At 54.7% G+C, this 68,788-nt stretch overlaps 1 long non-coding RNA gene, 2 other non-coding genes and 3 pseudogenes across 3 annotated transcripts; 1 reads left to right on the top strand and 5 right to left on the bottom strand.

Moving 5' to 3' along the window:
- Window positions 1-23,886: 23,886 nt before the first annotated feature.
- LOC142907449 (uncharacterized) lies at window positions 23,887-25,616 on the top strand. The gene is made up of 2 exons (XR_012931004.1): window positions 23,887-24,767; window positions 25,223-25,616. It is a non-coding gene; the product is annotated as an uncharacterized LOC142907449 (long non-coding RNA).
- A 15,631-nt stretch (window positions 25,617-41,247) lies between these two features.
- Window positions 41,248-41,366, bottom strand: LOC142907528 (5S ribosomal RNA). The gene has a single exon (XR_012931064.1). It is a non-coding gene; the product is annotated as a 5S ribosomal RNA (ribosomal RNA).
- Window positions 41,367-41,618: 252 nt separating this feature from the next.
- Window positions 41,619-41,737, bottom strand: LOC142907533 (5S ribosomal RNA; annotated as a pseudogene).
- A 186-nt stretch (window positions 41,738-41,923) lies between these two features.
- Window positions 41,924-42,042, bottom strand: LOC142907585 (5S ribosomal RNA; annotated as a pseudogene).
- A 253-nt stretch (window positions 42,043-42,295) lies between these two features.
- Window positions 42,296-42,414, bottom strand: LOC142907580 (5S ribosomal RNA; annotated as a pseudogene).
- Window positions 42,415-42,846: 432 nt separating this feature from the next.
- On the bottom strand, window positions 42,847-42,965 carry LOC142907569 (5S ribosomal RNA). The gene has a single exon (XR_012931095.1). It is a non-coding gene; the product is annotated as a 5S ribosomal RNA (ribosomal RNA).
- Window positions 42,966-68,788: the final 25,823 nt, after the last annotated feature.

Raw genomic sequence — 68,788 nt, 5'->3', positions numbered from 1 at the left:
TATGGATGTTGGAGAGGTGAGCGTGGATGGTGTAGGGGTGAGCGTGGATGTTGTAGAGGTGAGCATGGATGGTGTAGGGGTGAGTGTAGCTATTGTAGGGGTGAGCGTGGATGGTGTAGGGGTGAGCTTGGATGGTGAAGGTGTGAGCGTGGATGGTGTAGGAGTGAGCGTGGATGGTGCAGGGGTGAGCGTGGATGGTGTAGGGGTGAGCGTGGATGTTGTATGAGTGAGCATGCACGGTGTAGAGGTGAGTGTGGATGGTATAGGGGAAAGCATGGATGGTGTAGTGGTGAGCGTGGATGGTGTAGGGGTGAGAGTGGATGTGGTGGGGGTGAGAGTGGATGTGGTGGGGGTGAGCGTGGATGTGGTAGGGGTGAGCGTGGATGATGTAGGGGTGAGCGTGGATGGTGTAAGAGTGAGCGTGGATGGTGTAGGGGTGAGCGTGGATGGTATAGGAGTGAGCGTGGACATTGTAAAGGTGAGCGTGGATGGTGTTGGGGTGAGTGTGGATGTTGGCGAGGTGAGCGTGGATGTTGTAGGGGTGAGCGTGGATGTTCTAGGGGTGAGGGTGGATGGTGTAGGGGTGAGCGTGGATGTTGTTGGGGTGAGGGTGGATGGTGTAGTGGTGAGTGTGGATGTTGTAGAGGTGAGCGTGGATGGTGTAGGGGTGAGCGTGGCTATTGTAGGGGTTAGCGTGGATGGTGTAGAGGTGAGCTTGGATGGTGAAGGTGTGAGCGTGGATGGTGTAGGGGTGAGCGTGGATGGTGTAGGGGTGAGCGTGGATGGTGTAGGGGTGAGCGTGGATGGTGTAGGGGTGAGCGTGGATGGTGTAGGGGTGAGCGTGGATGGTGTAGGAGTGAGCGTGGATGGTGTAGGGGTGAGCGTGGATGGTGTAGGGGTGAGCGTGGATGTTGTAGGGGTGAGAGTGGATGTTGCAGGAGTGAGCGTAGATGGTGTAGGGGGTGAGCGTGGAGGTTGTAAAGGTGAGCGTGGAGGTTGTAAAGGTGAGCGTGGAGGTTGTAAAGGTGAGCGTGGATGGTGTAGAAGTGAGCGTGGATGTTGTAGGGGTGAGAGTGGATGGGGTTGGGTGTGGCGTGGATGGTGTTGGGGTGAGTATGGATGTTGGCGAGGTGAGCATTGATGTTGCAGGAGTGAGCGTGGATTTTGTATAAGAGAGCGTGGATGTTGTAGGGGTGAGAGTGGATGTTGTAAAGGTGAGCGTGGATGGTGTAGGAGTGAGCGTGGATGTTGTAGGGGTGAGAGTGAATGGGGTTGGGGTGGGCGTGGATGGTGTTGGGGTGGGCGTGGATGGTGTTGGGGTGAGTGTGGATGTTGGCGAGGTGAGCGTTGATGTTGCAGGGGTGAGCGTGGATGTTGCAGGAGTGAGCGTGGATGTTGTAGGGGTGAGCGTGGATGGTGTAGGGGTGAGAGTGGATGTTGTAAAGGTGAGCGTGGATGGTGTAGCGGTGAGAGTGGATGTTGTATGAGTGAGCATGCACGGTGTAGAGGTGAGTGTGGATGGTATAGGGGAAAGCATGGATGGTGTAGTGGTGAGCGTGGATGGTGTAGGGGTGAGAGTGGTGGGGGTGAGCGTAGATGTGGTAGGGGTGAGCGTGGATGTTGCAGGAGTGAGCGTGGATTTTGTATGAGAGAGCGTGGATGTTGAAGGGGGGAGTGTGGATGGTGTAGGGGTGAGTGTGGATGGTGTAAGGGTGAGAATGGATGTTGGAGGAGTGAGCGTGGATGATGTAGGAGTGAGCGTAGATGGTGTAGGGGGTGAGCGTGGAGGTTGTAAAGGTGAGCATGGATGGTGTAGGAGTGAGCGTAGATGGTGTAGGGGGTGAGCGTGGAGGTTGTAAAGGTGAGCGTGGATGTTGTAGGGGTGAGAGTGAATGGGGTTGGGGTGGGCGTGGATGGTGTTGGGGTGAGTGTAGATGTTGGCGAGGTGAGCGTTGATGTTGCAGGGGTGCGCGTGGATGTTGCAGGAGTGAGCGTGAATGTTGTAGGGGTGAGCGTGGATGGTGTAGGGGTGAGAGTGGATGTTGTAAAGGTGAGCGTGGATGGTGTTGGGGTGAGAGTGGATGTTGTATGAGTGAGCATGGATGGTGTAGAGGTGAGTGTGGATGGTATAGGGGAAAGCATGGATGGTGTAGTGGTGAGCGTGGATGGTGTAGGGGTGAGAGTGGATGTGGTGGGGGTGAGCGTGGATGTGGTAGGGGTGAGCGTGGACAGTGTAGGGGTGAGCGTGGACGGTGTAGGAGTGAGCATGGATGGTGTAGGGGTGAGCGTGGATGGTGTAGGTGTGAGCGTGGATGGTGTAGGTGTGAGCGTGGATGGTGTAGGAGTGAGCGTGGACATTGTAAAGGTGAGCGTGGACAGTGTAGCCGTGAGCGTGGACGTTGTAGGAGTGAACGTGGATGTTGTAGGGGTGAGCGTGGATGTTGTAGGCGTGAGGGTGGATGGTGTAGGGGTGAGCGTGGATGTTGTAGAAGTGAGCGTAGATGGTGTAGGAGTGAGGGTGGATGTTGTAGCGGTGAGCGTGGATGGTGTTGGGGTGAGGGTGGATGGTGTAGGGGTGAGTGTGGATGTTGTAGAGGTGAGCGTGCATGGTGTAGGGGTGAGCTTGGATGGTGAAGGTGTGAGCGTGGCTGGTGTAGGAGTGAGCGTGGATGTTGTAGGGGTGAGAGTGGATGTTGCAGGAGTGAGCGTAGATGGTGTAGGGGGTGAGCGTTGAGGTTGTAAAGGTGAGCGTGGAGGTTGTAAAGGTGAGGGTGGATGGTGTAGGAGTGAGCGTGGATGTTTTAGGGGTGAGAGTGGATGGGGTTGGGGTGGGCGTGGATGGTGTGGGGGGTGAGAGTGGATGGTGTCGCGGTGAGAGTGGATGGTGTCGGGGTGAGTATGGATGTTGGAGAGGTGAGCGTGGATGGTGTAGGGGTGAGCGTGGATGGTGTAGGGGTGAGCGTGGATGTTGTCGGGGTTAGGGTGGATGGTGTAGGGGTGAGTGTGGATGTTGTAGAGGTGAGCGTGGATGGTGTAGGGGTGAGTGTGGCTATTGTAGGGGTGAGCGTGGATGGTGTAGGGGTGAGCTTGGATGGTGAAGGTGTGAGCGTGGATGGTGTAGGAGTGAGCGTGGATGGTGCAGGGGTGAGCGTGGATGGTGTAGGGATGAGCGTGAATGTTGTAGGGGTGAGAGTGGATGTTGCAGGAGTGAGCGTAGATGATGTAGGGGGTGAGCGTGGAGGTTGTAAAGGTGAGCGTGGAGGTTGTAAAGGCGAGCGTGGAGGTTGTAAAGGTGAGCGTGGATGGTGTAGGAGTGAGCGTGGATGTTGTAGGGGTGAGAGTGGATGGGGTTGGGTGTGGCCTAGAAGGTGTTGGGGTGAGAGTGGATGGTGTTGGGGTGAGAGTGGATGGTGTCGGGGTGAGAGTGGATGGTGTCGGGGTGAGTATGGATGTTGGAGAGATGAGCGTGGATGGTGTAGGGGTGAGCGTGGATGTTGCAGGAGTAAGCGTGGATGTTGTAGGGGTGAGCGTGGATGGTGTAGGGGTGAGAGTGGATGTTGTGAAGGTGAGCGTGGATGGTGTGGGGGTGAGAGTGGATGTTGTATGAGTGAGCATGGACGGTGTAGATGTGTGGATGGTATAGGGGAAAGCGTCGATGGTGTAGTGGTGAGCGTGGATGGTGTAGGGGTGAGCGTGGATGTTGTAGAGGTGAGCGTGAATGGTGTAGGGGTGAGCGTGACTATTGTAGGGGTGAGCGTGGATGGTGTAGGGGTGAGCGTGGATGTTGCAGGAGTGAGCGTGGATTTTGTATGAGAGAGTGTGGATGTTGAAGGAGTGAGTGTGGATGGTGTAGGGGTGAGCGTGGATGTTGCAGGAGTGAGCGTGAGTGTTGTAAGAGAAAACGTGGATGGTGTAGGGGTGAGCGTGGATGGTTTAGGGGTGAGCATGGACGTTGTAAAGGTGAGCATGGATGATGTAGGAGTGAGCGTAGATGGTGTAGGGGGTGAGCGTGGAGGTTGTAAAGGTGAGCATGGATGGTGTAGGAGTGAGCGTGGATGTTGTAGGGGTGAGAGTGAATGGGGTTGGGGTGGGTGTGGATGGTGTTGGGGTGAGTGTGGATGTTGGCGAGGTGAGCGTTGATGTTGCAGGGGTGAGCGTGGATGTTGCAGGAGTGAGCGTGGATTTTGTATGAGAGAGCGTGGATGTTGAAGGAGAGAGTGTGGATGGTGTAGGGGTGAGCGTGGATGTTGCAGGAGTGAGCGTGAGTGTTGTAGGAGAAAACGTGGATGGTGTAGGGGTGAGAGTGGATGTTGTAAAGGTGAGCGTGGATGGTGTTGGGGTGAGAGTGGATGTTGTATGAGTGAGCATGGACGGTGTAGAGGTGAGTGTGGATGGTATAGGGGAAAGCATGGATGGTGTAGTGGTGAGCGTGGATGGTGTAGGGGTGAGAGTGGATGTGGTGGGGGTGAGCGTGGATGTGGTAGGGGTGAGCGTGGACAGTGTAGGGGTGAGCGTGGATGGTGTAGGAGTGAGCGTGGATGGTGTAGGGGTGAGCGTGGATGGTGTAGGTGTGAGCGTGGATGGTGTAGGAGTGAGCGTGGACATTGTAAAGGTGAGCGTGGACAGTGTAGCGGTGAGCGTGGACGTTGTAGGAGTGAACGTGGATGTTGTAGGGGTGAGCGTGGATGTTGTAGGCATGAGGGTGGATGGTGTAGGGGTGAGCGTGGATGTTGTAGAAGTGAGCGTAGATGGTGTAGGAGTGAGGGTGGATGTTGTAGCGGTGAGCGTGGATGGTGTTGGGGTGAGGGTGGATGTTGTAGGGGTGAGCGTGGATGTTGTCGGGGTGAGGGTGGATGGTGTAGGGGTGAGTGTGGATGTTGTAGAGGTGAGCGTGCATGGTGTAGGGGTGAGCTTGGATGGTGAAGGTGTGAGCGTGGCTGGTGTAGGAGTGAGCGTGGATGGTGTAGGGGTGAGCGTGGATGGTGTAGGGGTGAGCGTGCATGGTGTAGGGGTGAGCTTGGATGGTGAAGGTGTGAGTGTGGCTGGTGTAGGAGTGAGCGTGGATGTTGTAGGGGTGAGAATGGATGTTGCAGGAGTGAGCGTAGATGGTGTAGGGGGTGAGCGTTGAGGTTGTAAAGGTGAGCGTGGAGGTTGTAAAGGTGAGCGTGGATGGTGTAGGAGTGAGCGTGGATGTTGTAGGGGTGAGAGTGGATGGGGTGGGCGTGGATGGTGTGGGGGGTGAGAGTGGATGGTGTCACGGTGAGAGTGGATGGTGTCAAGGTGAGTATGGATGTTGGAGAGGTGAGCGTGGATGGTGTAGGGGTGAGCGTGGATGTTGTCGGGGTGAGGGTGGATGGTGTAGGGGTGAGTGTGGATGTTGTAGAGGTGAGCGTGGATGGTGTAGGGGTGAGTGTAGTTATTGTAGGGGTGAGCGTGGATGGTGTAGGGGTGAGCTTGGATGGTGAAGGTGTGAGCGTGGATGGTGTAGGAGTGAGCGTGGATGGTGCAGGGGTGAGCGTGGATGGTGTAGGGGTGAGCGTGGATGTTGTATGAGTGAGCATGCACGGTGTAGAGGTGAGTGTGGATGGTATAGGGGAAAGCATGGATGGTGTAGTGGTGAGCGTGGATGGTGTAGGGGTGAGAGTGGATGTTGTAAAGGTGAGCGTGGATGGTGTAGCGGTGAGAGTGGATGTTGTATGAGTGAGCATGCACGGTGTAGAGGTGAGTGTGGATGGTATAGGGGAAAGCATGGATGGTGTAGTGGTGAGCGTGGATGGTGTAGGGGTGAGAGTGGATGTGGTGGGGGTGAGCGTGGATGTGGTAGGGGTGAGCGTGGATGATGTAGGGGTGAGCGTGGATGGTGTAAGAGTGAGCGTGGATGGTGTAGGGGTGAGCGTGGATGGTATAGGAGTGAGCGTGGACATTGTAAAGGTGAGCGTGGATGGTGTTGGGGTGAGTGTGGATGTTGGCGAGGTGAGCGTGGATGTTGTAGGGGTGAGCGTGGATGTTCTAGGGGTGAGGGTGGATGGTGTAGGGGTGAGCGTGGATGTTGTTGGGGTGAGGGTGGATGGTGTAGGGGTGAGTGTGGATGTTGTAGAGGTGAGCGTGGATGGTGTAGGGGTGAGCGTGGCTATTGTAGGGGTTAGCGTGGATGGTGTAGAGGTGAGCTTGGATGGTGAAGGTGTGAGCGTGGATGGTGTAGGGGTGAGCGTGGATGGTGTAGGGGTGAGCGTGGATTGTGTAGGGGTGAGCGTGGATGGTGTAGGGGTGAGCGTGGATGGTGTAGGGGTGAGCGTGGATGGTGTAGGAGTGAGCGTGGATGGTGTAGGGGTGAGCGTGGATGGTGTAGGGGTGAGCGTGGATGTTGTAGGGGTGAGAGTGGATGTTGCAGGAGTGAGCGTAGATGGTGTAGGGGGTGAGCGTGGAGGTTGTAAAGGTGAGCGTGGAGGTTGTAAAGGTGAGCGTGGAGGTTGTAAAGGTGAGCGTGGATGGTGTAGAAGTGAGCGTGGATGTTGTAGGGGTGAGAGTGGATGGGGTTGGGTGTGGCGTGGATGGTGTTGGGGTGAGTATGGATGTTGGCGAGGTGAGCATTGATGTTGCAGGAGTGAGCGTGGATTTTGTATGAGAGAGCGTGGATGTTGTAGGGGTGAGAGTGGATGTTGTAAAGGTGAGCGTGGATGGTGAAGGGTGAGAGTGGATGGTGTATGAGTGAGCATGGACAGTGTAGATGTGAGTGTGGATGGTATAGGGGAAAGCGTGGATGGTGTAGTGGTGAGCGTGGATGGTGTAGGGGTGAGCGTGGATGTTGTAGAGGTGAGCGTGGATGGTGTAAGGGTGAGCGTGGCTATTGTAGGGGTGAGCGTGGATTGTGTATGGGTGAACGTGGATGTTGCAGGAGTGAGCGTGGATTTTGTATGAGAGAGCGTGGATGTTGCAGGAGTGAGCGTGGGTGTTGTAGGAGTAAACGTGGATGGTGTAGGGGTGAGTGTGGATGGTGTAGGGATGAGCGTGGACGTTGTAAAGGTGAGCATGGATGATGTAGGAGTGAGCGTAGATGGTGTAGGGGGTGAGAGTGGGGGTTGTAAAGGTGAGCATGGAGGTTGTAAAGGTGAGCGTGGATGGTGTAGGAGTGAGCGTGGATGTTGTAGAGGTGAGAGTGAATGGGGTTGGGGTGGGCGTGGGTGGTGTTGGGGTGGGCGTGGATGGTGTTGGGGTGAGTGTGGATGTTGCAGGAGTGAGCGTGAATGTAGTAGGGTTGAGGGTGGATGTTGCAGGAGTGAGCGTAGATGGTGTACGGGGTGAGCGTGGAGGTTGTAAAGGCGAGCGTGGAGGTTGTAAAGGTGAGCGTGGATGGTGTAGGAGTGAGCGTGGATGTTGCAGGGGTGAGCGTGGATGTTGCAGGAGTGAGCGTGAATGTAGTAGGGTTGAGGGTGGATGTTGCAGGAGTGAGCGTAGATGGTGTACGGGGTGAGCGTGGAGGTTGTAAAGGCGAGCGTGGAGGTTGTAAAGGTGAGCGTGGATGGTGTAGGAGTGAGCGTGGATGTTGTAGGGGTGAGCGTGGATGTTTTAGCGGTGAGGGTGGATGGTGTAGGGGTGAGCGTGGATGTTGTAGAAGTGAGCGTAGATGGTGTAGGAGTGAGGGTGGATGTTGTAGCGGTGAGCGTGGATGGTGTTGGGGTGAGGGTGGATGTTGTAGGGGTGACTGTGGATGTTGTCGGGGTGAGAATGGATGGTGTAGGTGTGAGTGTGGATGTTGTAGAGGTGAGCGTGGATGGTGTAGGGGTGGGTGAGCGTGGCTATTGTAGGGCTGAGCGTCGATGGTGTAGGGGTGAGCATGGATGTTGCAGGAGTGAGCGTTGGTGTTGTAGGAGAAAACGTGGATGGTGTAGGGGTGAGCGTGGATGGTGTAGCGGTGAGAGTGGACGTTGTAAAGGTGAGCATGGATGATGTAGGAGTGAGCGTAGATGGTGTAGGGGGTGAGCGTGGAGGATGTAAAGGTGAGCGTGGAGGTTGAAAAGGTGACCGTGGATGGTGTAGGAGTGAGCGTGGATGTTGTAGGGGTGAGAGTGGATGGGGTTGCGGTGGGCGTGGATGGTGTTGGGGTGAGCGTGGATGGTGTGGGGGTGAGAGTGGATGTTGTATGAGTGAGCATGGACGGTGTAGATGTGTGGATGGTATAGGGGAAAGCGTCGATGGTGTAGTGGTGAGCGTGGATGGTGTAGGGGTGAGCGTGGATGTTGTAGAGGTGAGCGTGAATGGTGTAGGGGTGAGCGTGACTATTGTAGGGGTGAGCGTGGATGGTGTAGGGGTGAGCGTGGATGTTGCAGGAGTGAGCGTGGATTTTGTATGAGAGAGCGTGGATGTTGAAGGAGTGAGTGTGGATGGTGTAGGGGTGAGCATGGACGTTGTAAAGGTGAGCATGGATGATGTAGGAGTGAGCGTAGATGGTGTAGGGGGTGAGCGTGGAGGTTGTAAAGGTGAGCATGGATGGTGTAGGAGTGAGCGTGGATGTTGTAGGGGTGAGAGTGAATGGGGTTGGGGTGGGCGTGGATGGTGTTGGGGTGAGTGTGGATGTTGGCGAGGTGAGCGTTGATGTTGCAGGAGTGAGCGTGAATGTTGTAGGGGTGAGCGTGGATGGTGTAGGGGTGAGAGTGGATGTTGTAAAGGTGAGCGTGGATGGTGTAGCGGTGAGAGTGGATGTTGTATGAGTGAGCATGTAAGGTGTAGATGTGAGTGTGGATGGTATAGGGGAAAGCATGGATGGTGTAGTGGTGAGCGTGGATGGTGTAGGGGTGAGAGTGGATGTTGTAAAGGTGAGCGTGGATGGTGTAGGGGTGAGAGTGGATGTTGTATGAGTGAGCATGCACGGTGTAGAGGTGAGTGTGGATGGTATAGGGGAAAGCATGGATGGTGTAGTGGTGAGCGTGGATGGTGTAGGGGTGAGAGTGGATGTGGTGGGGGTGAGCGTGGATGTGGTAGGGGTGAGTGTGGATGATGTAGGGGTGAGCGTGGATGGTGTAAGAGTGAGCGTGGATGGTGTAGGGGTGAGCGTGGATGGTATAGGAGTGAGCATGGACATTGTAAAGGTGAGCGTGGATGGTGTTGGGGTGAGTGTGGATGTTGGCGAGGTGAGCGTGGATGATGTAGGGGTGAGCGTGGATGTTCTAGGGGTGAGGGTGGATGGTGTAGGGGTGAGGGTGGATGGTGTGTGGGTGAGTGTGGATGTTGTAGAGGTGAGCGTGGATGGTGTAGGGGTGAGCGTGGCTATTGTAGGGGTGAGCGTGGATGGTGTAGAGGTGAGCTTGGATGGTGAAGGTGTGAGCGTGGATGGTGTAGGGGTGAGCGTGGATGGTGTAGGGGTGAGCGTGGATGGTGTAGGGGTGAGCGTGGATGGTGTAGGGGTGAGCGTGGATGGTGTAGGGGTGAGCGTGGATGGTGTAGGGGTGAGCGTGGATGGTGTAGGAGTGAGCGTGGATGGTGTAGGGGTGAGCGTGGATGGTGTAGGGGTGAGCGTGGATGTTTTAGGGGTGAGAGTGGATGTTGCAGGAGTGAGCGTAGATGGTGTAGGGGGTGAGCGTGGAGGTTGTAAAGGTGAGCGTGGAGGTTGTAAAGGTGAGCGTGGAGGTTGTAAAGGTGAGCGTGGATGGTGTAGGAGTGAGCGTGGATGTTGTAGGGGTGAGAGTGGATGGGGTTGGGTGTGGCGTGGATGGTGTTGGGGTGAGTATGGATGTTGGCGAGGTGAGCATTGATGTTGCAGGAGTGAGCGTGGATTTTGTATGAGAGAGCGTGGATGTTGTAGGGGTGAGAGTGGATGTTGTAAAGGTGAGCGTGGATGGTGAAGGGTGAGAGTGGATGGTGTATGAGTGAGCATGGACAGTGTAGATGTGAGTGTGGATGGTATAGGGGAAAGCGTGGATGGTGTAGTGGTGAGCGTGGATGGTGTAGGGGTGAGCGTGGATGTTGTAGAGGTGAGCGTGGATGGTGTAAGGGTGAGCGTGGCTATTGTAGGGGTGAGCGTGGATGGTGTATGGGTGAACGTGGATGTTGCAGGAGTGAGCGTGGATTTTGTATGAGAGAGCGTGGATGTTGCAGGAGTGAGCGTGGGTGTTGTAGGAGTAAACGTGGATGGTGTAGGGGTGAGTGTGGATGGTGTAGGGTTGAGCGTGGACGTTGTAAAGGTGAGCATGGATGATGTAGGAGTGAGCGTAGATGGTGTAGGGGGTGAGAGTGGGGGTTGTAAAGGTGAGCATGGATGGTGTAGGAGTGAGCGTGGATGTTGTAGAGGTGAGAGTGAATGGGGTTGGGGTGGGCGTGGGTGGTGTTGGGGTGGGCGTGGATGGTGTTGGGGTGAGTGTGGATGTTGGCGAGGTGAGCGTGGATGTTGCAGGGGTGAGCGTGGATGTTGCAGGAGTGAGCGTGAATGTAGTAGGGTTGAGGGTGGATGTTGCAGGAGTGAGCGTAGATGGTGTACGGGGTGAGCGTGGAGGTTGTAAAGGTGAGCGTGGAGGTTGTAAAGGTGAGTGTGGATGGTGTAGGAGTGAGCGTGGATGTTGTAGGGGTGAGCGTGGATGTTTTAGGGGTGAGGGTGGATGGTGTAGGGGTGAGCGTGGATGTTGTAGAAGTGAGCGTAGATGGTGTAGGAGTGAGGGTGGATGTTGTAGCGGTGAGCGTGGATGGTGTTGGGGTGAGGGTGGATGTTGTAGGGGTGACCGCGGATGTTGTCGGTGTGAGAATGGATGGTGTAGGGGTGAGTGTGGATGTTGTAGAGGTGAGCGTGGATGGTGTAGGGGTGAGCGTGGCTATTGTAGGGGTGAGCGTGGATGGTGTAGATGTGAGCTTGGATGGTGAAGGTGTGAGCGTGGATGGTGTAGGGGTGAGCGTGGATGGTGTAGGGGTGAGCGTGGATGGTGTAGGGGTGAGCGTGGATGGTGTAGGGGTGAGCGTGGATGGTGTAGGGGTGAGCGTGGATGGTGTAGGGGTGAGCGTGGATGGTGTAGGAGTGAGCGTGGATGGTGTAGGGGTGAGCGTGGATGGTGTAGGGGTGAGCGTGGATGTTGTAGGGGTGAGAGTGGATGTTGCAGGAGTGAGCGTAGATGGTGTAGGGGGTGAGCGTGGAGGTTGTAAAGGTGAGCGTGGAGGTTGTAAAGGTGAGCGTGGAGGTTGTAAAGGTGAGCGTGGATGGTGTAGGAGTGAGCGTGGATGTTGTAGGGGTGAGAGTGGATGGGGTTGGGTGTGGCGTGGATGGTGTTGGGGTGAGTATGGATGTTGGCGAGGTGAGCATTGATGTTGCAGGAGTGAGCGTGGATTTTGTATGAGAGAGCGTGGATGTTGTAGGGGTGAGAGTGGATGTTGTAAAGGTGAGCGTGGATGGTGAAGGGTGAGTGTGGATGGTGTATGAGTGAGCATGGACAGTGTAGATGTGAGTGTGGATGGTATAGGGGAAAGCGTGGATGGTGTAGTGGTGAGCGTGGATGGTGTAGGGGTGAGCGTGGATGTTGTAGAGGTGAGCGTGGATGGTGTAAGGGTGAGCGTGGCTATTGTAGGGGTGAGCGTGGATGGTGTATGGGTGAACGTGGATGTTGCAAGAGTGAGCGTGGATTTTGTATGAGAGAGCGTGGATGTTGCAGGAGTGAGCGTGGGTGTTGTAGGAGTAAACGTGGATGGTGTAGGGGTGAGTGTGGATGGTGTAGGGGTGAGCGTGGACGTTGTAAAGGTGAGCATGGATGATGTAGGAGTGAGCGTAGATGGTGTAGGGGGTGAGAGTGGGGGTTGTAAAGGTGAGCATGGATGGTGTAGGAGTGAGCGTGGATGTTGTAGAGGTGAGAGTGAATGGGGTTGGGGTGGGCGTGGGTGGTGTTGGGGTGGGCGTGGATGGTGTTGGGGTGAGTGTGGATGTTGGCGAGGTGAGCGTGGATGTTGCAGGGGTGAGCGTGGATGTTGCAGGAGTGAGCGTGAATGTAGTAGGGTTGAGGGTGGATGTTGCAGGAGTGAGCGTAGATGGTGTACGGGGTGAGCGTGGAGGTTGTAAAGGTGAGCGTGGAGGTTGTAAAGGTGAGTGTGGATGGTGTAGGAGTGAGCGTGGATGTTGTAGGGGTGAGCGTGGATGTTTTAGGGGTGAGGGTGGATGGTGTAGGGGTGAGCGTGGATGTTGTAGAAGTGAGCGTAGATGGTGTAGGAGTGAGGGTGGATGTTGTAGCGGTGAGCGTGGATGGTGTTGGGGTGAGGGTGGATGTTGTAGGGGTGACCGCGGATGTTGTCGGTGTGAGAATGGATGGTGTAGGGGTGAGTGTGGATGTTGTAGAGGTGAGCGTGGATGGTGTAGGGGTGAGCGTGGCTATTGTAGGGGTGAGCGTGGATGGTGTAGAGGTGAGCTTGGATGGTGAAGGTGTGAGCGTGGATGGTGTAGGGGTGAGCGTGGATGGTGTAGGGGTGAGCGTGGATGGTGTAGGGGTGAGCGTGGATGGTGTAGGGGTGAGCGTGGATGGTGTAGGGGTGAGCGTGGATGGTGTAGGGGTGAGCGTGGATGGTGTAGGAGTGAGCGTGGATGGTGTAGGGGTGAGCGTGGATGGTGTAGGGGTGAGCGTGGATGTTGTAGGGGTGAGAGTGGATGTTGCAGGAGTGAGCGTAGATGGTGTAGGGGGTGAGCGTGGAGGTTGTAAAGGTGAGCGTGGAGGTTGTAAAGGTGAGCGTGGAGGTTGTAAAGGTGAGCGTGGATGGTGTAGGAGTGAGCGTGGATGTTGTAGGGGTGAGAGTGGATGGGGTTGGGTGTGGCGTGGATGGTGTTGGGGTGAGTATGGATGTTGGCGAGGTGAGCATTGATGTTGCAGGAGTGAGCGTGGATTTTGTATGAGAGAGCGTGGATGTTGTAGGGGTGAGAGTGGATGTTGTAAAGGTGAGCGTGGATGGTGAAGGGTGAGTGTGGATGGTGTATGAGTGAGCATGGACAGTGTAGATGTGAGTGTGGATGGTATAGGGGAAAGCGTGGATGGTGTAGTGGTGAGCGTGGATGGTGTAGGGGTGAGCGTGGATGTTGTAGAGGTGAGCGTGGATGGTGTAAGGGTGAGCGTGGCTATTGTAGGGGTGAGCGTGGATGGTGTATGGGTGAACGTGGATGTTGCAAGAGTGAGCGTGGATTTTGTATGAGAGAGCGTGGATGTTGCAGGAGTGAGCGTGGGTGTTGTAGGAGTAAACGTGGATGGTGTAGGGGTGAGTGTGGATGGTGTAGGGGTGAGCGTGGACGTTGTAAAGGTGAGCATGGATGATGTAGGAGTGAGCGTAGATGGTGTAGGGGGTGAGAGTGGGGGTTGTAAAGGTGAGCATGGATGGTGTAGGAGTGAGCGTGGATGTTGTAGAGGTGAGAGTGAATGGGGTTGGGGTGGGCGTGGGTGGTGTTGGGGTGGGCGTGGATGGTGTTGGGGTGAGTGTGGATGTTGGCGAGGTGAGCGTGGATGTTGCAGGGGTGAGCGTGGATGTTGCAGGAGTGAGCGTGAATGTAGTAGGGTTGAGGGTGGATGTTGCAGGAGTGAGCGTAGATGGTGTACGGGGTGAGCGTGGAGGTTGTAAAGGTGAGCGTGGAGGTTGTAAAGGTGAGCGTGGATGGTGTAGGAGTGAGCGTGGATGTTGTAGGGGTGAGCGTGGATGTTTAAGGGGTGAGGGTGGATGGTGTAGGGGTGAGCGTGGATGTTGTAGAAGTGAGCGTAGATGGTGTAGGAGTGAGGGTGGATGTTGTAGCGGTGAGCGTGGATGGTGTTGGGGTGAGGGTGGATGTTGTAGGGGTGACCGCGGATGTTGTCGGGGTGAGAATGGATGGTGTAGGGGTGAGTGTGGATGTTGTAGAGGTGAGCGTGGATGGTGTAGGGGTGAGCATGGATGTTGCAGGAGTGAGCGTGGGTGTTGTAGGAGTAAACGTGGATGGTGTAGGGGTGAGCGTGGATGGTGTAGCGGTGAGCGTGGACGTTGTAAAGGTGAGCATGGATGATGTAGGAGTGAGCGTAGATGGTGTAGGGGGTGAGCGTGGAGGATGTAAAGGTGAGCGTGAAGGTTGAAAAGGTGAGCGTGGATGGTGTAGGAGTGAGCGTGGATGTTGTAGGGGTGAGAGTGGATGGGGTTGCGGTGGGCGTGGATGGTGTTGGGGTGAGAGTGGATGGTGTCGGGGTGAGAAGGGATGTTGGAGAGGTGAGCGTGGATGTTGCAGGAGTGAGCGTGAATGTTGTATGGGTGAGCGTGGATGGTATAGGGGTGAGAGTGGATGTTGTAAAGGTGAGCGTGGATGGTGTAGCGGTGAGAGTGGATGTTGTATGAGTGAGCATGGACGGTGTAGAGGTGAGTGTGGATGGTATAGGGGAAAGCATGGATGGTGTAGTGGTGAGCGTGGATGGTGTAGGGGTGAGTGTGGATGGTGTAGGGGTGAGCGTGGACGTTGTAAAGGTGAGCATGGATGATGTAGGAGTGAGCGTAGATGGTGTAGGGGGTGAGAGTGGGGGTTGTAAAGGTGAGCATGGATGGTGTAGGAGTGAGCGTGGATGTTGTAGAGGTGAGAGTGAATGGGGTTGGGGTGGGCGTGGGTGGTGTTGGGGTGGGCGTGGATGGTGTTGGGGTGAGTGTGGATGTTGGCGAGGTGAGCGTGGATGTTGCAGGGGTGAGCGTGGATGTTGCAGGAGTGAGCGTGAATTTAGTAGGGTTGAGGGTGGATGTTGCAGGAGTGAGCGTAGATGGTGTACGGGGTGAGCGTGGAGGTTGTAAAGGTGAGCGTGGAGGTTGTAAAGGTGAGCGTGGATGGTGTAGGAGTGAGCGTGGATGTTGTAGGGGTGAGCGTGGATGTTTAAGGGGTGAGGGTGGATGGTGTAGGGGTGAGCGTGGATGTTGTAGAAGTGAGCGTAGATGGTGTAGGAGTGAGGGTGGATGTTGTAGCGGTGAGCGTGGATGGTGTTGGGGTGAGGGTGGATGTTGTAGGGGTGACCGCGGATGTTGTCGGGGTGAGAATGGATGGTGTAGGGGTGAGTGTGGATGTTGTAGAGGTGAGCGTGGATGGTGTAGGGGTGGGTGAGCGTGGCTATTGTAGGGGTGAGCGTCGATGGTGTAGGGGTGAGCATGGATGTTGCAGGAGTGAGCGTGGGTGTTGTAGGAGTAAACGTGGATGGTGTAGGGGTGAGCGTGGATGGTGTAGCGGTGAGCGTGGACGTTGTAAAGGTGAGCATGGATGATGTAGGAGTGAGCGTAGATGGTGTAGGGGGTGAGCGTGGAGGATGTAAAGGTGAGCGTGGAGGTTGAAAAGGTGAGCGTGGATGGTGTAGGAGTGAGCGTGGATGTTGTAGGGGTGAGAGTGGATGGGGTTGCGGTGGGCGTGGATGGTGTTGGGGTGAGAGTGGATGGTGTCGGGGTGAGAAGGGATGTTGGAGAGGTGAGCGTGGATGTTGCAGGAGTGAGCGTGAATGTTGTATGGGTGAGCGTGGATGGTATAGGGGTGAGAGTGGATGTTGTAAAGGTGAGCGTGGATGGTGTAGCGGTGAGAGTGGATGTTGTATGAGTGAGCATGGACGGTGTAGAGGTGAGTGTGGATGGTATAGGGGAAAGCATGGATGGTGTAGTGGTGAGCGTGGATGGTGTAGGGGTGAGAGTGGATGGTTTAGGGGTGAGCGTGGATGGTGTAGGGGTGAGCGTGGATGGTGGAGGAGTGAGCGTGGACATTGTAAAGGTGAGCGTGGACGGTGTAGCGGTGAGCGTGGACGTTGTAGGGGTGAACGTGGATGTTGTAAGGGTGAGCGTGGATGTTGTAGGGGTGAGGGTGGATGGTGTAGGGGTGAGCGTGGATGTTGTAGAAGTGAGCGTAGATGGTGTAGGATTGAGGGTGGATGTTGTAGCGGTGAGCGTGGATGGTGTTGGGGTGATGGTGGATGTTGTAGGGGTGAGCGTGGATGTTGTCAGGGTGAGGGTGGATGGTGTAGGGGTGAGTGTGGATGTTGTAGAGGTGAGCGTGAATGGTGTAGGGGTGAGCGTGGCTATTGTAGGGGTGAGAGTGGATGGTGTAGGGGTGAGCTTGGATGGTGAAGGTGTGAGCGTGGATGGTGTAGGAGTGAGCGTGGATGGCGTAGGGGTGAGCGTGGATGGTGTAGGGGTGAGCGTGGATGTTGTAGGGGTGAGAGTGGATGTTGCAGTAGTGAGCGTAGATGGTGTAGGGGGTGAGCGTGGAGGTTGTAAAGGTGAGCGTGGAGGTTGTAAAGGTGAGCGTGGATGGTGTAGGAGTGAGCGTGGATGTTGCAGGGGTGAGAGTGGATGGGGTTGCGTGTGGCGTGGATGGTGTTGGGGTGAGAGTGGATGGTGTCGGGGTGAGAGTGGATGGTGTCGGGGTGAGAGTGGATGGTGTCGGGGTGAGTATGGATGTTGCAGGAGTGAGCGTGGATGGTGTAGGGGTGAGAGTGGATGTTGTAAAGGTGAGCGTGGATGGTGTAGGGGTGAGAGTGGATGTTGTATGAGTGAGCATGGACGGTGTAGATGTGTGGATGGTATAGGGGAAAGCGTGGATGCTGTAGTGGTGAGCGTGGATGGTGTAGGGGTGAGAGTGGATGTGGTGGGGGTGAGCGTGGATGTGGTAGGGGTGAGCGTGGATGGTGGAGAAGTGGGCGTGGATGGTGTAGTAGTGAGCGTGGATGGTGTAGGGTTGAGCGTGGATGGAGTAGGGTTTGAGCGTGGATGGTGGAGAAGTGGGCATGGATGGTGTAGGAGTGACCCTGGACATTGTAAAGGTGAGTGTGGAGGGTGTAGCGGTGAGCGTGGACGTTGTAGGGGTGAAAGTGGATGTTGTAGGGGTGAGCGTGGATGTTGTAGGGGTGAGGGTGGATGGTGTAGGGGTGAGCGTGGATGTTGTAGAAGTGAGCGTAGATGGTGTAGGAGTGAGGGTGGATGTTGTAGCGGTGAGCGTGGATGGTGTTGGGGTGATGGTGAATGTTGTAGGGGTGAGCGTGGATGTTGCAAGGGTGAGGGTGGATGGTGTAGGGGTGAGTGTGGATGTTGTAGAGGTGAGCGTGGATGGTGTAGGGGTGAGCGTGGCTATTGTAGGGGTGAGCGTGGATGGTGTAGGGGTGAGCGTGGATGGTGTAGGGGTGAGCGTGGATGTTGTAGGGGTGAGCGTGGATGTTGCAGGAGTGAGCGTAGATGGTGTAGGGGGTGAGCGTGGAGGTTGTAAAGGTGAGCGTGGAGGTTGTAAAGGTGAGCGTGGATGGTGTAGGAGTGAGCGTGGATGTTGCAGGGGTGAGAGTGGATGGGGTTGGGTGTGGCGTGGATGGTGTTGGGGTGAGAGTGGATGGTGTCGGGGTGAGAGTAGATGGTGTCGGGGTGAGAGTGGATGGTGTCGGGGTGAGTATGGATGTTGGAGAGGTGAGCGTGGATGGTGTAGGGGTGAGCGCGGATGTTGCAGGAGTGAGCGTGGATGGTGTAGGGGTGAGAGTGGATGTTGAAAAGGTGAGCGTGGATGGTGTAGGGGTGAGCGTGGATGTTGCAGGAGTGAACGTGGGTGTTGTAGGAGTAAATGTGGATGGTGTAGGGGTGAGCGTGGATGGTGTAGGGGTGAGCGTGGACGTTGTAAAGGTGAGCATTGATGATGTAGGAGTGAGCGTAGATGGTGTAGGGGGTGAGCTTGGATGGTGAAGGTGTGAGCGTGGCTGGTGTAGGAGTGAGCGTGGATGTTGTAGAGGTGAGCGTGGATGGTGTAGGGGTGAGCGTGGATGTTGTATGAGTGAGCATGGACGTTGTAGATGTGAGTGTAGATGGTATAGGGGAAAGCGTGGATGGTGTAGTGGTGAGTGTGGATGGTGTACGGGTGAGCGTGGATGTTGTAGGGGTGAGCGTGGCTATTTTAGGGGTGAGCGTGGATGGTGTAGGGGTGAGCGTGGATGTTGCAGGAGTGAGCGTGGGTGTTGCAGGAGTAAACGTGGATGGTGTAGGGGTGAGCGTGGATGGTGTAGGGGTGAGCGTGGACGTTGTAAAGGTGAGCATGGATGATGTAGGAGTGAGTGTAGATGGTGTAGGGGGTGAGCGTGGAGGTTGTAAAGGTGAGCATGAATGGTGTAGGAGTGAGCGTGGATGTTGCAGGGGTGAGAGTGAATGGGGTTGGGGTGGGCGTGGATGGTGTTGGGGTGAGTATGGATGTTGGCGAGGTGAGCATTGATGTTGCAGGGGTGAGCGTGGATGTTGCAGGAGTGAGCGTGAATGTTGTAGGGGTGATCGTGGATGGTGTAGGGGTGAGCGTGGCTATTGTAGGGGTGAGCGTGGATGGTGTAGGGGTGAGCTTGAATGGTGTAGGAGTGAGCGTGGACGTTGTAAAGGTGAGCATGGATGATGTAGGAGTGAGCGTAGATGGTGTAGGGGGTGAGCGTGGGGGTTGTAAAGGTGAGCATGGATGGTGTAGGAGTGAGCGTGGATGTTGTAAGGGTGAGAGTGAATGGGGTTGCGGTGAGCGTGGATGGTGTTGGGGTGAGTGTGGATGTTGGCGAGGTGAGCGTGGATGTTGCAGGAGTGAGCGTGGGTGTTGTAGGAGTAAACGTGGATGGTGTAGGGGTGAGCGTGGATGGTGTAGGGGTGAGCATGGACTTTGTAAAGGTGAGCATGGATGGTGTAGGAGTGAGCGTGGATGTTGTAGGGGTTAGAGTGGATGGGGTTGGGGTGGGCGTGGACGGTGTTGGGGTGAGAGTGGATGGTGTCGGGGTGAGTATGGATGTTGGAGAGGTGAGCGTGGATGGTGTAGGGGTGAGCGTGGATGTTGTAGGAGTGAGCGTGGATGTTGTAGGGGTGGGCGTGGATGGTGTAGGGGTGAGATTGGATGTTGTAAAGGTGAGGGTGGATGGTGTAGGGGTGAGCGTGGATGTTGTAGAAGTGAGCGTAGATGGTGTAGGAGTGAGGGTGGATGTTGTAGCGGTGAGCGTGGATGGTGTTGGGGTGAGGGTGGATGTTGTAGGGGTGAGCGTGGATGTTGTCGGGGTGAGGGTGGATGGTGTAGAGGTGAGTGTGGATGTTGTAGAGGTGAGCGTGGATGGTGTAGGGGTGAGCGTGGCTATTGTAGGGGTGAGCGTGGATGGTGTAGGGGTGAGCGTGGAAGTTGTAAAGGTGAGCATTGATGATGTAGGAGTGAGCGTAGATGGTGTAGGGGGTGAGCTTGGATGGTGAAGGTGTGAGCGTGGCTGGTGTAGGAGTGAGCGTGGATGTTGTAGAGGTGAGCGTGGATGGTGTAGGGGTGAGAGTGGATGTTGTATGAGTGAGCATGGACGTTGTAGATGTGAGTGTAGATGGTATAGGGGAAAGCGTGGATGGTGTAGTGGTGAGTGTGGATGGTGTACGGGTGAGCGTGGATGTTGTAGGGGTGAGCGTGGCTATTGTAGGGGTGAGCGTGGATGGTGTAGGGGTGAGCGTGGATGTTGCAGGAGTGAGCGTGGGTGTTGTAGGAGTAAACGTGGATGGTGTAGGGGTGAGCGTGGATGGTGTAGGGGTGAGCGTGGACGTTGTAAAGGTGAGCATGGATGATGTAGGAGTGAGTGTAGATGGTGTAGGGGGTGAGCGTGGAGGTTGTAAAGGTGAGCATGGATGGTGTAGGAGTGAGCGTGGATGTTGCAGGGGTGAGAGTGAATGGGGTTGGGGTGGGCGTGGATGGTGTTGGGGTGAGTATGGATGTTGGCGAGGTGAGCATTGATGTTGCAGGGGTGAGCGTGGATGTTGCAGGAGTGAGCGTGAATGTTGTAGGGGTGATCGTGGATGGTGTAGGGGTGAGCGTGGCTATTGTAGGGGTGAGCGTGGATGGTGTAGTGGTGAGCTTGGATGGTGTAGGAGTGAGCGTGGACGTTGTAAAGGTGAGCATGGATGATGTAGGAGTGAGCGTAGATGGTGTAGGGGGTGAGCGTGGGGGTTGTAAAGGTGAGCATGGATGGTGTAGGAGTGAGCGTGGATGTTTTAGGGGTGAGAGTGAATGGGGTTGCGGTGAGCGTGGATGTTGTTGGGGTGAGTGTGGATGTTGGCGAGGTGAGCGTGGATGTTGCAGGAGTGAGCGTGGGTGTTGTAGGAGTAAACGTGGATGGTGTAGGGGTGAGCGTGGATGGTGTAGGGGTGAGCATGGACTTTGTAAAGGTGAGCATGGATGGTGTAGGAGTGAGCGTGGATGTTGTAGGGGTTAGAGTGGATGGGGTTGGGGTGGGCGTGGACGGTGTTGGGGTGAGAGTGGATAGTGTCGGGGTGAGTATGGATGTTGGAGAGGTGAGCGTGGATGGTGTAGGGGTGAGCGTGGATGTTGTAGGAGTGAGCGTGGATGTTGTAGGGGTGGACGTGGATGGTGTAGGGGTGAGAGTGGATGTTGTAAAGGTGAGGGTGGATGGTGTAGGGGTGAGCGTGGATGTTGTAGAAGTGAGCGTAGATGGTGTAGGAGTGAGGGTGGATGTTGTAGCGGTGAGCGTGGATGGTGTTGGGGTGAGGGTGGATGTTGTAGGGGTGAGCGTGGATGTTGTCGGGGTGAGGGTGGATGGTGTAGAGGTGAGTGTGGATGTTGTAGAGGTGAGCGTGGATGGTGTAGGGGTGAGCGTGGCTATTGTAGGGGTGAGCGTGGATGGTGTAGGGGTGAGCGTGGATGTTGCAGGAGTGAGCATGGATTTTGCATGAGAGAGCGTGGATGTTGAAGGGGTGAGTGTGGTTGGTGTAGGGGTGAGCGTGGACGTTGTAAAGGTGAGCATGGATGATGTAGGCGTGAGCATAGATGGTGTAGGGGGTGAGCGTGGAGGTTGTAAAGGTGAGCGTGGAGGTTGTAAAGGTGAGCGTGGATGGTGTAGGAGTGAGCGTGGATGTTGTAGGGGTGAGAGTGGATGGGGTTGGAGTGGGCGTGGATGGTGTCGGGGTGAGTATGGATGTTGGAGAGGTGAGCGTGGATGGTGTAGGGGTGAGAGTGGATGTTGTATGAGTGAGCATGGACGGTGTAGATGTGAGTGTGGATGGTATAGGGGAAAGCGTGGATGGTGTAGTGGTGAGCGTGGCTATTGTAGGGGTGAGCGTGGATGGTGTAGGTGTGAGCGTGGATGGTGTAGGGGTGAGCGTGGATGTTGCAGGAGTGAGCGTGGATTTTGTATGAGAGAGCGTGGATGTTTAAGGGGTGAGTGTGGATGGTGTAGGGGTGAGCGTGGATGGTGTAGGGGTGAGCGTGGATGTTGCAGGAGTGAGCGTGGGTGTTGTAGGAGTAAACGTGCATGGTGTAGGGGTGAGTGTGGATGGTGTAGGGGTGAGCGTGGACGTTGTAAAGGTGAGCATGGATGATGTAGGAGTGAGCGTAGATGGTGTTGGAGTGAGTGTGGATGTTGCCGAGGTGAGCGTGGATGTTGCAGGAGTGAGCGTGGATGGTGTAGGGGTGAGAGTGGATGTTGTAAAGGTGAGCGTGGATGGTGTAGGGGTGAGAGTGGATGTTGTATGAGTGAGCATGGACGGTGTAGATGTGAGTGTGGATGGTATAGGGGAAAGCGTGGATGGTGTAGGGGTGAGCGTGGATGTTGTAGAGGCGAGCGTGGATGGTGTAAGGGTGAGCGTGGATTTTGTATGAGAGAGCGTGGATGTTGCAGGAGTGAGCGTGGATTTTGTATGAGAGAGCGTGGATGTTGCAGGAGTGAGCGTGGGTGTTGTAGGAGTAAACGTGGATGGTGTAGGGGTGAGTGTGGATGGTGTAGGGGTGAGCGTGGACGTTGTAAAGGTGAGCATGGATGATGTAGGAGTGAGCGTAGATGGTGTAGGGGGTGAGCGTGGAGGTTGTGAAGGTGAGCATCCATCCATGCTTTCCCCTATACCATCCACACTCACATCTACACCGTCCATGCTCACTCATACAACATCCACTCTCACCCCTACACCATCCACGCTCACCTCTCCAACATCCATACTCACCCCGACAACATCCACGCTCACCCCTACACACTCCACGCTCACCCCTACACCATCCACGCTCACCCCTACACCATCCACGCCCACTCCTACACCATCCACGCTCACCACTACACCATCCATGCTTTCCCCTATACCATCCACACTCACCTCTACGCCGTCCATGCTCACTCATACAATATCCACTCTCACCCCTACACCATCCACGCTCACCTTTACAACATCCACTCTCACCCCTACAACATCCACGCTCACCCCTGCAACTTCAATGCTCACCTCGCCAACATCCACACTCACCCCAACACCATCCACGCCCACCCCAATCCCATTCACTCTCACCCCTACAACATCCACGCTCACTCCTACACCATCCACGCTCACCCCTACACCATCCACGCTCACCCCTACAATAGCCACGCTCACCCCGACAACATCCACGCTCACCCCTACACCATCCACACTCACCACTACACCATCCACGCTTTCCCCTATACCATCCACACTCACATCTACACCGTCCATGCTCACTAATACAACATCCACTCTCACCCCTACACCATCCACGCTCACCCTTACAACATCCACTCTCACCCCTACACCATCCACGCTCACCCCTACAACATCCACGCTCACTCCTACAACATCCACGCTCACCCCTACACCATCCACGCTCACCTCTCCAACATCCATACTCGCCCCGACACCATCCACTCTCACTCCTACAACCTCCACGCTCACTCCTACACCATCCACGCTCACTCCTACATCATCCATGCTCACTCCTACACCATCCACGCTCACTCCTACACCATCCACGCTCACTCCTACATCATCCATGCTCACTCCTACACCATCCACGCTCACTCCTACATCATCCACGCTCACTCCTACATCATCCATGCTCACTTTTACAAAGTCCACGCATAAACGTGGATGGTGTAGGGGTGAGCATGGACGGTGTAGAGGTGAGTGTGGATGGTATAGGGGAAAGCATGGGTGGTGTAGGGGTGAGTGTGGACGTTGTAAAGGTGAGCATGGATGATGTAGGAGTGAGCGTAGATGGTGTAGGGGGTGAGCATGGAGGTTGTAAAGGTGAGCGTGGATGTTGCAGGGGTGAGCGTGGATGGTGTAGGGGTGAGCGTGGATGGTGTAGGGGTGAGCGTGGATGGTGTAGGGGAGAGCGTGGATGATGTAGGGGTGAGCGTGCAGCTCCAAAGCTTTGGAATGCTTTGCCTTTGCTAAAAAGATCATCAGAGTCGTTGGGTATATTTAAGTGTCTTGAAAACTCACCTCTTTAAACTGGCCTTTACCCCTTAGTTCTGGCCGTTTACTCAGCTGGTTCTGTTAATTTCCTGCTTTCCATACACATGACACATTGGGATCTATGGATGAAATGCGCCTTACAAATGTAAATTATGACTGCCTACAGATACAGTATCACCAAATACATTGTATAATAGCCATAATAATCATAACCATAGTAATGAAGATGATGATGATGACAACAATTTAAGTCAACCACTGTAGGACATCGTATTCTGTAGGGTCCTCCCGACTCTACACACACAGCCCACACACCCAAGCGTGTGCCCCCCACTCTACAAGCAGCGTGCAGGGTGCCCCCCACTCTACAAGCAGCCTGCAGGGTGCCCCGCACTCTCAGTGAGTATAAAAGTGTAGGTGTGAATCAAAATGAAATACCGCTAATCCACGTGAACGAGTTGGTAATCCACCGCGCGAGGTTTTAACTTCACCACGCGTCGCTACCTCGCGACACGAGGCCAGCACCCACAATGTCGAGAACGGCACACGGAGCCTGATCACGGGGCGGAGTAATTCTCGGCAGTGCGCACTCGCGCACGTGCGGGGCGGTTTACTCCGACAAATAGTCCGGTCTACCGCGCGTGGTCCTCGGGAGCGGTGGGGCGGAGTCGGTCAGAGGGGGGGTTGGGGGTTGTTGCGTTGTTGCCGATGTGTGTGCACACACACACACGTGTATGTATATATACATACACGTGTGTGTGTGTATTTTACGTGTGAAAGCTTGGGTAATCCATCATCCAACAGTGGATTGAACATGGCAGCTGCGAATGATGATCTGTGGCGGTCGGTGAATAAGGACACCCGCTGAAGTTAGCGGTGGCCGGATATTGAACTCATGTCACTGGATTCATGGTGCAGTGTTGCTATCCGCTGCGCCACCAGTCCACCTCATACAAAGACTTTCGGCTCGCAGTAACGATTATCTGAAACAATTCCGGGCGTCCCCTAGGTCGACTCTGCCTCAAGTGGGTACCTGGTGCGGTGTGTAAACATCGCCAATAGGAAGACAAAGGTGTCCAGGCGTGGTCCTGGCCACAACATACCCTCGTGCGCCGCTCCGGCCTTCAGAGCTGCTCGCTAGTAACACTTCCCCGAACAGTCTGTTAAGGCTATGCAGAGGGACCTTTGTGTTTGTGGTTACAGTGCCATCGATGAGCTCCTCCGACAGGCGAGGCTGCGTTGCCCAAGCAGCTTCTGTTTGGCCGGATAGAAGGGGGCTAAACGAACGCGGCACAGCCTCGAGAAGAGCCGGGCCAATGTGGTACAGGAGGATGTGGAGCTGAGACTTGACGATAACCGCTACCAGCAGGGGTGTCAAGATCGTGAAGGAGGCGACTGGGAACTTGGAGGCGTTCGCTCTTCAGCAACAATGGAGGGCAGAGAGGCGACGCTCACAACAACGCACGGAGCGCCGCGTGGACAAAACGCAGACAATTGGCCCAATCACGTGACCTCGAAGTGCACGAAGCCTGGCACAAGCGTGGTGGTAACGTCACCTCTTTTTGCGCATATGAAGTTTGAATGATCACCATCTGTTCTTCAGAGACTGAGTAAGTAAGTACCTGGTGCGGTGTGTAACCACTGGGCCACCGTTCCACTCACACATTCATACAAATCTGGCATCACAGGCACCAGAATGTAAGACGCACCCTAGATGGGTGGTGTGTCACATGGTGGGGAGATGGTTGGGTAGGTGTGTGTGAGTGAGTGTCGTGCTGCGCTATGAACCCGGCGACCGCGTTCGATTCTCACGGTCAACACCTGTGACGATTATTTAATCGGTGCTAGGCCTCGCATAGGTCGACTCAGCCTCAAATGAGTACGTGGTGTTTTCTGTAAATATCGACACTTTTTACACATCGTTACTGGGAGACAAAGGGGGTCGGGCGTGGTGCTACCCACCTACCCCTACTGTACCGTGCCGGTATTCATAGGTGCTCGCTAACAGTACCTACCCCAACATTCTGTTGAGGCTACACGGGGGATCTTTGTCTTTGTTTGTCAGTGTGGGAAGCAGTGGTGCAACGGTTGGCGCGCAACGATCCCGGCGATCCGAGATCGCTCATTGGTCAGTGGAGTCGTGACGTTGCACTAAGGGAGCGCGCTGATTGGTCGGCAGCGTGCACTGGGCTCGATGGCTGGGGACGTGGATTGTATCATTGCAGAATGCCGCATCACGGTCATGTGGCGATGAGCTGCTTTGGTGTCCTGAAGCGATGCTGCTTCCTCAAGCAAATTGAGTGAAGCTGCCTGGAATCAATGTATCATTGTAATGAATACGGTACTATATTTGGCACATTCAACATTATGATGAAATTAGGAGGCGCAACAAATAATTAAAAGTGTGAGGTTCCTCAATAATGTGGATTTTGATTAAATAAATATGTATTGTACTTTGTCACTGGAGATTTCCCACGTCAGTCCTTTGTTGAAAATGTTTAAATATGTTTGACTTACAAAATGTGACATGCATTTGTAGGGGATGTCCGAGCCATCCTCACACACTCGCACCACACAGACACACAATCTCCGCATTCAACATCGCACACATCAATCACACGCAAAGGAATACATGAGAAAGGGATCAAGGGTTAAAAGGCGCTGACGTCACACGCACGCGGCGTGCTCGACAGAGACGTGGATTAGGAAGGGGGTGGAGTTGGAGGGTTTAAAGGGGGCGCGGTGAGACGCGTGTTCGGGGTTGGTTTGAGGAACGAGTGTGGCTGTGGTTTGAAGAATAAAGAAGTGCTTTACCAGTCTCCGACTCCTCTTCACATTCAACATCAAAGCAATACACTGTAATTATTCTGTTTGGTTACGAATCATTAATTTAAACGCAGCAGCCTTTGTTTCACTTTTTGCACTAAGTGGGTGGCTCTGAAAAGAGCCTTTGTGGTGGAGTGAATCGCGCGTGGCCCGAGCGGATTCACTTCTTTGACTTCGTAGCATTGGACTTGGCCGGACTCTTCAGCACCTTCTTGGTCTCGACAGCTAACTTCAACTTATTGGGACTCTTGGACGCCTTGGCAGCTTTTTTTGCTTCCATGGGAGAGTTCCAGGAAAGCAAAGAAGCAGCGGAAGTGGGGTCGAAAGTGATGGTTGGGGGTGAGGCGGATAGTGATGGTGCAGGTTCAGGCGGATAGTGACGGTGGGTTTGGGTGGATAGTGAAAGTAGGGGGTGGGGTGGAGGGTGGTGTGGTGGAGGGTGGGGTGGCGGGGTGGGGTGGAGGGTGGTGTGGTGGGGTGGCGGAGTGGTGTGGTGGGGTGGAGTGTTGTGGTGGGGTGAAGGGTGGTGTGGTGGCATGGAGGGTGGTGTGGCGTGGTGGAGTGGAGGGTAGTGTGGTGGGGTGGAGGCTGGTGTGGTGGGGTGGAGGGTGGTGTGGCGGGGTGGAGGGTGGTGTGGCGGATGGGGTGGAGGATGGTGTGGTGGGGTGGGGTGGAGGGTGGTGTGGTGGGGTGGGGTGGAGGGTGGTGTGGTGGGGTGGGGTGGAGGGTGGTGTGGCGTGGTGGAGTGGAGGGTGGTGTGGCGTGGTGGAGTGGAGGGTGGTGTGGCGTGGTGGAGTGGAGGGTAGTGTGGAGGGGTGGGGTGGAGGGTGGTGTGGTGGGGTGGGGTGGAGGGTGGTGTGGCGGAATGGAGGGTGGTGTGGCGAGGTGGAGGGTGGAGGGGTGGGGTGGAGGGTGGTGTGGCGAGGTGGGGTGGAGGGTGGTGTGGCGGGGTGGGGCGGAGGGTGGTGTGGCGGGGTGGGGCGGAGGGTGGTGTGGCGGGGTGGGGTGGAGGGTGGTGTGGCGGAGTGGGGCGGAGGGTGGTGTGGCGGAGTGGGGTGGAGTGTGGTGTCGCGTGGTGGGGTGGAGGGTGGTGTGGTGGTGGGGTGGAGGGTGGTGGGGTGGAGGGTGGTGGGGAGTGGGGCACATCGTCATGGTGTGGGGTGAGGAGCATCTTGTTGGTTGAGGATGAGGAGTATAGTGATGGTGGAGAGTTAGGCGGATAGTGATGGTGTTTCAAGTTTCATTTATTTAGGTATAGCCCTGTGAGCCATGCGGCTCTTAAGTCGGGTGCAACCGCAACCAACAAAATATGAATACAGAACATCCCAAAGCGACGACGCGCAACAGAAACATCCTGGAACAGTGGTTCTTAACCTGGGTTCGATCGAACCCCAGGGGTTCGGTGAGTCGATCTCAGGGGTTCGGCAGAGCCCCCGCCACGGAGGTCCGGACACACTTGAATTATTGTGTAAATTTGTGATGACACACACGGCCCGCTTGGCCATCACTGGCTGCAGATGATCATGCTACACTGCTTGGCCAATCAGCGCTGCGGGGAATTTAGTGCGTACTCAGTAGTCAACGTGTGACTGTTGTTGTCGTACGTCGTGTGATTTCTTTAATATTTTATCCATACTAACTATGTCGGGCAAAAGAAGAAAGTGGTCGGACGAATATGTACAACATGGATTCTCATGTATCACGGAACGTGATGGGAGTGAGCGTCCTATCTGCATGATTTGCAACGCCAAGTTGAGCAACTCTAGTCTTGCACCGGCAAAACTAAAGGAACACTTCTTGAAGCTGCATGGAGACGGGGAATACAAGAACACAACACTTGCTGAATTCAGGGTGAAGAGAGCCAGATTCGATGAAAGGGCCACTCTGCCTGCTCTTGGATTTGTACCTGTTAACAAACCGATCCTGACAGCATCGTACGAAGTTGCTTACCTGATCGCAAAGCAGGGCAAGCCACACACCATTGGTGAAACACTTGTGAAACCAGCTGCATTAAAGATGGCGAATCTGATACTCGGAACAGCGGCCGAAGGTAAATTATCCCAAATTCCCCTTTCAAATGACCCCGTCAGTGACAGAATAGAAGACATGAGTAAAGACATCTTGGCTCAAGTAGTCGCGGATCTGATTTCAAGCCCGGCAAAATTCAGCCTTCAACTCGACGAAACCACAGACGTTTCTGATCTAAGCCAGCTTGCTGTTTTTGTACGCTATGTGAAAGACGACATGATAAAAGAAGAGTTTTTATTTTGTAAGCCTCTTACAACAACAACGAAGGCAGCCGATGTGAAGAAGCTTGTGGATGACTTCTTCAGAGACAACAATCTTTCATGGGATATGGTTTCTGCAGTTTGTACGGACGGAGCTCCAGTCATGCTGGGAAGAAAGTCTGGTTTTGGTGCGCTAGTAAAGGCCGATGCACCACACATCATTGTGACGCATTGTATTCTGCACAGGCATGCGTTGGCAACAAAAACCTTACCTCCAAAAATGACAGAAGTATTAAAAACTGTGGTGGAATGTGTGAACTATGTGCGAAAAAGTGCTCTGAGGCACCGCATCTTCAGTGAGCTGTGTAAAGAAATGGGCTCTGAATTTGAGGTACTTCTGCTCCATTCTAATATTCGGTGGTTATCCCGGGGACAGGTGCTGAATCGTGTTTTTGCCATGCGTGTGGAATTAGCCCTGTTTTTGCAAGAGCACCAACACTGCCATGCAGATTGCTTCAAAAATCCTGAGTTCATTCTCATTTTAGCGTACATGGCTGATATATTCGCAGCTCTCAATCATCTCAATCAGCAGATGCAGGGTGGTGGAGTCAATATCATGGAAGCGGAAGAACACCTGAAGGCTTTTCAAAAAAAGCTACCGTTATGGAAACGACGAACAGAGAACAATAACTTCGCAAACTTCCCGCTTCTGGACGACTGTGCAAGTAAGATCGAAGATGTGTCTGGAATCGGAGATATTTCTGTATCCACAGAACTGAAGCAAACAATTGCCACGCACTTAGATGAGCTTGCAAAGTCTCTCGACGGATATTTCCCTACAAGAGAGTCATATCCAGCATGGGTGAGACAGCCGTTCACGTTTGCTGTTGAAACAGCAGATGTCAATGATGAATTCCTCGACGAAATCATTGAAATTCAGCAGAGCCAGGTTCAACAGCAACTCTTCAGAACAACAACGCTCTCAACGTTTTGGTGTCGACAAATGAACAAGTATCCAGTTATTGCTAAGAAAGCCCTGGATTTTTTATACCATTTGTTACAACATATCTTTGTGAGCAATCCTTTTCGAGGATGCTGGACATAAAAACGAAGAAAAGGAACAGACTTTGCTGTGAAAATGACATGAGAGTGGCGCTTGCCAAGGTGAAGCCACGCATATCTGAACTGATCTCTCAAAGGCAACAGCAGAAGTCACATTGATTTCCAGGTATGTAATTTGTTGTGAGTTTATGCATTGTGTTGGTTTTATTCTTTGAACAAGGTAATGTTCATGCACGGCTCATTTTGTGTACCAGTAAAAAACATATCTATGTCTTGAATTTGAAAAAAATCACATTTTATTTTTCACTAAACAGGGGTTCGGTGAATGCGCATATGAAACTGGTGGGGTTCGGTACCTCCAACAAGGTTAAGAACCACTGTCCTGGAATAAACCAGGAAATATTCCACACACACAAAAAACGTATTAAAACGCTGTGTGCAAAAATCACAATGTGGTGCAAGCCAACAACAACAACTATAAGACAAATTTTGATTTTTATTGTTTCATATATTTTTTATTATTTTGTTGTTTCCCTTCAACGCGACTTTACCGAAAGAACTAAGAATATGAACTATAAGACAATTTAGATTAACCATATGTTTTTGAATCACCAAAATAAAGCTATAAAAAACAATGTAACAACAGTAATCTTAGGAACTGTAATTTTAAATTTAACAATAAACGATATACATAACACTGACGACAAAAACCTGCAGCCATAACTGGCAGCACGACACTCCCAGTGTATGATGTGTGAGTGAGTCAGCAGCAGCGTGAGTGAGTGTATGATGTGCGAGTCACTGTATGATGGTTGAGTCCGTATTAGGTTGAGTGAGTGTATGATGTGTGAGTCAGCGTACGATGTGTTAGTCAGCACATGATGAGTGAGTCAGTGTATGATGTGCGAGTCAGTGTATGATGTGTGAGTGAGTCAGCAGCAGCGTGAGTGTATGATGTGTGAGTCAGCGCACAATGTGTTAGTCAGCGCATGATGAGTGAGTCAGTGTATGATGTGTGAGTGAGTCAGCGGCAGTGTGAGTGAGTTTATGATGTGCGAGTGAGCCAGCACACGATGAGTGAACCTGTGTATGATGAGTGAATGGGTCAGTGGTTGTGCGAGTGTATGATGTGTGAGTGAGTAAGCACATGATGAGCGAGTCAGTGCATGATGTGTGAGGGAGTCAGTGTATGATGTATGAGAAAGTCAGTGTCGGCTCCCTCTGCTCGCGCGTCGCCCCCCCCCCTCCCCCCCCCCCTCCGGCTCCGTCGGCCCTCCCTTGGCTCCGTCGGCCCCCCCCCGGCTCCGTCGCCCCGCCCCCCCCGGCTCCGTCGCCCCCCCCGGCTCCGTCGCCCCCCCCCCGGCTCCGTCGCCCCCCCCCCGGCTCCGTCGCCCCCCCCCGGCTCCGTCGCCCCCCCCCCGGCTCCGTCGCCCCCCCCCCCCGGCTCCGTCGCCCCCCCCCCCGGCTCCGTCGCCCCCCCCCGGCTCCGTCGTCCCCCCCCGGCTCCGTCGCCCCCCACGGCTCCGTCGCCCCCTCCGCCCCCGTCGCCCCCCCCCCCGGCCCCCTCGGCTCCATCGGATCCTTCTGTCGGCTCCCTCGGCCCCTCACAAACGGCCCCACCAGCCCCTGCTCGGAGTGCGGCCCGGGAACGCCCCGGGAGCGCACGCGCGCCTCAGGCGGCCATCTTGGATTCGTCTTCTTGGTCTTTGTCGAGGATGGGTTGGATAGTGATGGTAAGGGGTGGGGCGAAAAGCGATTGTTGTGGGTGGGGAAGATAGTGATGGTGGGGGGGATGGGCATATAGTAATATTTGGGCGTGTGGCGGATCGTGATGGTGCAGGTTCAGGTGGATAGTGATGGTGAGGGGTGGGTGGATTGTGATGGGGGAGATTGAGGAGGGTAGTGATGGTGAAGGGTGAGGCGGATAGGAATGGTAAGGGGTGGGGTTAATAGTGATTGTGGTGGGTGGGGCAGATCGTGATGGCGGTGGGATGGGCGTATAGTAATGACGGTGGGTGGGGCAGATTGTGATGTTGGGGGGTTGGGTGGATCGTGATGTTGCGGCGTTTGTTGGATAGTGATTGTGGGGTTTGGGGCGGATAGTGATGGTAGGGGGTCGGGCGGATTGTGATGGTAGTGGCTGGGTTGGATAGTGATGGTGAGGGGTGGTGAATAGTGATGTTAGGGGGGGGGGGGGGGGCGGATAGTGATGGTGAGGAGTGAGGCGGATCGTGATGGGGAAGGGTGAGGCGGATTGTATTGGTAAGGGGTGGGGCTAATAGTGATTGTAGTTGGTCGGGCAGATCGTGATGGTGGGGGGATGGGTGTATAGTAATGGTGGTGGGGGGGGATAGTGGGGATGAGGCGTTCGTTGATGGTGGTGGATGGGGCAGATTGTGATGGTGGGGGATGGGTGGATAGTGATGTTGCGGGGCTGGTTGGATGGTGATTGTGGGGTTTGGGGCGGATAGTGATGGTGGAGGGCACACCGAATAGTGATGATGGGGGTTGGGGCTTACTGTGAAGGTGGGGGGTGAGTGGATGGTGATGGTGGAGGGTGGTTTGGAGAGTGATGGTGGGGGGTGAGATGGTCGGGCAGGATGGAGGGGAGGCGGGGAGAAGATTTTCAGACGAAAATCTTCTCCCCGTGGCAGCGCCTCTTCTTGCTGAGTGAAGGCCTCCCGCAAAAGTCATTATAATATGAAAGGTTGACTCTCAGGTGGCCTCCCACTTCGTAGCCCTGCTCCTCGGCCACGAAGGAGGGGCAAGTCCTCTGGGCCCGCGTCATCACCCCCACCGGAGCTCGGGGACGCTTTGTGGGACGAGCCAAGCAGCTGCTGCTGTTGGGTCCAGCTGCTTTTTTCTGCCGGCGTCGTTGAGGTGACTTCTTGGCTGCTTCCATCTCGAGCCAGATGTCCTTAACAGCCGCCGCCTCCCAGAACCCGACTGTAGGAACTGGCGCAGGGTCGACCTGAGATAACTGAGGCCCGCACAGGCCAAGGCAGCAACAGCAGCTGCACAGCTGTTCATATCCCAGCAGGGGATTCTCGGCTGTCAGGAGGCAGGCGTCGTGGAGGAGGTGGTGGTACTCTGTTGACTCCGCTCCTTCACAGGATTCTGGGGGATGAGTGAGACCTAGGGCACAGTAGGGGGATGTCATCAGCACTGGGCAGTACCTGGACCGTACCCTTAATTATCATCATGCAAGTACTCACATTCGTCATTCAGTCATCCACGTCAACATTCTATGATCATTGTACTTAAACGTCGGCTGCACCCTTAGAATTGCATGGAAAGCTTGTGGGAGGAGCACACGGACCTTGGAATATGTACGACCCAAATACATCATTGCGAGGGTGACCTTGGCTAGGCAACGCATCTAGACGGCCATGTCATCAATGTTTTTATTGTAATTATATACTAATTATATTTTATATCAAAGTAATTGTAGTGTAAATTTTGATTTAAAGCTTTCGTGACTGCAGTAATTCATATTCTTAGCACTTTCGGTAAAGTCACATTGAAGGGAACATAACACAAACGGTCGAAACGTCGTGAGAATTTTTATTGTTTTATATATATTTTTTATTATTTTATTGTTTCCCTTCAACGTGACTTTACCGAAAGAGCTAAGATTATAATTGTAGTGTTCTACGATGGGGGCGGAGCCTGCAGAAGACGGGGGCGGGGCCACATAGGCCGTGGCAGTGACGTCACCAGAGGGCGGGGCTCGAGGCCTGGACCGTTGGCGACAGTTGGAGCGGGGAGGCCGTTGCCATGGCTACCCGGGTTTGTTGTTGCCCACCGACATCGCTATAATAAAGACTTTACTTGTGTACTTAGCGCTCGTTTATCATTGATTTACTTATTTATCGTTACCGAGACTATCCTTATGACTTAATTACTTGTTAAATAGATAGCAACTCGTCACGTTCTTTAGAAGGAAAACCAAAGAGGCAAATTTACACATAAGTGCTTCTGGCAGATGTGGCCACAGGCCAAAGAGACACGCACATTGATGTACTCATCGTCGGTATTAAATTATTGTTTACTATCGATCAAGGACGGGCACGTCAAAGCTATTTGAGGAAAGTGAGTGGTGGTGCTGATTGGTACTTGCTATGAGCACCTGCCCCTAGTCAGAATCAGAATCTCAATCTATATTCATACTGGAGGAATACGATGAACTATACAGCTCGTTTTCAAAGATGTTCAGTACCTTGGTTCGCCTCGTAGTCTGCGACCACTTCGGCCCAAGCGGCTGTGGAGGGGGACTTCGCAGGCTTCTCAGAATCCGGAGTCGAAAGGGAGGGAACGGGGGGGAGGCGGAGGAAGAAAATCGTGAAGCGTGCCGCTAAGCATGCTCCTCATATACAGCTACAGAGACGAAGATCCCCCTGGCAGCCTTGGACCAGTGCTGTGCTGAAGAGCAGCACGGCACACCACGCCTGGCCACCTTTGTCTCCCCTATGCTGATGTTTTCAACGGGGGCTCTTTACATAGGTGATGTTTTAACACGTTGAATCAGATACTGTAATCGTTTTGAGTCTGAGTAGACAAAGAGGAGGCCCATGACTTTTTCACTAAATACCAACCACCGTGGAATATAAATTCGCGCTACTCCTCTAGCGACACAACAGCCCTGCCTACTCCCCACACAGGAATCTACACACACACACAGCAACACTCGCTCCACTCACCATGTCAATATCTTTTCGTGCAATATTCTCGTATGAGGTCATCATTTGGAAATCTTGAGCATCGCAAGAACGCAGCTCTCTGCTCAACGCCTCTGCTCAAAATGGCAGTTAGGACCACGTGACATCGGTTAGGGCCTCGTGACGGCGCGTCGGACAACTCGTTGCGAGGCAACTGGCGATTTGGGTGACGTCACGACGAGTCACGTGCTCCTTGGTACACGAATCAGAGAGGAACCCAGCACACGAACCACTCACACGCGCCTCGCGCACCCTTCTGAACAGACTCTTGGTAGAAGGTGCACACACACACCCCAACAAATACACTTCGTATAACACGCGTGAATACGAATGTAAATAGATGTTCCATTGTCCGAATATTTATTTCAGATACCGACGTACAAATTAATTAGAATATGTATTTATACTGGAGAAATCCAATCAATAACTCACAAACCACCCACCCACCCTCTCAAGTTCTCAAGCATACAATAACCCATTCGCCAAGCCGTGCTGGCCTTCACAGATGCTTGCTCACAGCACCTGCCCTAATAATCTGTTAGGGCTGTTGGGGGGTAGGTGCTGCGGGATCTGTGTCTTTGTGTGGGCTGGTGAATGTGGGGAGCGGTAGTGTCGTGATTAACGCACTTCGCCACGAAGCCGGCCAATCAGTTCGATTCCCGCTCACGGCAAAGACAAGTGACGATTGTCTGAATCGGTTATTGGCCTCGCTAATTCAGCCTGAAATCAACACGTTGTGTAAACATCACGACTAGGGAAACAAATGCGGCCGGGGATGGTGTTGGTCACTTATGCCCTCGTGTACCGTGCCGTTCTTCATAGGTAGTCGCTAACAGTACCTGCCCCAACATTCTGTTAAGGCTACACGGGGGATCTTTGTCTTTGTTTGTGAAAGTGTGGGGAGCGGTGGTGCAACGGTTAGCGCGCTGCGAACCTGGAGATCAGAGATCTCTGGCGCAGAGCGCGCTCTCATTGGTCAGTGGAGTCGTGACGTGATGCTAAGAGAGCGTGTTGATTGGGGTCGTCAGCTTGCAAAGGGCTCGATGCTGGAGCCGTGTTCATAACAAACTCGACGCTCGTGGTTTGTATCATTGCAGAATGCCGCATCAAAGTCAAGTGGCTATGAGCTGCTTTGGTGTCCTTAAGTGCTGCTCCTTTCTCAAGAAAATACCCTTCCAAAAAAAGATACTCGATTAAAACCACGAGAGACCGTGCAGTGGTTGTTTTGGCACAATTCAGTATACATCATCTAAATAAGATGTTAATCTTTGAAACTGCACATTTTTTAAGATGTAATAACGAGGTCATAACAAGTGTCAGATGTAAAACCTCTTTCCATTGTTTGGATTTCACTTCCCCATAATTCGGGTGCAAATTATCGCAACATTCAAATATCGTGTACAGAATATGCTCTTTGTTGAGACCACGAATGAAATAGATTTTACTGCATGGTTGTTCGAAACCATGACTCTGAAATCGTTTTGGTACACAACTATGCACTGCGAAAACCTACCGACAGAAAACATGTTTTTGTAACCAAACGCTCAATGCTGAGAGCGTTTGGTTATGAAAATATTTGTGCGAGTGTGCTGCACGGGACTTTGCCTTGGCTCGAGATTAACCACCGGTCTTGCCACGTCCAGACATGGTGAGGACGACGAGGACACATTGAAAAGGAGACTCGGGCTGGTGTACTTCAACTTATTTATTTCGTTGTCACCGCTCGTACATTACAGCAACACTCATCATCAAACCAACCCAGTTCCACGTTTTTCAGCCACTTTTAAACCTCTTCTCCACCAATTACCTTTCTCCCACTTCTCGCTCTTTCCCGATCCGCTCTCCGCACCAATCCGATCCGAGTGTCAACCACTCACTCATCAGATTGCGTTTCGTGCACGTCGTGCTCACACCCCGATCTCTCTTCCCCGCCCGAGCGTGCCGCGTGCGTGACGTGGTGATCCCTGACCTCCGACCCTTGATGCGTTAGGCATGCGTGATGTCGAGTGCGGAAGGTATGCGTGCTGTTTGTGTTGTGCGAGTGTGTGAGGATGGGTGACACATCCTCTATATCACCGCTTTCTCGGTTGAGACAGAGCCCTCCTCGGCTACTGCAGCTGCTGCAGTAGCAGCAGACGGCGCCTCACGCAACCGCGCATCGCTCGCGACTCCCGAGCAGAGCGCGCGGCTGCGATTCTACGAGAAGAAGAGCCCGGTCCACTCTCACGAGGAACTGGCGCGCAACATCAAAACACGTTTCGGGCAATTACCCTTCCCAAAGCACTCTATAATCAGATCGGCACAGCCGCAGAGAACGCAGGAGGGACGCGATATTGTGAGGGACGTGGGCCCCTGGCTCCCCCTCCGGGGGAGGGTTGATCTCGGGAGAGCTGCAGGTTCCGGACTCCTCGCTCATGTGAGAGTCGCCGCTATCCAACTGCTCACTCGTGGGGAGAGGGCTGCCGCTCCCCAGCTCCTCTCCTCGCGCTGGAGCCCCTCGGGTCCGCAGGTTCTGTTTGGGGGGCATAGCTCGGGGCTGGCGCATGGCTGCCTGGAATCAATATGTCGCTTCTCAGCCACTCAAACGCGACGTATCCGTTCACACAACCCCACGCACCACTCGCACGCGCTGAAGAGGGGGTCAGAGGGCAATGACGTCCTTCGCACACGCGTTGCCACCGAGGGCGGGCAATGGAGATTGTTTAAAGGGCTGTAGGGATAATCCCACGTGTACCCAGGCGAGTCCACCGTCGCTCACCGCGGGCACACGCTAAACAAAGGCAGTATGGATAATTGTGCGTGTACGCCGCCTGTCTACCTAACGCACACATTAAACACAAGGGCGGATGAGTAACCTCCCATGCCCCTGTACGAGTCCGCCGCCGCTCGCCACACACACACGCTAATCACGAGCTATGCGCAGGGGCGAGCGCAAACACGTGGGTAAATACACACTCGCGCACAAACACAGGGTACGACGCAGGAACCCCGGTCGGGCCCGCACACAATGGCCGCCTCAACAGAGTTACCCACGTGCAAATCCCCGTACCACGACGAGCGGACTCACACCACCATGTGCCCGTTCCACACTCGCAGAAACCACATAACAAGGTTTGTTGATCACTGACGATTTATTCCTGGCGTGTCTGTGGGCTACTATTACCCGAGTCAGTCCGAGTCAGCAGGGCAGGTTTAACCTATCTCCCGATGGTCTAAAGCTGATCTACCTCGTCCCCTTGGAGTGAAACTCCCCACTCTCGCTTTCGTACTCACGTTCCGCCTGCGATGCGTGGGCCGTCGCGGAGAGACGAGGCTGCACGAGGTTCTTGCGGGGAGCGGGGCCTGGCTTCGCTGAGACTCGTCCCACGGACGACCCAGTGGCCGGCAAGCTGACTGCTCCGATCGCTCATTTGAGGAGAACGCGAACCCCCATCGTCGCTCTCCTCTCCCATTTTATCCCTCTCTACATCAAAGGTCTGCCCGGCTAACCCGCGTTACCCCACTGCCATTGGTGCGCCCACCTCGGTGCCTTCACAGACGTCCGCTTCCCTCTCTACCCATCAACAGGGGCCGCCGTTGGGCCGTTGCCATTGGCCACGGCGTGGAAGCGTACTTTGCCGGCCAATCGGATGCTTCCCCTGGTGCTCGTGTGGACCTAACCGCGGTGACTGAGTAGCCTTGTCGTGAGCATGCAATTGCACGTCAATTCACGGCTCTGTGGTGTAATTCAACCTGGGGGAAGTCGGACAATTCCCTGGCCCCAGGAAACCGTGAGGGATGTCCCTACGAAGAAGGCCCCTGGGTGAAAACCTGGAGGCCAGGTGACTTCCCCACGAGGTCCTACGTGGGGGGTGTGTGTGTTGTGTGCTCATTTTGGGGATGGTGAGGGAGAAGCAGCTTCGGCCTGCACGCTCTCCCGTGGTGGCGTTGCAGGCATGGCTCCGACGGAGTGGCTTCGCTGCTATGGCACCACATAGCCCGCCGAGGTGCCAGTCTCCGTCCCGGGTTGACTGGAGCATCTCGCCTGGGTTGCCCCCACGAGGTAGCGCCGCGGGGTCCGCGGGACTCGCCCGGCCCTCGTGGCTGGCCTCGGGGGTGGTGGCTCCGTCTTTTGGGCTTTTAGCGGCGGTCTCTTCCTCCATTCCAATGGCTCCTCTCGTCCCTCGGCACCTGTGGGCTGGGGAACAAACTCAGAGGCAGCAGGGTTTAGGTGCCATCGTCCCCGCCCCCCCCGGCCTGGGCCGTGACCCCTCGGGGCCGAGCATGGAGGGTGTTGGGACCCCGGGATTTCGGGGTACCCAAACTGCGGGGTTCTCCCTTGCTGGGGCTGCCTTCCATGGTTTTAATTGGCGGACGTTGACCACCATCTCTCGGCCCCTGTCTCCGCCCTGAATCAGCACCGTCCAGGGGGAGATCTGCCGCCCCACGGTCCAGGGTCCGCGCCAGTAGGTGGTCAGTTTCCCCAGCTGTCCAGCCCCGACACGACGGGGTGTATAGCCACACGTTAGAGCCCGCCGAGTAGAAGGGGGGCTCCATAAGGGGCCGGGCGCCCTGCTCTTGGTGCCGATGCGCGGCCTCTCCTTGTGGGTAGGCCCGGCCCCGGGCCCCTCGCAGAGTCTCCATCAGGTGCTCCACGGGGCGGCTCCCCTCATCCCGTTGCAGTGGGGGAACGCCGAACAGCAGATCTGCAGGTAGACGAGACTCACGGCCACACATCATTAGGAACAGGGTCTGTCCCGTAGACGTGTGTACTGTGGTGGCGTAGGCGAACAGGGCATAGGGGAGGTGTTCGTCCCAGTCCTGCTGAGTTGCGGCCACCATGCATTTGAGCTTCCCAGCTAAGGTCTGGTTCATACGCTCCACCATACCGTTCACCTGGGGGTGGTACGCCGTGGTTCGGTCCTTCTGGATTCCGAACTCGCGGCACAGCGCCTGAAACAGCTCTGCCTCGAACTCACTACCTTGCTCGGTAATGACCCATTCGGAGATCCCGTGCTTAAGTACGTAGTGCTCCACGAATGCCCAGGCCACCACATGGGCCGTCTTATCGGGGATGGCCACCGCCACGGGATAGCGTGCGAAATACTCCACCGGTGGGATCGCGGAAATGGCCCCTGTAGGTCGAGCCCAACCAGCTGGTTTGTCCGACTGACGCGGAACGGCCTCAGGGGTACCTGATATTGCGCCGGTTTCGGCCCGCATTGCTGACACGCGCGGCAGCCCTGTACCCAGGCGGCCACGTCTTGCGAAAATTTGGGCCAGAGATATTGGCGACGCAGGGTCTCCCTAGTGCGCCGTTCCCCATCATGGCCCCCGAGCAGGTGGTCGTGCACCAGCCATAGCAGCTGGGGTCGCACCTGGGCGGGAACACAGATGCACCCTCTTACCACCCCGTTCTGCACACACAACCGGGCATACAAACCACTCCAGGGTCCTGGTAGGGTGCTCTTCTTCTCCCGCAGGGCCGCTTCCACTGCCGCCAGATCCGGGTCCCGTTGCTGGGTCTGTCTCAACTGCTCGTCGTCCAGGCCCGGGAAGGCGCAGCCGACGTCCTCTTGGATCCGCCCGGTTAGGGTGGGGCAGTCCGTCGGCTCCTTCTGTAGGGGTCTCCGCGGCGCATACTGCACTCTCTCTCGCGAGAGGGGGGTCTCAGTGCGCTCCCGGGGGGGCGTTGCCTGTTGGCAGCGTCCCCCATGAAGCATGGGCAGGCCTCCTCCGCCCTCGTCTCGGCGCACACCATGGGCTGCCTCGACAAGGTGTCCACATTTTCGTGCATCCGCCCAACCCGGTACTCGATCTGCAGGTTGTATTCCTGCAGCTGCGCCAGCCATCGGGCCATCTGCCCCCGCGGTTTCTTGAATGTGAGATGGAGCTGCAGAGCATAATGGTCACTCCGCACCCGACATTTTCTGCCATACAAATACGGCCAGAACTGTTTACATGTGAAGATCACGGCGTACAGTTCCTGACGGGTCACGCAATAGTTCAGCTCGGCCCTGCTCAGGGTCCAGCTGGCGTATGCGATGGCCCGCTCCATCCCATCCTGCACCTGTGACAACACCGCGCCCAGCTCATAGCTGCAGGCGTCGGTGTCCAAAATCAAATCGGTGGAAAAATCCGGGAAAGCCAGGGTGGGGGTATGGGTGAGGTGGTCTTTGAGGGTGGTGAAGGCCGTCAGGCGGCCTCCGTCCACTGATAAGGGTTCTTAGGGGAAGTGAGTTGGGTGAGGGGGCGTGCAATCTCGCTGAATCCCTTTACAAATCGATGAAAATAGGTGGCGAGCCCCAAGAATGACCTGATCTCCGTCAGGTTCCTTGGCCATGGCCATTCCACTATGGCGCGTACCTTCTCCGGATCGGTGCGCAACCCTGCCTCGCTGATTCGGTGTCCAAGGTACTCCACCTTGTGCTGCGCAACATTACACTTACGTGGCTTGAGTTTGAGATGGGCTGCTCGCAGTCGCTGGAACACCTCTCATAACCTGGACCAGTCCTCAGACAGAGATATACTGAACACTATCACGTCATCCAGGTAAATTAGGCACTGTTCCCACTGCAAGCCCCGCATCACCAGCTCCATCAACCACTGGAACGTCGCAGGCACATTAGTGAGTCCGAACGGGAGTATCCGAAACTCAAACAGTCCCATCGGTTTGGTAAATGCAGTCTTTGGCCGATCCTCCTCCGCCATATCCACCTGCCAGTACCCGGATGCTAGATCGAGGGTGGAAAAATACCGCGCCACCGCGAGGCTGTCAAAGGTGTCATCGATGCGGGGGATGGGGAAGGCATCGCCGAGGGTGACTGCGTTCAACTTTCGGTAATCAACACAAAACCGGGTCGACCCATCCTTTTTCATCACCAGTACCACCGGGGCAGACCAGGGGCTCGCTGAGGGCTGGATTATGTTATCTCGGAGCATTTCCACGATGGCCTCTTTAATCTGGGCCCGTTCAGGCGCGCCCACTCGGTATGCGGGGAGTTTAATTGGTTGGGTGGCACCGGTGTCAATTTGGTGCTTAACAAGGTCAGTCCGGCCCACATCCGAATCGTGCTCACTGAACACGTCGGCGTCATCGCTCATGAAAACGTTTATTCTGAGCTCCTGGTTTAGCCCCGAATGAGTGGCATCAAACAGTATTTTACAATAAAATATTGATCCCAATGCAGTACACCATATCGACGTGAAATTGGCAGGTGCACTCACTGGATGAGTCGAAGTGTAAAAAGCGACCCATCCAGATACAACAATGCAAAAGCCTACAACACCTGGTATTCCCAGGCAGTCTCCCATCCAAGTACTAACCAGGCTCGACTCTGCTTAGCTTCCGAGATCAGACGAGATCGGGCGCATTCAGGGTGATATGGTCGTAGGCCATGCTTGGAAAGACCTGTCGCACATTCAGATGTATAAAACAATCAACATTCAACTATACTTCTGGAGGTCATCGCTCATAAAACCTTTATTCTGAGCTCCTGGTTGAGCCCCGAAAGAGTGGCATCAAACATTATTTTACGATGAAATATTGATCCCAATGCAGTACACCATATCGACGTGAAATTGGCACGTGCACTCACTGGATGAGTCGAAGTGTAAAAAGCGACCCATCCAGATCCAAAAATACAAAATCCTACAACACCTGGTGTTCCTAGGCAGTCTGCCATCCAAGTACTCACCATGCTCGACCCTGCTTAGCTTCCGAGATCAGACGAGATTGGGCGCATTCAGGGTGATATGGTCGTAGGCCATGCTTGCACACACCTGTCGCACATTCAGATGTATGAAACAATTAAAGTTCAACTATATTTCTGGAAATCATCGTTCATGAATACTTATATTCTGAGCTCCTGGTTGAGCCCCGAAAGAGTGGCATCAAACAGTCTGGATGAGTCGAAGTGTAAAAAGCGACCCATCCAGATATAACAATGCAAAAGCCTACAGCACCAGGTATTCCCAGCCAGTCTCGCATCCAAGTACTAACCAGGCTCGACCCTGCTTAGCTTCCGAGATCAGACGAGTTCGGGCACATTCAGGGTGATATGGACATAGGCCGTGCTTGCAGAGACCTGTCGAACACTCATATGTATAAAACAATCAACATTCAACTATACTACTGGAGGTTATCGCTCATGAAAACGTTTATTCTGAGCTCCTGGTTTAGCCCCGAAAGAGTGGTATCAAACAGTATTTTACGAGAAAATATTGATCCCAATGCAGTACACCATATCGATGTGAAATTGGCAGGTGCACTCACTGGATGAGTGGAAGTGTAAAAAGCGACCCATCCAGATCCAAATATACAAAAGCCTACAACACCTGGTATTCCCAGGCAGTCTCCCATCCAAGTACTAACCAGACTCGACCGTGCAAAGCTTCCGAGATCAGACGAGATCGGGCGCATTCAGGGTGATATGGTCGTAGGCCATGCTTGGAAAGACCTGTCGCACATTCAGATGTATAAAACAATCAATATTCAACTTTACTTCTGGAGGTCATCGCTCAAAAAACCTTTATACTGGTAGGAACGAAGTTGTAAACTGAGTGTACCAGCCTGCAATAGATTAATGTGTCCGTACGTCCGTCCGTCCCCTTTCAATACTTTAACGAAGTGAAATCTCGTGCTGTTGGGTGTATAAAATCAGTAATAGACAGCGCAGAGACTTGTCCTACCAGCCCACCCTGCAGGGACCTGTTTCTGAGCTCCTGGTTGAGCCCCAAAAGAGTGGCATCAAACATTATTTTACAAGAAAATATTGATCCCAATGCAGTACACCATATCGACGTGAAATTGGCAGGTGCACTCACTGGATGAGTCGAAGTGTAAAAAGCGAGCCATCCACATCCAAGTAAACAAAAGCATACAACACCTGCTATTCCCAGGCAGTCTCCCATCCAAGTACTAACCAGACTCGACCCTGCTTAGTTTCCGAGATCAGACGAGATCGGGCGCATTCAGGGTGATATGGTCGTAGGCCATGCTTGGAAAGACCTGTCGCACATTCAGATGTATAAAACAATCAACCTTCAACTATACTTTTGGAGGTCATCGCTCATAAAACCTTTATTCTGTGCTCCTGGTTGATCCCCAAAAGAGTGGCATCAAACAGTCTGGATGACTTGATTCGAAGCTTTCGTGACTGCAAGAATTACTCTTTGTTTTTTTCGGTAAAGTCACGTATAAATAAAAAATAAAATAACAATAGCATACGACGTTTCGGTTGCAACACAAGCAGCCATCATCAGGTACAGAAGAGCTAAATTTACGAGAGAGAGGAAACACATAACCCCAGATGTATATACAGACACCCAAGTAGGGGGGAACTAATACAGATACAACAGGGTACAACAGAGAGAGAAGCATACCAAACAATCAGGGTTTAGCATAATTTGGAAACCATATAAAGCAACACAGACGGTCGGTCAAAACACAATTAACGCATAGTCTGGTTGATTACGCTATTTCAAAGATTGTTAAATTGCAAGTTAAGTATGAAATTTAAAATACAGACCGCGCACACACACATAGACATCCAAGTAGAGTGAACCAGCAAAGACACGCACACAGTGAAGTCGCCTTAAATAGGCAGAGAAGGTGAGGCTGAGAGACAATGGGACAAATTAGCATGAGGTATGCATGGAGCAAAGGGGGCGCGGCAGCACACACTCGGAAACACCAAGGCCCACACACAGGCAGAGACAGCACAGAGACACAAATCCAAGCCAAGACACAAAGGCAGATGCACAAGCAGAGACAACACAAAGACACAGACCTCATACCTCCCCGTAGAGGTGGTTCAGACTTGATTCGAAGCTTTCGTGACTGCAAGAATTACTCTTTGTTTTTTTCGGTAAAGTCACGTATAAATAAAAAATAATAAAATAACAATAGCGTACGACGTTTCGGTTGCAACACAAGCAGTCATCATCAGGTACAGAAGAGCTAAATTTACGAGAGAGAGGAAACACATAACCCCAGATGTATATACAGACACCCAAGAAGGGGGCGTGGATGGAGTGGGGTGTGAGAGTGGATGGTGTCGCGGTGAGAGTGGATGGTGTCGGGGTGAGTATGGATGTTGGAGAGGTGAGCGTGGCTGGTGTAGGAGTGAGCGTGGATGGTGTAGGGGTGAGCGTGGCTGGTGTAGGGGTGAGCGTGGATATTGTAGGGGCGAGAGTGGATGTTGCAGGAGTGAGCGTAGATGGTGTAGGGGGTGAGCGTGGAGGTTGTAAAGGCGAGCGTGGAGGTTGTAAAGGTGAGCGTGGATGGTGTAGGAGTGAGCGTGGATGGTGTCGCGGTGAGAGTGGATGGTGTCGGGGTGAGTATGGATGTTGGAGAGGTGAGCATGGATGGTGTAGGAGTGAGCGTGGATGTTGCAGGAGTGAGCGTGGATGTTGTAGGGGTGAGCGTGGATGGTGTAGGGTTGAGAGTGGATGTTGTAAAGGTGAGCGTGGATGGTGTAGGGGTGAGAGTGGATGTTGTATGAGTGAGCATGGACAGTGTAGATGTGAGTGTGGATGGTATAGGGGAAAGCGTGGATGGCGTAGTGGTGAGCGTGGATGGTGAAGGGGTGAGCGTGGATGTTGTAGAGTGAGCGTGGATGGTGTAAGGGTGAGCGTGGCTATTGTAGGGGTGAGCGTGGATGTTGTAGGGGTGAGTGTGGATGGTGTAGGGGTGAGCGTGGATGTTGCCGGAGTGAGCGTGGGTGTTGTAGGAGTAAACGTGGATGGTGTAGGAGTGAGCGTGGATGGTGTAGGGATGAGCGTGGATGGTGTAGGGATGAGCGTGGATGGTGTAGGGGTGAGCGTGGATGTTGTAGGGATGAGAATGGATGGGGTTGGGTGTGGCGTGGATGGTGTTGGGGTGAGAGTGGATGGTGTCGGGGTGAGAGTGGATGATGTCGGGGTGAGAGTGGATGGTGTCGGGGTGAGTATGGATGTTGGAGAAGTGATCGTGGATGGTGTAGGGGTGAGCGTGGATGTTGCAGGAGTGAGCGTGGATGTTGTAGGGGTGAGCGTGGATGGTGTAGGGGTGAGAGTGGAAGTTGTAAAGGTGAGCGTGGATGGTGTAGGGGTGAGAGTGGATGTTGTGGGGTGAGGGTGGATGGTGTAGGGGTGAGCGTGGATGTTGTAGAAGTGAGAGTAGATGGTGTAGGAGTGAGGTTGGATGTTGTAGCGGTGAGCGTGGATGGTGTTGGGGTGATGGTGGATGTGGTAGGGGTGAGCGTGGATGTTGTAGGGGTGAGAGTGGATGGGGTTGGGGTGGGCGTGGATGGTGTTGGGGTGAGAGTGGATGGTGTCGGGGTGAGAATGGATGTTGGAGAGGTGAGCGTGGATGTTGCAGGAGTGAGCGTGGATGTTGTAGGGGTGAGAGTGGATGGTGTAGGGGTGAGAGTGGATGTTGTAAAGGTGAGCGTGGATGGTGTAGGGGTGAGAGTGGATGTTGTATGAGTGAGCATGGACGGTGTAGATGTGTGGAGGTATAGGGGAAAGCGTGGATGGTGTAGAGGTGAGCGTGAATGGTGTAGGGGTGAGCGTGGCTATTGTAGGGGTGAGCGTGGATGGTGTTGGGGTGAGCGTGGATGTTGCAGGAGTGAGCGTGGATTTTGTATGAGAGAGCGTGGATGTTGAAGGGGTGAGGGTGGATGGTGTAGGGGTGAGCGTGGATGTTGCAGGAGTGAGCGTGGGTGTTGTAGGAGAAAACGTGGATGGTGTAGGGGTGAGCGTGGATGGTGTAGGGGTGAGCATGGACGTTGTAAAAGTGAGCATGGATGATGTAGGAGTGAGTGTAGATGGTGTAGGGGGTGAGCGTGGAGGTTGTAAAGGTGAGCATGGATGGTGTAGGAGTGAGCGTGGATGTTGTAGGGGTGAGAGTGAATGAGGTTGGGGTGGGCGTGGATGGTGTTAGGGTGAGTGTGGATGTTGGCGAGGTGAGCGTTGATGTTGCAGGGGTGAGCGTGAATGTTGCAGGAGTGAGCGTGAATGTTGTAGGGGTGAGCGTGGATGGTGTAGGGGTGAGAGTGGATGTTGTAAAGGTGAGCGTGGATGGTGTAGTGGTGAGAGTGGATGTTGTATGAGTGAGCATGCACGGTGTAGAGGTGAGTGTGGATGGTATAGGGGAAAGCATGGATGGTGTAGTGGTGAGCGTGGATGGTGTAGGGGTGAGAGTGGATGTGGTGGGGGTGAGCGTGGATGTGGTAGGGGTGAGCGTGGATGGTGTAGGGGTGAGCGTGGATGGTGTAGGAGTGAGCGTGGATGGTGTAGGGGTGAGCGTGGATGGTGTAGGCGTGAGCGTGGATGGTATAGGAGTGAGCGTGGACATTGTAAAGGTGAGCGTGGATGGTGTTGGGGTGAGCGTGGATGTTGCAGGAGTGAGCGTGGATGTTGTAGGGGTGAGCGTGGATGGTGTAGGGGTGAGAGTGGATGTTATAAAGGTGAGCGTGGATGGTGTAGGGGTGAGAGTGGATGTTGTGGGGTGAGCGTGGATGGTGTTGGGGTGATGGTGGATGTGGTAGGGGTGAGCGTGGATGTTGTAGGGGTGAGAGTGGATGGGGTTGGGGTGGGCGTGGATGGTGTTGGGTTGAGAGTGGATGGTGTCGGGGTGAGAATGGATGTTGGAGAGGTGAGCGTGGATGTTGCAGGAGTGAGCGTGGATGTTGTAGGGGTGAGAGTGGATGGTGTAGGGGTGAGAGTGGATGTTGTAAAGGTGAGCGTGGATGGTGTAGGGGTGAGAGTGGATGTTGTAAAGGTGAGCGTGGCTATTGTAGGGGTGAGCGTGGATGGTGTAGGGGTGAGCTTGGATGGTGTAGGAGTGAGCGTGGATGGTGTAGGGGTGAGCGTGGATGGTGTAGGGGTGAGCGTAGATGGTGTAGGGGGTGAGCGTGGAGGTTGTAAAGGTGAGCGTGGATGTTGTAGGGGTGAGAGTGGATGGGGTTGGGGTGGTCGCAGATGGTGTGGGGGATGAGAGTGGATGGTGTCGGGGTGAGAGTGGATGGTGTCGGGGTGAGTATGGATGTTGGAGAGGTGAGCGTGGATGGTGTAGGGGTGAGCGTGGATGGTGTAGGGGTGAGCGTGGATGTTGCAGGAGTGAGCGTGGATGTTGTAGGGGTGAGCGTGGATGGTGTAGGGGTGAGAGTGGATGTTGTAAAGGTGAGAGTGGAAGGTGTAGGGGTGAGAGTGGATGTTGTATGAGTGAGCATGGACGGTGTAGATGTGAGTGTGGATGGTATAGGGGAAAGCGTGGATGGTGTAGTGGTGAGCGTGGATGGTGTAGGGGTGAGCGTGGATGTTGTAGAGGCGAGCGTGGATGGTGTAGGGGTGAGCGTAGATGGTGTAGGGGGTGAGCGTGGATGTTGGCGAGGTGAGCGTGGATGTTGCAGGGGTGAGCGTGAATGTTGCAGGAGTGAGCGTGAATGTTGTAGGGGTGAGCGTGGATGGTGTAGGGGTGAGCGTGGATGGTGTAGGGGTGAGCGTAGATGGTGTAGGGGGTGAGCGTGGAGGTTGTAAAGGTGAGCGTGGATGTTGCAGGGGTGAGAGTGGATGGGGTTGGGGTGGTCGTGGATGGTGTGGGGGGTGAGAGTGGATGGTGTCGGGGTGAGAGTGGATGGTGTCGGGGTGAGTATGGATGTTGGAGAGGTGAGCGTGGATGGTGTAGGGGTGAGCGTGGATGGTGTAGGGGTGAGCGTGGATGTTGTAAAGGTGAGAGTGGAAGGTGTAGGGGTGAGAGTGGATGTTGTATGAGTGAGCATGGACGATGTAGATGTGAGTGTGGATGGTATAGGGGAAAGCGTGGATGGTGTAGTGGTGAGCGTGGATGGTGTAGGGGTGAGCGTGGATGTTGTAGAGGCGAGCGTGGATGGTGTAAGGGTGAGCGTGGCTATTGTAGGGGTGAGCGTGGATGGTGTAGGGGTGAGCGTGGATGTTGCAGGAGTGAGCGTGTATTTTGTATGAGAGAGCTTGGATGTTGCAGGAGTGAGCGTGGGTGTTGTAGGAGTAAACGTGGATGGTGTAGGGGTGAGTGTGGATGGTGTAGGGGTGAGCGTGGACATTGTAAAGGTGAGCATGGATGATGTAGGAGTGAGCGTAGATGGTTAGGGGGTGAGCGTGGATGTTGCAGGGGTGAGCGTGGATATTGCAGGAGTGAGCGTGAATGTTGTAGGGGTGAGCGTGGATGGTGTACGGGTGAGCTTGGATGGTGTAGGAGTGAGCGTGGACGTTGTAAAGGTGAGCATGGATGATGTAGGAGTGAGCGTAGATGGTGTAGGGGGTGAGAGTGGGGGTTGTAAAGGTGAGCATGGATGGTGGAGTGAGCGTGGATGTTGTAGGGGTGAGAGTGAATGGGGTTGGGGTGAGCGTGGATGGTGTTGGGGTGAGTGTGGATGTTGGCGAGGTGAGCGTGGATGTTGCAGGAGTGAGCGTGGGTGTTGTAGGAGTAAACGTGGATGGTGTAGGGGTGAGCGTGGATGGTGTAGGGGTGAGCATGGACTTTGTAAAGGTGAGCATGGATGGTGTAGGGGTGAGCGTGGATGTTGCAGGAGTGAGCGTGGATGTTGTAGGGGTGAGCGTGGATGGTGTAGGGGTGAGAGTGGAAGTTGTCAAGGTGAGCGTGGATGGTGTAGGGGTGAGAGTGGATGTTGTGGGGTGAGGGTGGATGGTGTAGGGGTGAGCGTGGATGTTGTATAAGTGAGAGTAGATGGTGTAGGAGTGAAGTTGGATGTTGTAGCGGTGAGCGTGGATGGTGTTGGGGTGATGGTGGATGTGGTAGGGGTGAGCGTGGATGTTGTAGGGGTGAGAGTGGATGGGGTTAGGGTGGGCGTGGATGGTGTTGGGGTGAGAGTGGATGGTGTCGGGGTGAGAATGGATGTTGGAGAGGTGAGCGTGGATGTTGCAGGAGTGAGCGTGGATGTTGTAGGGGTGAGAGTGGATGGTATAGGGGTGAGCGTGGCTATTGTAGGGGTGAGCGTGGATGGTGTAGGGGTGAGCTTGGATGGTGTAGGAGTGAGCGTGGACGTTGTAAAGGTGAGCATGGATGATGTAGGAGTGAGCGTAGATGGTGTAGGGGGTGAGAGTGGGGGTTGTAAAGGTGAGCATGGATGGTGGAGTGAGCGTGGATGTTGTAGGGGTGAGAGTGAATGGGGTTGGGGTGAGCGTGGATGGTGTTGGGGTGAGTGTGGATGTTGGCGAGGTGAGCGTGGATGTTGCAGGAGTGAGCGTGGGTGTTGTAGGAGTAAACGTGGATGGTGTAGGGGTGAGCGTGGATGGTGTAGGGGTGAGCATGGACTTTGTAAAAGTGAGCATGGATGGTGTAGGGGTGAGCGTGGATGTTGCAGGAGTGAGCGTGGATGTTGTAGGGGTGAGCGTGGATGGTGTAGGGGTGAGAGTGGAAGTTGTCAAGGTGAGCGTGGATGGTGTAGGGGTGAGAGTGGATGTTGTGGGGTGAGGGTGGATGGTGTAGGGGTGAGCGTGGATGTTGTAGAAGTGAGAGTAGATGGTGTAGGAGTGAGGTTGGATGTTGTAGCAGTGAGCGTGGATGGTGTTGGGGTGATGGTGGATGTGGTATGGGTGAGCGTGGATGTTGTAGGGGTGAGAGTGGATGGGGTTGGGGTGGGCGTGGATGGTGTTGGGGTGAGAGTGGATGGTGTCGGGGTGAGAATGGATGTTGGAGAGGTGAGCGTGGATGTTGCAGGAGTGAGCGTGGATGTTGTAGGGGTGAGCGTGGATGGTGTAGGGGTGAGAGTGGATGGTGTAGGGGTGAGAGTGGATGTTGTAAAGGTGAGCGTGGATGGTGTAGGGGTGAGAGTGGATGTTGTATGAGTGAGCATGGACGGTGTAGATGTGTGGATGGTATAGGGGAAAGCGTGGATGGTGTAGAGGTGAGCGTGAATGGTGTAGGGGTGAGCGTGGCTATTGTAGGGGTGAGCGTGGATGGTGTTGGGGTGAGCGTGGATGTTGCAGGAGTGAGCGTGGATTTTGTATGAGAGAGCGTGGATGTTGAAGGGGTGAGGGTGGATGGTGTAGGGGTGAGCGTGGATGTTGCAGGAGTGAGCGTGGGTGTTGTAGGAGAAAATGTGGATGGTGTAGGGGTGAGCGTGGATGGTGTAGGGGTGAGCATGGACGTTGTAAAAGTGAGCATGGATGATGTAGGAGTGAGTGTAGATGGTGTAGGGGGTGAGCGTGGAGGTTGTAAAGGTGAGCATGGATGGTGTAGGAGTGAGCGTGGATGTTGTAGGGGTGAGAGTGAATGGGGTTGGGGTGGGCGTGGATGGTGTTAGGGTGAGTGTGGATGTTGGCGAGGTGAGCGTTGATGTTGCAGGGGTGAGCGTGAATGTTGCAGGAGTGAGCGTGAATGTTGTAGGGGTGAGCGTGGATGGTGTAGGGGTGAGAGTGGATGTTGTAAAGGTGAGCGTGGATGGTGTAGTGGTGAGAGTGGATGTTGTATGAGTGAGCATGCACGGTGTAGAGGTGAGTGTGGATGGTATAGGGGAAAGCATGGATGGTGTAGTGGTGAGCGTGGATGGTGTAGGGGTGAGAGTGGATGTGGTGGGGGTGAGCGTGGATGTGGTAGGGGTGAGCGTGGATGGTGTAGGAGTGAGCGTGGATGGTGTAGGAGTGAGCGTGGATGGTGTAGGGGTGAGCGTGGATGGTGTAGGCGTGAGCGTGGATGGTATAGGAGTGAGCGTGGATGGTGTAGGGGTGAGAGTGGATGTTATAAAGGTGAGCGTGGATGGTGTAGGGGTGAGAGTGGATGTTGTGGGGTGAGGGTGGATGGTGTAGGGGTGAGCGTGGATGTTGTAGAAGTGAGAGTAGATGGTGTAGGAGTGAGGTTGGATGTTGTAGCGGTGAGCGTGGATGGTGTTGGGGTGATGGTGGATGTGGTAGGGGTGAGCGTGGATGTTGTAGGGGTGAGAGTGGATGGGGTTGGGGTGGGCGTGGATGGTATTGGGTTGAGAGTGGATGGTGTCGGGGTGAGAATGGATGTTGGAGAGGTGAGCGTGGATGTTGCAGGAGTGAGCGTGGATGTTGTAGGGTTGAGAGTGGATGGTGTAGGGGTGAGAGTGGATGTTGTAAAGGTGAGCGTGGATGGTGTAGGGGTGAGAGTGGATGTTGTATGAGTGAGCATGGACGGTGTAGATGTGTGGATGGTATAGGGAAAAGCGTGGATGGTGTAGTGGTGAGCGTGGATTGTGTAGGGGTGAGCGTGGATGTTGTAGAGGTGAGCGTGAATGGTGTAGGGGTGAGCGTGGCTATTGTAGGGGTGAGCGTGGATGGTGTAGGGGTGAGCGTGGCTATTGTAGGGGTGAGCGTGGATGGTGTAGGGGTGAGCTTGGATGGTGTAGGAGTGAGCGTGGATGGTGTAGGGGTGAGCGTGGATGGTGTAGGGGTGAGCGTAGATGGTGTAGGGGGTGAGCGTGGAGGTTGTAAAGGTGAGCGTGGATGTTGTAGGGGTGAGAGTGGATGGGGTTGGGGTGGTCGTGGATGGTGTGGGGGGTGAGAGTGGATGGTGTCGGGGTGAGAGTGGATGGTGTCGGGGTGAGTATGGATGTTGGAGAGGTGAGCGTGGATGGTGTAGGGGTGAGCGTGGATGGTGTAGGGGTGAGCGTGGATGTTGCAGGAGTGAGCGTGGATGTTGTAGGGGTGAGCGTGGATGGTGTAGGGGTGAGAGTGGATGTTGTAAAGGTGAGAGTGGAAGGTGTAGGGGTGAGAGTGGATGTTGTATGAGTGAGCATGGACGGTGTAGATGTGAGTGTGGATGGTATAGGGGAAAGCGTGGATGGTGTAGTGGTGAGCGTGGATGGTGTAGGGGTGAGCATGGATGTTGTAGAGGCGAGCGTGGATGGTGTAAGGGTGAGCGTGGCTATTGTAGGAGTGAGCGTGTATTTTGTATGAGAGAGCGTGGATGTTGCAGGAGTGAGCGTGGGTGTTGTAGGAGTAAACGTGGATGGTGTAGGGGTGAGTGTGGATGGTGTAGGGGTGAGCGTGGACATTGTAAAGGTGAGCATGGATGATGTAGGAGCGAGCGTAGATGGTTAGGGGGTGAGCGTGGATGTTGCAGGGGTGAGCGTGGATATTGCAGGAGTGAGCGTGAATGTTGTAGGGGTGAGCGTGGATGGTGTAGGGGTGAGCGTGGCTATTGTAGGGGTGAGCGTGGATGGTGTAGGGGTGAGCTTGGATGGTGTAGGGGGTGAGAGTGGGGGTTGTAAAGGTGAGCATGGATGGTGGAGTGAGCGTGGATGTTGTAGGGGTGAGAGTGAATGGGGTTGGGGTGAGCGTGGATGGTGTTGGGGTGAGTGTGGATGTTGGCGAGGTGAGCGTGGATGTTGCAGGAGTGAGCGTGGGTGTTGTAGGAGTAAACATGGATGGTGTAGGGGTGAGCGTGGATGGTGTAGGGGTGAGCATGGACTTTGTAAAGGTGAGCATGGATGATGTAGGAGTGAGCGTGGATGTTGTAGGGGTTAGAGTGGATGGGGTTGGGGTGGGCGTGGATGGTGTTGGGGTGAGAGTGGATGGTGTCGGGGTGAGTATGGATGTTGGAGAGGTGAGCGTGGATGTTGCAGGAGTGAGCGTGGATGTTGTAGGGGTGAGAGTGGATGGTGTAGGGGTGAGAGTGGATGTTGTAAAGGTGAGCGTGGATGGTGTAGTGGTGAGCGTGGATTGTGTAGGGGTGAGCGTGGATGTTGTAGAGGTGAGCGTGAATGGTGTAGGGGTGAGCGTGGCTATTGTAGGGGTGAGCGTGGATGGTGTAGGGGTGAGCGTGGCTATTGTAGGGGTGAGCGTGGATGGTGTAGGGGTGAGCTTGGATGGTGTAGGAGTGAGCGTGGATGGTGTAGGGGTGAGCGTGGATGGTGTAGGGGTGAGCGTAGATGTTGTAGGGGTGAGAGTGGATGGGGTTGGGGTGGTCGTGGATGGTGTGGGGGTGAGAGTGGATGGTGTCGGGGTGAGAGTGGATGGTGTCGGGGTCAGTATGGATGTTGGAGAGGTGAGCGTGGATGGTGTAGGGGTGAGCGTGGATGGTGTAGGGGTGAGCGTGGATGTTGCAGGAGTGAGCGTGGATGTTGTAGGGGTGAGCGTGGATGGTGTAGGGGTGAGAGTGGATGTTGTAAAGGTGAGAGTGGAAGGTGTAGGGGTGAGAGTGGATGTTGTATGAGTGAGCATGGACGGTGTAGATGTGAGTGTGGATGGTATAGGGGAAAGCGTGGATGGTGTAGTGGTGAGCGTGGATGGTGTAGGGGTGAGCGTGGATGTTGTAGAGGCGAGCGTGGATGGTGTAAGGGTGAGCGTGGCTATTGTAGGGGTGAGCGTGGATGGTGTAGGGGTGAGCGTGGATGTTGCAGGAGTGAGCGTGTATTTTGAATGAGAGAGCGTGGATGTTGCAGGAGTGAGCGTGGGTGTTGTAGGAGTAAACGTGGATGGTGTAGGGGTGAGTGTGGATGGTGTAGGGGTGAGCGTGGACATTGTAAAGGTGAGCATGGATGATGTAGGAGCGAGCGTAGATGGTTAGGGGGTGAGCGTGGATGTTGCAGGGGTGAGCGTGGATATTGCAGGAGTGAGCGTGAATGTTGTAGGGGTGAGCGTGGATGGTGTAGGGGTGAGCGTGGCTATTGTAGGGGTGAGCGTGGATGGTGTAGGGGTGAGCTTGGATGGTGTAGGAGTGAGCGTGGACGTTGTAAAGGTGAGCATGGATGATGTAGGAGTGAGCGTAGATGGTGTAGGGGGTGAGAGTGGGGGTTGTAAAGGTGAGCATGGATGGTGGAGTGAGCGTGGATGTTGTAGGGGTGAGAGTGAATGGGGTTGGGGTGAGCGTGGATGGTGTTGGGGTGAGTGTGGATGTTGGCGAGGTGAGCGTGGATGTTGCAGGAGTGAGCGTGGGTGTTGTAGGGGTGGGCGTGGATGGTGTAGGGGTGAGAGTGGATGTTGTAAAGGTGAGGGTGGATGGTGTAGGGGTGAGCATGGATGTTGTAGAAGTGAGCGTAGATGGTGTAGGAGTGAGGGTGGATGTTGTAGTGGTGAGCGTGGATGGTGTTGGGGTGAGGGTGGATGTTGTAGGGGTGAGCGTGGATATTGTCGGGGTGAGGGTGGATGGTGTAGAGGTGAGTGTGGATGTTGTAGAGGTGAGCGTGGATGGTGTAGGGGTGAGCGTGGCTATTGTAGGGGTGAGCATGGATGGTGTAGGGGTGAGCGTGGATGTTGTAAAGGTGAGCGTGGAGGTTGTAAAGGTGAGCGTGGATGGTGTAGGGGTGAGCGTGGCTATTGTAGGGGGTGAGCGTGGATGGTGTAGGGGTGAGCTTGGATGGTGTAGGATTGAGCGTGGATGGTGTAGGGGTGAGCGTGGATGGTGTAGGGGTGAGCGTAGATGGTGTAGGGGGTGAGCGTGGAGGTTGTAAAGGTGAGCGTGGAGGTTGTAAAGGTGAGCGTGGATGGTGTAGGAGTGAGCGTGGATGTTGTAGGGGTGAGAGTGGATGGGGTTGGGGTGGGCGTGGATGGTGTGGGGGGTGAGAGTGGATGGTGTCGGGGTGAGAGTGGATGGTGTCGGGGTGAGTATGGATGTTGGAGAGGTGAGCGTGGATGGTGTAGGGGTGAGCGTGGATGGTGTAGGGGTGAGCGTGGATGTTGCAGGAGTGAGCGTGGATGTTGTAGGGGTGAGCGTGGATGGTGTAGGGGTGAGAGTGGATGTTGTAAAGGTGAGCGTGGATGGTGTAGGGGTGACAGTGGATGTTGTATGAGTGAGCATGGACGGTGTAGATGTGAGTGTGGATGGTATAGGGGAAAGCGTGGATGGTGTAGTGGTGAGCGTGGATGTTGTAGAAGTGATAGTAGATGGTGTAGGAGTGAGGTTGGATGTGGTAGGGGTGAGCGTGGATGTTGTAGAGGTGAGAGTGGATGGGGTTGGGGTGGGCGTGGATGGTGTTGGGGTGAGAGTGGATGGTGTCGGGGTGAGAATGGATGTTGGAGAGGTGAGCGTGGATGTTGCAGGAGTGAGTGTGAATGTTGTATGGGTGAGCGTGGATGGTATAGGGGTGAGAGTGGATGTTGTAAAGGTGAGCGTGGATGGTGTAGCGGTGAGAGTGGATGTTGTATGAGTGAGCATGCACGGTGTAGAGGTGAGTATGGATGGTATAGGGGAAAGCGTGGATGGTGTAGTGGTGAGCGTGGATGGTGTAGGGTTGAGCGTGGATGTTGTAGAGGCGAGCGTGGATGGTGTAAGGGTGAGCGTGGCTATTGTAGGGGTGAGCCTGGATGGTGTAGGGGTGAGCGTGGATGTTGCAGGAGTGAGCGTGGATTTTGTATGAGAGAGTGTGGACGTTGCAGGAGTGAGCGTGGGTGTTGTAGGAGTAAACGTGGATGGTGTAGGGGTGAGTGTGGATGGTGTAGGGGTGAGCGTGGACGTTGTAAAGGTGAGCATGGATGATGTAGGAGTGAGCGTAGATGGTTAGGGGGTGAGCTTGGATGTTGCAGGGGTGAGCGTGGATATTGCAGGAGTGAGCGTGAATGTTGTAGGGGTGAGCGTGGATGGTGTAGGGGTGAGCGTGGCTATTGTAGGGGTGAGCGTGGATGGTGTAGGGGTGAGCTTGGATGGTGTAGGAGTGAGCGTGGACGTTGTAAAGGTGAGCATGAATGATGTAGGAGTGAGCGTAGATGGTGTAGGGGGTGAGCGTGGGGGTTGTAAAGGTGAGCATGGATGGTGTAGGAGTGAGCGTGGATGTTGTAGGGGTGAGAGTGAATGGGGTTGGGGTGAGCGTGGATGGTTTTGGGGTGAGTGTGGATGTTGGCGAGGTGAGCGTGGATGTTGCAGGAGTGAGCGTGGGTGTTGTAGGAGTAAACGTGGATGGTGTAGGGGTGAGCGTGGATGGTGTAGGGGTGAGCATGGACTTTGTAAAGGTGAGCATGGATGGTGTAGGAGTGAGTGTGGATGTTGTAGGGGTTAGAGTGGATGGGGTTGGGGTGGGCGTGGATGGTGTTGGGGTGAGAGTGGATGGTGTCGGGGTGAGTATGGATGTTGGAGAGGTGAGCATGGATGGTGTAGGGGTGAGCGTGGATGTTGTAGGAGTGAGCGTGGATGTTGTAGGGGTGGGCGTGGATGGTGTAGGGGTGAGAGTGGATGTTGTAAAGGTGAGGGTGGATGGTGTAGGGGTGAGCGTGGATGTTGTAGAAGTGAGCGTAGATGGTGTAGGAGTGAGGGTGGATGTTGTAGCGGTGAGCGTGGATGGTGTTGGGGTGTGGGTGGATGGTGTAGAGGTGAGCGTGGATGGTGTAGGGGTGAGCGTGGCTATTGTAGGGGTGAGCGTGGATGGTGTAGGGGTGAGCGTGGATGTTGCAGGAGTGAACGTGGGTGTTGTAGGAGTAAACGTGGATGGTGTAGGGGTGAGCGTGGATGGTGTAGGGGTGAGCGTGGACGTTGTAAAGGTGAGCATTGATGATGTAGGAGTGAGCGTAGATGGTGTAGGGGGTGAGCGTGGATGTTGCAGGGGTGAGTGTGGATATTGCAGGAGTGAGCGTGAATGTTGTAGGCGTGAGCGTGGATGGTGTAGGGGTGAGCGTGGCTATTGTAGGGGGTGAGCGTGGATGGTGTAGGGGTGAGCTTGGATGGTGTAGGATTGAGCGTGGATGGTGTAGGGGTGAGCGTGGATGGTGTAGGGGTGAGCGTAGATGGTGTAGGGGGTGAGCGTGGAGGTTGTAAAGGTGAGCGTGGAGGTTGTAAAGGTGAGCGTGGATGGTGTACGAGTGAGCGTGGATGTTGTAGGGGTGAGAGTGGATGGGGTTGGGGTGGGCGTGGATGGTGTGGGGGGTGAGAGTGGATGGTGTCGGGGTGAGAGTGGATGGTGTCGGGGTGAGTATGGATGTTGGAGAGGTGAGCGTGGATGGTGTAGGGGTGAGCGTGGATGGTGTAGGGGTGAGCGTGGATGTTGCAGGAGTGAGCGTGGATGTTGTAGGGGTGACGTTGATGGTGTAGGGGTGAGAGTGGATGTTGTAAAGGTGAGCGTGGATGGTGTAGGGGTGAGAGTGGATGTTGTATGAGTGAGCATGGACGGTGTAGATGTGAGTGTGGATGGTATACGGGAAAGCGTGGATGGTGTAGTGGTGAGCGTGGATGTTGTAGAAATGAGAGTAGATGGTGTAGGAGTGAGGTTGGATGTTGTAGCGGTGAGCGTGGATGGTGTTGGGGTGATGGTGGATGTGGTAGGGGTGAGCGTGGATGTTGTAGAGGTGAGAGTGGATGGGGTTGGGGTGGGCGTGGACGGTGTTGGGGTGAGAGTGGATGGTGTCGGGGTGAGAATGGATGTTGGAGAGGTGAGCGTGGATGTTGCAGGAGTGAGTGTGAATGTTGTATGGGTGAGCGTGGATGGTATAGGGGTGAGAGTGGATGTTGAAAAGGTGAGCGTGGATGGTGTAGCGGTGAGAGTGGATGTTGTATGAGTGAGCATGCACGGTGTAGAGGTGAGTGTGGATGGTATAGGGGAAAGCGTGGATGGTGTAGTGGTGAGCGTGGATGGTGTATGGGTGAGCGTGGATGTTGTAGAGGCGAGCGTGGATGGTGTAAGGGTGAGCGTGGCTATTGTAGGGGTGAGCGTGGATGGTGTAGGGGTGAGCGTGGATGTTGCAGGAGTGAGCGTGGATTTTGTATGAGAGAGCGTGGACGTTGCAGGAGTGAGCGTGAGTGTTGTAGGAGTAAACGTGGATGGTGTAGGGGTGAGTGTGGATGGTGTAGGGGTGAGCGTGGACGTTGTAAAGGTGAGCATGGATGATGTAGGAGTGAGCGTAGATGGTTAGGGGGTGAGCGTGGATGTTGCAGGGGTGAGCGTGGATATTGCAGGAGTGAGCGTGAATGTTGTAGGGGTGAGCGTGGATGGTGTAGGGGTGAGCGTGGCTATTGTAGGGGTGAGCGTGGATGGTGTAGGGGTGAGCTTGGATGGTGTAGGAGTGAGCGTGGACGTTGTAAAGGTGAGCATGAATGATGTAGGAGTGAGCGTAGATGGTGTAGGGGGTGAGCGTGGGGGTTGTAAAGGTGAGCATGGATGGTGTAGGAGTGAGCGTGGATGTTGTAGGGGTGAGAGTGAATGGGGTTGGGGTGAGCGTGGATGGTGTTGGGGTGAGTGTGGATGTTGGCGAGGTGAGCGTGGATGTTGCAGGAGTGAGCGTGGGTGTTGTAGGAGTAAACGTGGATGGTGTAGGGGTGAGCGTGGATGGTGTAGGGGTAAGCATGGACTTTGTAAAGGTGAGCATGGATGGTGTAGGAGTGAGCGTGGATGTTGTAGGGGTTAGAGTGGATGGGGTTGGGGTGGGCGTGGATGGTGTTGGGGTGAGAGTGGATGGTGTCGGGGTGAGTATGGATGTTGGAGAGGTGAGCATGGATGGTGTAGGGGTGAGCGTGGATGTTGTAGGAGTGAGCGTGGATGTTGTAGGGGTGGGCGTGGATGGTGTAGGGGTGAGAGTGGATGTTGTAAAGGTGAGGGTGGATGGTGTAGGGGTGAGCGTGGATGTTGTAGAAGTGAGCATAGATGGTGTAGGAGTGAGGGTGGATGTTGTAGCGGTGAGCGTGGATGGTGTTGGGGTGAGGGTGGATGATGTAGGGGTGAGCGTGGATGTTGTCGGGGTGAGGGTGGATGGTGTAGAGGTGAGTGTGGATGTTGTAGAGGTGAGCGTGGATGGTGTAGGGGTGAGCGTGGCTATTGTAGGGGTGAGCGTGGATGGTGTAGGGGTGAGCGTGGATGTTGCAGGAGTGAACGTGGGTGTTGTAGGAGTAAACGTGGATGGTGTAGGGGTGAGCGTGGATGGTGTAGGGGTGAGCGTGGACATTGTAAAGGTGAGCATTGATGATGTAGGAGTGAGCGTAGATGGTGTAGGGGGTGAGCGTGGATGTTGCAGGGGTGAGCGTGGATATTGCAGGAGTGAGCGTGAATGTTGTAGGCATGAGCGTGGATGGTGTAGGGGTGAGCGTGGATGGTGTAGGGGTGAGCTTGGATGGCTTGGGAGTGAGCGTGGATGGTGTAGGGGTGAGCGTGGATGGTGTAGGGGTGAGCGGAGATGGTGTAGGGGGTGAGCGTGGAGGTTGTAAAGGTGAGCGTGGAGGTTGTAAAGGTGAGCGTGGATGGTGTAGGAGTGAGCGTGGATGTTGTAGGGGTGAGAGTGGATGGGGTTGGGGTGGGCGTGGATGGTGTGGAGGGTGAGAGTGGATGGTGTCGGGGTGAGAGTGGATGGTGTCGGGGTGAGTATGGATGTTGGAGAGGTGAGCGTGGATGTTGTAGGGGTGAGCGTGGATGGTGTAGGGGTGAGAGTGGATGTTGTAAAGGTGAGCATGGATGGTGTAGGGGTGAGAGTGGATGTTGTATGAGTGAGCATGGACGGTGTAGATGTGAGTGTGGATGGTATAGGGGAAAGCGTGGATGGTGTAGTGGTGAGCGTGGATGGTGTAGGTGTGAGCGTGGATGTTGTAGAGGCGAACGTGGATGGTGTAAGGGTGAGCGTGGCTATTGTAGGGGTGAGCGTGGATGGTGTAGGGGTGAACGTGGATGTTGCAGGAGTGAGCGTGGATTTTGTATGAGAGAGCGTGGATGTTGCAGGAGTGAGCGTGGGTGTTGTAGGAGTAAACGTGGATGGTGTAGGGGTGAGTGTGGATGGTGTAGGGGTGAGCGTGGACGTTGTAAAGGTGAGCATGGATGATGTAGGAGTGAGCGTAGATGGTTAGGGGGTGAGCGTGGATGTTGCACGGGTGAGCGTGGATATTGCAGGAGTGAGCGTGAATGTTGTAAGGGTGAGCGGGGATGGTGCAGGGGTGAGCGTGGCTATTGTAGGGGTGAGCGTGGATGGTGTAGGGGTGAGCTTGGATGGTGTAGGAGTGAGCGTGGACGTTGTAAACGTGAGCATGGATGGTGTAGGAGTGAGAGTGAATGGGGTTGGGGTGAGCGTGGATGGTGTTGGGGTGAGTGTGGATGTTGGCGAGGTGGGCGTGGATGTTGCAGGAGTGACCGTGGGTGTTGTAGGAGTAAACGTGGATGGTGTAGGGGTGAGCGTGGATGGTGTAGGGGTGAGCATGGACTTTGTAAAGGTGAGCATGGATGGTGTAGGAGTGAACGTGGATGTTGTAGGGGTTAGAGTGGATGGGGTTGGGGTGGGCGTGGATGGTGATGGGGTGAGAGTGGATGGTGTCGGGGTGAGTATGGATGTTGGAGAGGTGAGCGTGGATGGTGTAGGGGTGAGTGTGGATGGTGTAGGGGTGAGTGTGGATGTTGTAGGAGTGAGCGTGGATGTTGTAGGGGTGGGCGTGTATGGTGTAGGGGTGAGAGTGGATGTTGTAAAGGTGAGGGTGGATGGTGTAGGGGTGAGCGTGGATGTTGTAGAAGTAAACGTAGATGGTGTAGGAGTGAGGGTGGATGTTGTAGCGGTGAGAGTGGATGGTGTTGGGGTGAGAGTGGATGTTGGAGGGGTGAGCGTGGATGTTGTCGGGGTGAGGGTGGATGGTGTAGAGGTAAGTGTGGATGTTGTAGAGGTGAGCGTGGATGGTGTAGGGGTGAGCGTGGCTATTGTAGGGGTGAACGTGGATGGTGTAGGGGTGAGCTTGGATGGTGAAGGTGTGAGGGTGGCTGGTGTAGGAGTGAGCGTGGCTGGTGTAGGAGTGAGCGTGGATGGTGTAGGGGTGAGCGTGGATTTTGTAGGGGTGAGAGTGGATGTTGTATGAGTGAGCATGGACGGTGTAGATGTGAGTGTGGATGGTATAGGAGAAAGCGTGGATGGTCTAGTGGTGAGCGTGGATGGTCTAGTGGTGAGCGTGGATGGTGTAGGGGTGAGCGTGGATGTTGTAGAGGTGAGCGTGGATGGTGTAGGGGTGAGCGTGGATGTTGTATGAGTGAGCATGGACGTTGTAGATGTGAGTGTAGATGGTATAGGGGAAAGCGTGGATGGTGTAGTGGTGAGTGTGGATGGTGTAGGGGTGAGCGTGGATGTTGTAGGGGTGAGCGTGGCTATTGTAGGGGTGAGCGTGGATGGTGTAGGGGTGAGCGTGGATGTTGCAGGAGTGAGCGTGGGTGTTGTAGGAGTAAACGTGGATGGTGTAGGGGTGAGAGTGGATGTTGTAAAGGTGAGGGTGGATGGTGTAGGGGTGAGCGTGGATGTTGTAGAAGTGAGCATAGATGGTGTAGGAGTGAGGGTGGATGTTGTAGCGGTGAGCGTGGATGGTGTTGGGGTGAGGGTGGATGATGTAGGGGTGAGCGTGGATGTTGTCGGGGTGAGGGTGGATGGTGTAGAGGTGAGTGTGGATGTTGTAGAGGTGAGCGTGGATGGTGTAGGGGTGAGCGTGGCTATTGTAGGGGTGAGCGTGGATGGTGTAGGGGTGAGCGTGGATGTTGCAGGAGTGAACGTGGGTGTTGTAGGAGTAAACGTGGATGGTGTAGGGGTGAGCGTGGATGGTGTAGGGGTGAGCGTGGACATTGTAAAGGTGAGCATTGATGATGTAGGAGTGAGCGTAGATGGTGTAGGGGGTGAGCGTGGATGTTGCAGGGGTGAGCGTGGATATTGCAGGAGTGAGCGTGAATGTTGTAGGCATGAGCGTGGATGGTGTAGGGGTGAGCGTGGATGGTGTAGGGGTGAGCTTGGATGGCTTGGGAGTGAGCGTGGATGGTGTAGGGGTGAGCGTGGATGGTGTAGGGGTGAGCGGAGATGGTGTAGGGGGTGAGCGTGGAGGTTGTAAAGGTGAGCGTGGAGGTTGTAAAGGTGAGCGTGGATGGTGTAGGAGTGAGCGTGGATGTTGTAGGGGTGAGAGTGGATGGGGTTGGGGTGGGCGTGGATGGTGTGGAGGGTGAGAGTGGATGGTGTCGGGGTGAGAGTGGATGGTGTCGGGGTGAGTATGGATGTTGGAGAGGTGAGCGTGGATGTTGTAGGGGTGAGCGTGGATGGTGTAGGGGTGAGAGTGGATGTTGTAAAGGTGAGCATGGATGGTGTAGGGGTGAGAGTGGATGTTGTATGAGTGAGCATGGACGGTGTAGATGTGAGTGTGGATGGTATAGGGGAAAGCGTGGATGGTGTAGTGGTGAGCGTGGATGGTGTAGGTGTGAGCGTGGATGTTGTAGAGGCGAACGTGGATGGTGTAAGGGTGAGCGTGGCTATTGTAGGGGTGAGCGTGGATGGTGTAGGGGTGAACGTGGATGTTGCAGGAGTGAGCGTGGATTTTGTATGAGAGAGCGTGGATGTTGCAGGAGTGAGCGTGGGTGTTGTAGGAGTAAACGTGGATGGTGTAGGGGTGAGTGTGGATGGTGTAGGGGTGAGCGTGGACGTTGTAAAGGTGAGCATGGATGATGTAGGAGTGAGCGTAGATGGTTAGGGGGTGAGCGTGGATGTTGCAGGGGTGAGCGTGGATATTGCAGGAGTGAGCGTGAATGTTGTAGGGGTGAGCGGGGATGGTGCAGGGGTGAGCGTGGCTATTGTAGGGGTGAGCGTGGATGGTGTAGGGGTGAGCTTGGATGGTGTAGGAGTGAGCGTGGACGTTGTAAACGTGAGCATGGATGGTGTAGGAGTGAGAGTGAATGGGGTTGGGGTGAGCGTGGATGGTGTTGGGGTGAGTGTGGATGTTGGCGAGGTGGGCGTGGATGTTGCAGGAGTGACCGTGGGTGTTGTAGGAGTAAACGTGGATGGTGTAGGGGTGAGCGTGGATGGTGTAGGGGTGAGCATGGACTTTGTAAAGGTGAGCATGGATGGTGTAGGAGTGAACGTGGATGTTGTAGGGGTTAGAGTGGATGGGGTTGGGGTGGGCGTGGATGGTGATGGGGTGAGAGTGGATGGTGTCGGGGTGAGTATGGATGTTGGAGAGGTGAGCGTGGATGGTGTAGGGGTGAGTGTGGATGGTGTAGGGGTGAGTGTGGATGTTGTAGGAGTGAGCGTGGATGTTGTAGGGGTGGGCGTGTATGGTGTAGGGGTGAGAGTGGATGTTGTAAAGGTGAGGGTGGATGGTGTAGGGGTGAGCGTGGATGTTGTAGAAGTAAACGTAGATGGTGTAGGAGTGAGGGTGGATGTTGTAGCGGTGAGAGTGGATGGTGTTGGGGTGAGAGTGGATGTTGGAGGGGTGAGCGTGGATGTTGTCGGGGTGAGGGTGGATGGTGTAGAGGTAAGTGTGGATGTTGTAGAGGTGAGCGTGGATGGTGTAGGGGTGAGCGTGGCTATTGTAGGGGTGAACGTGGATGGTGTAGGGGTGAGCTTGGATGGTGAAGGTGTGAGGGTGGCTGGTGTAGGAGTGAGCGTGGCTGGTGTAGGAGTGAGCGTGGATGGTGTAGGGGTGAGCGTGGATTTTGTAGGGGTGAGAGTGGATGTTGTATGAGTGAGCATGGACGGTGTAGATGTGAGTGTGGATGGTATAGGAGAAAGCGTGGATGGTCTAGTGGTGAGCGTGGATGGTCTAGTGGTGAGCGTGGATGGTGTAGGGGTGAGCGTGGATGTTGTAGAGGTGAGCGTGGATGGTGTAGGGGTGAGCGTGGATGTTGTATGAGTGAGCATGGACGTTGTAGATGTGAGTGTAGATGGTATAGGGGAAAGCGTGGATGGTGTAGTGGTGAGTGTGGATGGTGTAGGGGTGAGCGTGGATGTTGTAGGGGTGAGCGTGGCTATTGTAGGGGTGAGCGTGGATGGTGTAGGGGTGAGCGTGGATGTTGCAGGAGTGAGCGTGGGTGTTGTAGGAGTAAACGTGGATGGTGTAGGGGTGAGCGTGGATGGTGTAGGGGTGAGTGTGGACGTTGTAAAGGTGAGCATTGATGATGTAGGAGTGAGCGTAGATGGTGTAGGGGGTGAGCGTGGATGTTGCAGGGGTGAGCGTGGATATTGCAGGAGTGAGCGTGAATGTTGTAGGCGTGAGCGTGGATGGTGTAGGGGTGAGCGTCGCTATTGTAGGGGTGAGCGTCGCTATTGTAGGGGTGAGCGTGGATGGTGTAGGGGTGAGCTTGGATGGTGTAGGAGTGAGCGTGGATGGTGTAGGGGTGAGCGTGGATGGTGTAGGGGTGAGCGTAGATGGTGTAGGGGGTGAGCGTGGAGGTTGTAAAGGTGAGCGTGGATGTTGTAGGGGTGAGAGTGGATGGGGTTGGGGTGGGCGTGGATGGTGTGGGGGGTGAGAGTGGATGGTGTCGGGGTGAGAGTGGATGGTGTCGGGGTGAGTATGGATGTTGGAGAGGTGAGCGTGGATGGTGTAGGAGTGAGTGTAGATGGTGTAGGGGGTGAGCGTGGAGGTTGTAAAGGTGAGCATGGATGGTGTAGGAGTGAGCGTGGATGTTGTAGGGGTGAGAGTGAATGGGGTTGGGGTGGGCGTGGATGGTGTTAGGGTGAGTATGGATGTTGGCGCGGTGAGCATTGATGTTGCAGGGGTGAGCGTGGATGTTGCAGGAGTGAGCGTGAATGTTGTAGGGGTGAGAGTGGATGTTGTAAATGTGAGCGTGGATGGTGTAGGGGTGAGAGTGGATGTTGTATGAGTGAGCATGGAAGGTGTAGAGGTGAGTGTGGACGGTATAGGGGAAAGCATGGATGGTGTAGTGGTGAGCGTGGATGGTGTAGGGGTGAGAGTGGATTTGGTGGGGGTGAGCGTGGATGTGGTAGGGGTGAGCGTGGAAGGTGTAAGGGTGAGCGTGGATGGTGTAGGAGTGAGCGTGGATGGTGTAGGGGTGAGCGTGGGTGGTGTAGGGGTGAGCGTGGATGTTGTAGGAGTGAGCGTGGATGTTGTAGGGGTGGGCGTGGATGGTGTAGTGGTGAGAGTGGATGTTGTAAAGGTGAGGGTGGATGGTGTAGGGGTGAGCGTGGATGTTGTAGAAGTGAGCATAGATGGTGTAGGAGTGAGGGTGGATGTTGTAGCGGTGAGCGTGGATGGTGTTGGGGTGAGGGTGGATGTTGTAGGGGTGAGCGTGGATGTTGTCGGGGTGAGGGTGGATGGTGTAGAGGTGAGTGTGGATGGTGTAGGGGTGAGCGTGGCTATTGTAGGGGTGAGCGTGGATGGTGTAGGGGTGAGCGTGGATGTTGCAGGAGTGAACGTGGGTGTTGTAGGAGTAAACGTGGATGGTGTAGGGGTGAGCGTGGATGGTGTAGGGGTGAGCGTGGACGTTGTAAAGGTGAGCATTGATGATGTAGGAGTGAGCGTAGATGGTGTAGGGGGTGAGCGTGGATGTTGCAGGGGTGAGCGTGGATATTGCAGGAGTGAGCGTGGATGGTGTAGGGGTGAGCTTGGATGGCTTGGGAGTGAGCGTGGATGGTGTAGGGGTGAGCGTGGATGGTGTAGGGGTGAGCGTAGATGTTGTAGGGGGTGAGCGTGGAGGTTGTAAAGGTGAGCGTGGAGGTTGTAAAGGTGAGCGTGGATGGTGTAGGAGTGAGCGTGGATGTTGAAGGGGTGAGAGTGGATGGGGTTGGGGTGGGCGTGGATGGTGTGGAGGGTGAGAGTGGATGGTGTCGGGGTGAGAGTGGATGGTGTCGGGGTGAGTATGGATGTTGGAGAGGTGAGCGTGGATGGTGTAGGGGTGAGCGTGGATGGTGTAGGGGTGAGCGTGGATGTTGCAGGAGTGAGCGTGGATGTTGTAGGGGTGAGCGTGGATGGTGTAGGGGTGAGAGTGGATGTTGTAAAGGTGAGCGTGGATGGTGTAGGGGTGAGAGTGGATGTTGTATGAGTGAGCATGGACGGTGTAGATGTGAGTGTGGATGGTATAGGGGAAAGCGTGGATGGTGTAGTGGTGAGCGTGGATGGTGTAGGTGTGAGCGTGGATGTTGTAGAGGCGAACGTGGATGGTGTAAGGGTGAGCGTGGCTATTGTAGGGGTGAGCGTGGATGGTGTAGGGGTGAGCGTGGATGTTGCAGGAGTGAGCGTGGATTTTGAATGAGAGAGCGTGGATGTTGCAGGAGTGAGCGTGGGTGTTGTAGGAGTAAACGTGGATGGTGTAGGGGTGAGTGTGGATGGTGTAGGGGTGAGCGTGGACGTTGTAAAGGTGAGCATGGATGACGTAGGAGTGAGCGTAGATGGTTAGGGGGTGAGCATTGATGTTGCAGGGGTGAGCGTGGATATTGCAGGAGTGAGCGTGAATGTTGTAGTGGTGAGCGTGGATGGTGCAGGGTTGAGCGTGGCTATTGTAGGGGTGAGCGTGGATGGTGTAGGGGTGAGCTTGGATGGTGTAGGAGTGAGCGTGGACGTTGTAAAGGTGAGCATGGATGGTGTAGGAGTGAGCGTGGATGTTGTAGGGGTGAGAGTGAATGGGGTTGGGGTGAGCGTGGATGGTGTTGGGGTGAGTGTGGATGTTGGCGAGGTGGGCGTGGATGTTGCAGGAGTGAGCGTGGGTGTTGTAGGAGTAAACGTGGATGGTGTAGGGGTGAGCGTGGATGGTGTAGGGGTGAGCATGGACTTTGTAAAGGTGAGCATGGATGGTGTAGGAGTGAGCGTGGATGTTGTAGGGGTTAGAGTGGATGGGGTTGGGGTGGGCGTGGATGGTGTTGGGGTGAGAGTGGATGGTGTCGGGGTGAGTATGGATGTTGGAGAGGTGAGCGTGGATGGTGTAGGGGTGAGCGTGGATGTTGTAGGAGTGAGGGTGGATGTTGTAGGGGTGGGCGTGGATGGTGTAGGGGTGAGAGTGGATGTTGTAAAGGTGAGGGTGGATGGTGTAGGGGTGAGCGTGGATGTTGTAGAAGTAAACGTAGATGGTGTAGGAGTGAGGGTGGATGTTGTAGCGGTGAGAGTGGATGGTGTTGGGGTGAGAGTGGATGTTGGAGGGGTGAGCGTGGATGTTGTCGGGGTGAGGGTGGATGGTGTAGAGGTAAGTGTGGATGTTGTAGAGGTGAGCGTGGATGGTGTAGGGGTGAGCGTGGCTATTGTAGGGGTGAACGTGGATGGTGTAGGGGTGAGCTTGGATGGTGAAGGTGTGAGCGTGGCTGGTGTAGGAGTGAGCGTGGCTGGTGTAGGAGTGAGCGTGGATGGTGTAGGGGTGAGCGTGGATGTTGTAGGGGTGAGAGTGGATGTTGTATGAGTGAGCATGGACGGTGTAGATGTGAGTGTGGATGGTATAGGAGAAAGCGTGGATGGTCTAGTGGTGAGCGTGGATGGTCTAGTGGTGAGCGTGGATGGTGTAGGGGTGAGCGTGGATGTTGTAGAGGTGAGCGTGGATGGTGTAGGGGTGAGCGTGGATGTTGTATGAGTGAGCATGGACGTTGTAGATGTGAGTGTAGATGGTATAGGGGAAAGCGTGGATGGTGTAGTGGTGAGTGTGGATGGTGTAGGGGTGAGCGTGGATGTTGTAGGGGTGAGCGTGGCTATTGTAGGGGTGAGCGTGGATGGTGTAGGGGTGAGCGTGGATGTTGCAGGAGTGAGCGTGGGTGTTGTAGGAGTAAACGTGGATGGTGTAGGGGTGAGCGTGGATGGTGGAGGGGTGAGTGTGGACGTTGTAAAGGTGAGCATTGATGATGTAGGAGTGAGCGTAGATGGTGTAGGGGGTGAGCGTGGATGTTGCAGGGGTGAGCGTGGATATTGCAGGAGTGAGCGTGAATGTTGTAGGCGTGAGCGTGGATGGTGTAGGGGTGAGCGTGGCTATTGTAGGGGTGAGCGTGGATGGTGTAGGGGTGAGCTTGGATGGTGTAGGAGTGAGCGTGGATGGTGTAGGGGTGAGCGTGGATGGTGTAGGGGTGAGCGTAGATGGTGTAGGGGGTGAGCGTGGAGGTTGTAAAGGTGAGCGTGGATGTTGTAGGGGTGAGAGTGGATGGGGTTGGGGTGGGCGTGGATGGTGTGGGGGGTGAGAGTGGATGGTGTCGGGGTGAGAGTGGATGGTGTCGGGGTGAGTATGGATGTTGGACAGGTGAGCGTGGATGGTGTAGGAGTGAGTGTAGATGGTGTAGGGGGTGAGTGTGGAGGTTGTAAAGGTGAGCATGGATGGTGTAGGAGTGAGCGTGGATGTTGTAAGGGTGAGAGTGAATGGGGTTGGGGTGGGCGTGGATGGTGTTAGGGTGAGTATGGATGTTGGCGAGGTGAGCATTGATGTTGCAGGGGTGAGCGTGGATGTTGCAGGAGTGAGCGTGAATGTTGTAGGGGTGAGAGTGGATGTTGTAAAGGTGAGCGTGGATGGTGTAGGGGTGAGAGTGGATGTTGTATGAGTGAGCATGGAAGGTGTAGAGGTGAGTGTGGATGGTATAGGGGAAAGCATGGATGGTGTAGTGGTGAGCGTGGATGGTGTAGGGGTGAGAGTGGATTTGGTGGGGGTGAGCGTGGATGTGGTAGGGGTGAGCGTGGAAGGTGTAGGGGTGAGCGTGGATGGTGTAGGAGTGAGCGTGGATGGTGTAGGGGTGGGCGTGGGTGGTGTAGGGGTGAGCGTGGATGGTGTAGGGGTGAGCGTGGATGGTGTAGGAGTGAGAGTGGACATTGTAAAGGTGAGCGTGGACGTTGTAGGGGTGAACGTAGATGTTGTAGGGGTGAGCGGGGATGTTGTAGGGGTGAGGGTGGATGTTGTAGCGGTGAGCGTGGATGGTGTTGGGGTGAGGGTGGATGTTGTAGGGGTGAGCGTGGATGTTGTAGGGGTGAGCGTGGATGGTGTAGGGGTGAGCGTGGATGTTGCAGGAGTTAGCATGGATTTTGTATGAGAGAGCGTGGATGTTGTAGGGGTGAGTGTGGATGGTGAAGGGGTGAGCGTGGATGTTGCCGGAGTGAGCGTGGGTGTTGTAGGCGTAAACGTGGATGGTGTAGGGGTGAGCGTGGATGGTGTAGGGGTGAGCGTGGACGTTGTAAAGGTGAGCATGGATGATGTAGGAGTGAGCGTAGATGGTTAGGGGGTGAGCATTGATGTTGCAGGGGTGAGCGTGGATATTGCAGGAGTGAGCGTG

The sequence above is a fragment of the Petromyzon marinus genome, chromosome 79 (assembly GCF_048934315.1).
Source record: "Petromyzon marinus isolate PM22_M1 ecotype Great Lakes invasive population chromosome 79, UKy_Petmar_22M1.pri1.0, whole genome shotgun sequence".
Lineage (NCBI taxonomy): Eukaryota > Metazoa > Chordata > Hyperoartia > Petromyzontiformes > Petromyzontidae > Petromyzon > Petromyzon marinus.
The sequence above is the reverse complement of the archived record's forward strand: the minus strand, read 5'-3'. Positions and strand labels throughout refer to the sequence as shown.